The sequence below is a fragment of the Artemia franciscana genome, chromosome 10, assembly GCF_032884065.1.
Source record: "Artemia franciscana chromosome 10, ASM3288406v1, whole genome shotgun sequence".
In the NCBI taxonomy this organism is placed as follows: domain Eukaryota; kingdom Metazoa; phylum Arthropoda; class Branchiopoda; order Anostraca; family Artemiidae; genus Artemia; species Artemia franciscana.
The window spans coordinates 50,886,321-50,953,260 of record NC_088872.1 but is presented as its reverse complement, the minus strand read 5'-3'; the positions used below and the strand labels follow the sequence as shown (position 1 = coordinate 50,953,260).

The following is a 66,940-nucleotide window of genomic DNA, read 5'->3' as shown; positions in this document are numbered from 1 at the left end:
TCTAGAGTTGTTATTTTTCCACAAAATGTGTAATTCCACGTTTTTGCAGTAAAATTTTCTTACTCAGGACTGAGCATTGACTATCGCATTGGAGTGTGTGTAACATCACACTATGGCCTCAGTATGGTTTTTAACTAATATACTGTATCCAATCGTATAACTTTCATTAAGATTACTTGCAATTTTTAGACGTTAGACTCATATGATGAAGATCAGGTCAATATTCGCACGCTTCATTCGTTTGATCTATAACATTACTCTTTGATGTTTTGGAAAGCTAATCTATTTAACTTTTATTCTAAATTTATTTTCATCTCCTTCTCTCTTTACACGAGGGAATGTTTTGCTTTTAATAATTCAATTGTATGTCTTCCCCTATCTGTTTTCATCGTGTAAATGTGTTTCATCAAACAGCTCGTGGCAACGAACTGTAATGAGGAACGACCCAGCTTAACATTAAAACAACTCTAAAAAGCGGAATTTTCGTAACAATAATTACATCAAAAGAATTGGATTTCAATACTGATTTCAAATCGTAAAGTTTAGCCTTATCCTTCAAAAGTTATGAGCCTGAGAAAATTTGCTATATTTTAAAAAATAGGGAGAACCAAACCTTAAAAGTAATAAAATCTTAACAAAAATTACACCATCAGATTCAGCGTATCAGACAATACTAGAGTAGAAGTTGCAAACTTAATTGCTTAGTTGCTTAAAAACTTAATTGCTTAAAAACTTAGTTGCAAACTTAATTAAAAAATATTAAAAAAAATCTTATAAAAAAACTCCTATCTACAAAAATGTGGAATTATACTTTTTTTGCCACAAGGCAGATCACGGATGCGTGTTTATTCGTTTTTTTCCCCCAGGGGTGATCGTATCAACCCAGTGTTCCTAGAATGTCATGAGAGGGCGCATTATAGCAGAAATCGAAAGTTCAAGCTCCCTTTTTAAGTTACTAAAAAATTAGAGGTTACCAAGACTCCCTCCCACACTTATTTTTTCCCCAAGACACCGGACTAAAATTCTGATATAGCTATTTTATTCAACATGGTAAAAAAATGTAATACTTATGTCCTTGGGGACGACTTACTCTCCCAAAGTCTCCGTTGGAGGGACCACAAGTTACAAACGTTCACCAGTGATTACATAGTAATGGTTATGGGGAAGTGTACAGACACTCTCAGAAGGACTTTCTGGTTGGGGAAAAGGGGCTGAGAGGAGGATGTTATGAGGGGATCATTCCTTGGAGGAATTTCTATGTGAGAAGAAAATTTTTATGAAGGGGGCGCAGGATATTTTAGCATTTTCTTAAAAACAATGATAAATAAATATGAAAAAGTTTTTTTTTCAACTGAAAGTAAGGAGCAGCATTAAAGCTTAAAACGAACAGATATTATAACGCATGTGAGGGGTTCACCTCCTCCTAATTTCTCGCTCTTTACGCTTGAGTAATTTTACTCTAGAAAGAAATTTTACGCTAGAGTAAAGTTTCTTGGTGTTTTAAAAGTAGAGGTGATAGAAAGTCAAACTTTAGCGTTAAGAGTGGGACGTTGAGCAGGAAACAGCCCCTTACATATATGGAGTAATTTCTGTTCATTTTAAGCTTTAGTATCTGTCCTTACTTTCAGTTAAAAAACCCTGTTTTTCTTAATTTAATTTTACACTGAAGGCCTTTCAAATAATCAATGTATGTTATACATTGCCATTATGTAAAAAGATATATAATTTTTTTTCTAAGAAGGGTAGTCATTTCTTTTTTTGCTTATTTTTCTTCGATGATTGTCAGTTGGTTGAATACTCAAAGTGATTAAATTTTGATTCAACGTGATTGAACATGATTAAGTGATTGTCGGTTGTAACTATTCAACGCAATTGGCCCTTTTCAGACCAAATTGTTGTTTTGCACCAACAAGTACCAGAAATTGCCAGTTTTCTGTAGTTTAACCTGTATAGTGATTGAAAGTAGATCCCTGAAAGTCTCTAATTAACGTCTCAAATCAAATACCCTGAGCAAACATTCTAGGACATTAGTTAGATTCAATCACCCGACAATCACCGAACAAGAGCCATTACTATTGTTCTGTGAAAAAAACAAGAGAACACGAAGAAGAGAAAGAAGACGAACATAATGGCTTAACCTTGGCAAACGAAACCTGAAGGTCCATCACATGCATTGAGTAAGATTGTAGGATGTCGTCAAAGTAATTCATTCGTTTAAGTGCTTGGTCCCTTTCCCTGTAATTATGCAAATCCTTTATGCTACCATCCTTTGAAATCTAACTTTAAACGTAAATAATTCGTCTTTGAGAATCTCTTTAAAACTTTCTCTTTAAGAAATTTTTCTTCAAGACTTTTGGTTAATATTGACAATGATTGCTCTTTATTTACATTTTTTTTACCAGAAACTCTTCCATTGTTTTTACTATTTTTTAATTTTAAATCTTTTCGTTGCGGAAGGATAGAATATTCATAGGTTTGAAAAATTTTATCTTCAAGCATTGTATTTAGTCTCCAGTGGAACACAAGTGATAATTTTGCTGACCGTTCAAAGGAGCTGCACGACCATTAATATTTATGATTATGGGACACAAATTCTGTTTTTTAAGATGTCTGCAAGGCAAGATTGCACGCAGGAATTCTCCCTTTTTAAATAGCGAATAAACCGACGCATGAAATTATGAAATCTGGAACTGGAGGAAACAATCAATATTTTCCCATAGCTACTGTCTGACAGCACGACTTTGGCTCCATAGCACTTTCGCCGTTTGTTTTACCCGTTCAGTCCTTTTGAGCCGAAATGATTGTTGTGCACTAACAACTATCAGACATTGCCCGTTTTCTGTGGTGCCCCCTGTATAGCTGCTCAAATTATATCCCTGAAAGTTTAAAATTATTTTTAAAATGTCTACTACCCTAATATTCCATCAAATTAGTTATATTCAATCACCCGACGATCACTGAAGAAAAAATAGCAAAAAAGGCTAGTCTCATCAGTCTTCTATTCTTCATTTCTAGTCTTCTCAAAAAAAAAAAAATTCTATATTTTCCACATAATGCCTTGACCCTCGCAAAGAAATCCCGGCAATTTGTCACAAACATTGAGTCAGATTGTAGGATTTCGTCAAATTAATTCATTTGTTTAAGTGCTTGCTCCCTTTCCCTGCAATTATGAAAATCTTTTATGCTACCATACTTTGAGCTATAGCTTTAAACGTAAATAATTTATGTTTAAGACTTTGAGACTCTCTTTAATACTTTCTTTTTAAGACTTTTGGTTAACATTAACAAAGATTTCCCCATACTTTCATTAATTTTTTATCTGGACTTGTTCAATTGTTTTTACTATTATTTAAGGTTAGATCTATTCGTTACAAATGCCCAGATAATTCATAGATTAGACAAATCTTATAACTTAAGCATTGCATTGAGTGTCCAGTGGAAAACAAGTGGCAGCGGACCAAAACTATTGAAGTGCAGCTATTCGATCACTTAAGGGGGCCACAGACCATATTTATAGGAGTGAAGCTTACAGATCACTTAAGGGAACTGCAGACCATAATTATTGGAGTGAAGCTTCCTTATCGCTTAAGGGAGCTGCAGACCATAATTATTGAAGTGCAGCTTTCCGATCACTTAAGGGGGCCGCAGACCATATTATTGGAGTGAAGCTTTCCGATCGCTTATGGGAGCTGTACACCATAAGTATTGAAAAGCAGCTTTCCGATCACTTAAAGGGGCCGCAGACCATATTTATTGGAGTGAAGCATCCCGATCGCTTAAGGGAGCTGCGGACCATAATTATTGGAGTGAAGCTTTCCAATCGCTTAAAGGTGCTACAGACCATAATTATTGGAGTGAAGCTTCCTGATCGCTTAAGGGAGCTGCATACCATAATTATTGGAGTGAGGCTTGCCGATATCTTAAGGGTACTGCAGACCATAATTATTGGAGTGAAGCTTCCCGATCGCTTAAGGGAGCTGCTGACCATAATTATTGGATTGAAGCTTTCCGATCGCTTAAGGGTGCTGAAGACCATAATTATTGGAGTGAAGCTTCCCGATCACTTAAGGGGGCTACAGACCATAATTACTGGACTGGAGCTTTCTGATCGCTTAAGGGGCCTCCAGGACAATAATTATGGAAGTGCAGCTTTCCGATCGCTTAAGGGGGCCGCAGACAATATTTATTGGAGTGAAGCTTTCCGATCGCTTAAGGGTGCTTTAGACCATAATTATTAGTGTGGAGCTTTTGGATTGCTTAAGGAAATGCAGACCCCTAATTATTGGACTGCAGCTTTCTGATCGCTTAAGGGGCCTACAGGACCATAATTATTTGGAGTAATGGGAAACAAATAATGTTTTTTTTTAAGATGACCTTCTTATCAACAAGGCCAGATTGTGTACAAAAATTCTCTAAGGGTAAGGGGTAGAAAAATATCAGTTAAAAGTTTTCAGGCTACTTTTCTAGCCCTCAGTAGTGGATGGTAAATAATAAACTTAATGTTTTCATTTGGTTTTTGACTGAGCAACTTTCATTTTTCGGTAGTTTTAGCTGTTATGATGATTTTCTTTTTTTTCGTTATAACAAAGACTAACAAAAAATCAGGTCTCAAAATAAAAATAATAATTTAAAGCACAAACGACGTTCTTGCTATTAGAAAGCATAAAGGGTGTTAGGTGAACCATTGTTTGTTGTAGTTTCTATTCGTGCTAAGTTTGACTTGCTAATCTTTCGTATTTTTTGTTTGTGTTGTATCGTTAGCTTGTGATAGTGAGTTTTCTGGTTTCACTCTTGAATCATTATTTTACTTTATTGTAAATTTATAGTTTGTAGAAAACCTTTATTCAAATATGTCAGGGGTAGTGCTCTAACCTTGCCCAAATTAAAGAGCCATGAGCCATTAGTAAGTTACATAATTATCGTTCCCATAACTAGCGCATGTAAATAGTTGCTAGCGGGAACTTTGGAGGAGGATCATTATAATGAATATCGTGAGTTCTAGTGACTTAAAAAGGAGCTGCAGGTCAGCCAGCTCCATTTCAAACACCTTTTAAACCCTAAATCCAAAGATACCTAATACAAACCTTTGCATAGTTTTTTTTTTTTTTTTGTTCAAATTATCTGAAAGTTCAAAACACTATACCACTGGGGATGAAATGACCCCGACAGTCAACAGAGAAAGAGTTTTAAATTATGTAATGTGCCGATTATTGGCTTGTAGGATATATTAGGCTGAAGGTTTGATACTGAGCGTGTCCGAAAAATCTAAAGGTATTAAAGTGTGACTAAGAAAATCAAACAGTTCGTGGTAACGAACTGTAGTAAGGAGCGACCCAGCTCAATAGAATAAAGTCTTAAAAATAGAATTTTGATACCAATAGCTACATCAAAAAAATTGTATTTCAATGCTGTTTTAAACATATAAATTTCATCAAGTTTAGTTTTACCCATCAGAAGTTACGAGCCTGAGAAAATTTGCCTTATTTTAAAAAATAAAGGGGGCACCCCCTAAAAGTCATAGAATCTTAACGAACATCTCAGCATCAGATTCAGCGTATCAGAGAACCCTGCTATAGATTTTCAAGCTCCTACCCAGAAAAATGAGGAATTTCATATTTTTTTTTTGCCAGAAGGCAGATCACAGATGCGTGTTTATTTGTTTGCTTGTTTTGATCGTATCGACCCAGTAGTCCTAGAATACTATGAGAGGGCTCATTCTAAGGGATATGAAAAGTTTTAGGGCCCTTTTTTAAGTGATAAAAAAGTGATCAAAATGCTGAGATAGCAATTTTATTCAGCGTAGTAAAAATCTTATACCTATGTCTTTCAATACGAATTGAAACGGAATAATTAGGAAATAAAGAGGAATAATTGAAACAAAATTTGCATATATTTTTTTTTGGCTAAATTGCTTTCTCATAATTTTAAACGAATAATTCTGAGAAAAACAGTGGGAGAGGAAGCCTAGTTGCCCTCCGATTTTTTGGTTAATTAAAAAGGCAATTAGAACTTTTCATTTTTTACGAGTCCTTTTATTAGAAAAGGATATACGTAACTTATAAATTAGCTCACGTAAAGAACTTTTGTATGCTCATGTTTTTGTTACATTTATGAGGGGGTTTGCCCCCTCTTCAGTACCTCGCTCTTTACACTAAAGCTTAAATTTCGTCCCAATTCATTAAGAATGACCCCTGAATCACAAGAGCCGTAGAATAAATAGTTGGAATTACTAAAAATACTTTAGAGTAAAGAGCGAGGTATTAGGAGGAGGTGAACCCCTCATATGGGTAATAATTTCTGTTCATATTAAGTTTTAACGCTGTTCCTTTTTTTCGTTAAAAAAAAAATTTTCACATTAATTTTTTAATTTTTTTTTAAATAATGCTAGTAAATCCTGCTTTCCCTACATGGAAATTTTCTTCCAACATGACAAATTCCTCGATGGAAAGTTCCCCCGGCATATCCCCTTCTTCTCAACCCCTCCCCCAACAAAAAAATCCTCCTGAAACGCCTTTACACTTCCCAATAACTGTTACTATATGCAAGCAGTGGTCAAAGTTTGTAACTTGTAGCCCCTCCTACGAGGACTGTGGGGGAGTAAGTCGTCCCCAAAGACATAGTTATAAGGTTTTTTGACTACGTTGAATACTCAGAATTTTGATCCGTTGACTTTGGGAAAGTAATTAGCGGGGGAGGGGGCCTAGGTGCCCTCCATTTTTTTTGGTCACTTAAAAAGGGTACTAGAACTTTTTATTTCCGTTAGAATGAGCCCTCTTGCAACATTCTAGAACAACTGGGTCGATACGACCAACCCTGGGAAAAGAAACCACAAATAAACACGCATCTGTGATCTGCCTTGTGGCAAAAAATATAAAAGTCCACCTTTTTGTAGATAGGAGCTTGAAACTACTACATTAGGGTTCTATGACATAGGATTCTATGACTTTTAGGGGGTGTTTCCCCCTATTCTCTAAAATAACACAAATTTTGATGGATAAGACTAAGATTGATTAAACTTAATTATTTAAAAGTAGCATTAAAATGCGATTCTTTTTATGTAGTTATTGGCATCAAAATTCCAATTTTTAGAGTTTTGGTTACTATTGAGCCGGGTCGCTCCTTACTACAATTCGTTACCACAAACTATTTGAAAAACATCTAGGGTAATATAATTTTGTTAAGCAAATGGATAGTACCGAAAAGGAATATTAGCATCAAATTACCAATATAAGAGTTTATTATTATTAAGATGAGTATTATACTTGGTCTTTGTTGAAAATATTTTTGATGATGTCCGAAAATCAATGGTACCTTTAGAAGGTGGCAAACATCTTTGTTTTCCAATGGGACTTAAAATTGAAAGCGTTCTATTATTCTTAAGAACGTTAACGAAATTAGGAACTACTGAGAGACGAGGTGGAAGGTATATCCCCCCCAGGAAATTTGGACCTGGAAAATTCCCCCGGTATAAAACCCCCCCTTCAAGCAAAATTGAGCGCATTTAAATTATTTTACTTATATTCTATAATGTAGGCAGATCGTTTGATAAGGAATAGCCTACAGTATTTGTTTTGAATTCGCATATATATAATTTGTCCGTACTTTGAAAGAACAAATGACAATACCATAGTAAGATACAAGCTAAAGGAGTTAATATTAAAATATCAAATTAGTGATGCATGCAGAATAATTAACCTAGAATTGAAGTCTATAGATAAAACAGGACAAAACTAAGGAGTAAGAGTTATTACTACAATTGAGACTTGATTTGGGACTGACCAGAGGCCTCACTAGCCAAAATGTTGGGAAAGGTGAGGATTTTGCAAAAGGGCTGGATATATTATCAAATATTTTGGTGACATTGATATTAAAATAACTTTCTTTTTTTTTTCATTGCAAACTTGGATTGATCTTTTTCTTTGATCAAATAAAAAAACAAGTTTTTTTAACTGAAAGTTAGGACCAGCTTCAAAACTTTAAAAACGAACAGAAATTACTTCGTATATGGAAGAGGCTGCTTCCTCATCACCGCCCTGCTCTCTGATTTTTATTTTGACATGTTCTCTCACCTCGTCTTTTAAAACAGTCAAAAACCAAAGTCAAAAGTCAATAGTCAAAGAGTCAAAATCAAAAGCGTAAAGAGCGGGAAAGGGAGGAAACCTAGTAGCCGTCTTGTTTATGGTTACTCAAAAAGTAACGAGAACTTTCAATTTTTTACGAATGGTTTTATTTGTAAAAGATATACATAACTTACAAATTAGATTACGTAACAAACTTTTGTATTTTCATGTTTTTATTACATATATGAGGGGGTTCACCCCCTCGTCAGTACCTTTCTCTTTACACTAAAGCTTAAATTGTGTCCCAATGCATTAAGAATTACCGCTGAATCACAAAAGCCGTAGAACTAATAGTTGAAATTACTTAAAATTCTTTTGCGTAAAGAACGAGGTATGAGAAGGAGGTGAGCCCCTCATATGAGTAATAATTTTGATGCTGCTCCTTACTTCCAGTTGAAGAAATTTTTGATATTTGTTTTTCATTGTTTTTTTTATATAATGTTGAAAAGACGTGCGCTCCCTTCATGGAAATTTTCTTCCCCCATGACTGATACCTCGATGAAAAGTTCTGCCAACATAACCCCCTATTTTCAAACCTTCCACATACCAAAAGATCCCCCGGAAAACGTCTGTACACTTTCCAATAACCTTTACTATATGTAAGCACTGGTCAAAGCTTGTAACTTGTAGCTCCTCCCACAGTTACTGTGGGAGAGTAGGTTGTCCCCTAAGACGCAGCTAATTGGTTTTTCGACTACGCTGAGTAAAATGGCAATCTCAGAATTTTGATCTATGGAAGGGGGCCTAGGCGCCATCCAAATTTTTAGGTCATTTAAAAGGGCACTAGAACGTTTCATTTCTGTTAGAGAGCTCTCTCACAACATTCTGGGACCACTGGGTCATTCACCACTGGAAAAAAAAACAAACAAAAAACAAACACGCATCCGTTGCCTTCTCACAAAAAAAAAATACAAAATTCCACATTTTTGTAGATAGGGAATTGAAACTTTTGAAGTAGGGTTCTCTGATGCGCTGAATCTGATGGTGTCTTTTTCGTAAGATTCTATGAGTTTTTTTTTGGGGGGGGGGGCTTTCCCCCTATTTTCTAAAATAAGGCTAATTCTCTCAGGCTCGTAACATTTGATGGGTAACACTAAACTTGATTAAAATTATATCAGAATTCTATTAAAATTCTATTTTTAGAGTTTTGGTTACTATTTAGCCGGGTCGCTCCTCATTACGCTTCGTTACTACGAACTGTTTGATTTCACGGCATATATCCATCAATAAAATGCGCCTCCCCCCCCCAAAAAAAAAGTCTCTAAAGTATGAGGTTTTTAACTACTGTCTTATCATCAAAAATTGTATGCCTGATTAGCAGATGAAATCGGAGCAGGCATGAATTTGTTCTGAATGGGGCAAAATCTTAGCTTGGTGTCACAAAATGGTAGAATATGCTACCACCGAATGGAAAAATCTTTTTGGTTATTTTTAAAATGGCTCTAGAGTTTTTATTCATCCACAAAATGTGTAATTCCACGTTTTTGCAGTAAAATTTTCTTACTCAGGACTGAGCGTAGACTATCGCATTGGAGTGTGTAATACCACAATAAGTCCTCAGTATGGTTTTTAACTAATATACTGTATCCAATCGTATGACTTCTAAGATTAATTGCAATTTTTAGACGTTAAACTCATATGATGAAGATCAGGCAAATATTCACAGGCTTCATTCGTTTGATCTGTAACATTACTCTTTGATGTTTTGGAAAGCTAATCTATTTAATTTTTATTCTAAATTTATTTTCCTCCCCTTCTCTCTTTACACGAGGGAATGTTTTGCTTTTAATAATTCAATTGTGTGTCTTCCCCTATCTGTTTTCATCATGTAAAAAAAAATTCAAAAATTCATCATGTAAAAATTTTAAAAAAATGGGAGAACTAATCCTTAGAAGTAATAAAATCTTAACGAAAATCACACCATCAGATTCAGCATATCAGACAACCCTAGAGTAGAAGTTTCAAGCTCCCATCTGTGAAAAAATGGAATTTTACTTTTTTTTGCCACAAGGCAGAACACGGACGCGTGTTTATTCGTTTTTCTCCCCAGGGGTAATCCTATCAACCCAGTGGTTCTAGAACATCGTGAGAGGGCAAATTATAACAGGAATCGAAAGTTCAATTTCCCTTTTTAAGTAACTAGAAAATTGGAGGTCACTTAGACTCCCTCCCACACTTATTTTTTCCCAATAACACCAGACCTAAATTCTGATATAGCTATTTTTTTCAGAACAGTCAAAAAATTTAATTCACCAGTGACTACATATGGTTATAGGGAAGTGTAGAGACACTTTCAGAAGGACTTTTTGGTTGGGGTAGAGGAGGATGTTATGAGGGGAAATTTCTATGGAGGAAAGTTCTTATGGGAGAAGAAAATTTTTATGAAGGGGGCGCAAGATATCTTAGCATTTTCTTAAAAACAATGATAAAATAAATATGAAAAAGTTTTTTCAACTGAAAGTAAGGAGCCGTATTAAAACTTAAAATGAACAGATTTTATAGCGCATATGAGGTGTTCACCTCCTCCGAATGCCTCTCTCTATACGCTTGAGTAATTTTACTCTAGAAAGAAATTTTACGCTAGAGTAAAGTTTATTATTGTTTTAAAAAGTAGAAGTGATAGAAAGTCAAACTTTAGAGTTAAGAGTGGGACGTTGAACAGGAAAAAAGCCACTTTTCATATACGGAGTAAATTCTGTTCGTTTTTAGTCTGTTCGTTCTGTTAACAAGCATTGAATCATAATGAAGGATATTGTCAAAATAATTCATTTCTTTTTGTTCTTGGTCCCTTTCCCAGCAATTATGCAAATCTTTTATGCTACCATCCTTTGAAATCTAACTTTAACCGTAAATAATTCGTGTTTGAGAGTCTCTTTAAAACTTTCTCTTTAAGAAATTTCTCTTCAAGACTTTTGGTTAATATTGACAATGATTGCTCTTTATATACATTTTATTTTACCAGAAACTCTTCCTTTGTTTTTACTATTTTTTTTAATTTTAAATCTATTCGTTACGGAAGGTTAGAACATTCATAGGTTTGACAAATTTTATAATTCAAGCATTGTATTTAGTCTCTAGTGGAACGCAGGTGATAATTTTGCTGACCGTTCAAAGGAGCTGCACGACCATTAATATTTATGATTATGGGACAAATTCTGTTTTTTAAGATGTCTGCAAGGCAAGATTGCACGCAGGAATTCTCCCTTTTTAAATAGCGAATAAACCGACGCATGAAATTATGACATCTGGAACTGGAGGAAACAATCAATATTTCCCCATAGCTACTGTCTGACAGCACGACTTTGGCTCCATAGCACTTTCGCCGTTTGTTTTACCCGTTCAGTCCTTTTGAGCCGAAATGATTGTTGTGCACTAACAACTATCAGACATTGCCCGTTTTCTGTGGTGCCCCCTGTATAGCTGCTCAAATTATATCCCTGAAAGTTTAAAATTAATTTTGAAATATCTACTACCCTAATATTCCAGGAAATTAGTTATATTCAATCACCCGACAATCACTGAAGAAAAAATAGCAAAAAAGACTAGTCTCATCAGTTTTCCATTCTTCATTTCTAGTCGTCTCAGAAAATAAACATTTTTTATATTTTCCGAATAATACCTTGACCCTGGCAAAGAATTCCCGGCAATTTGTCACAAACATTGAGCCAAATTGTAGGATTTGGTCAAATTTATTCATTTGTTTAAGTGCTTGCTCTCTTTCCTGCAATTATGAAAATCTTTTATGCTACCATACTTTGAACTATAACTTTAAGCGTAAATAATTTATGTTTAGGACTTCATATTTATTGGAGTGAAGCCTTCTGATCGCATAAGGGGAGAGAAAACCATAATTATTGAAGTCCAGCTTTCCAATTGCTTGAGGGAGCTGCAGACCATAATTATTGGAGTGAAGCTTTCCGATCGCTTAAGGGGGCTGCAGACCAGTTATTGGACTGCAGCTTTCCGATTGCTTAAGGGGTACACAGACCATAATTATTGGAGTGAAGCTTTCCGATCGCTTAAAGGGGCTGCAGACCAGTTATTGGACTGCAGCTTTCCGATTGCTTAAGGGGTACACAGACCATAATTATTCGAGTGCAGCTTTCCGATCGCTTAATGGGGCCTGCAGGACCATAATTATTTGGGGTAATGGGAAACAAATTCTGTTTTTAAGATGAACTTCTTATCAGCGATGCGAGATTGTGTACAAGAATTCTTTAAGGGAAAGGGGTAGTAAAATATCAGTTAAAAGTTTTCAGGCTACTTTTCTGCCCCTCATTAGTGGATGGTAAATAATAAACTTAAAGTTTTCATTTAGTTTATGACGGAGGAACTTACATTTTTCAGTAGTTTTAGCTGTTATGACGATTTTTTTTTCTTTTTTCGTTACAACAAAGACTAGCAAAAAAAAATATCTCAAATTAAAACAATAATTTAAAGCACAAACGACGTTCTTGCTATTAGAAAGCATAAAGGGTGTTAGGATACCCTCTTGTTTGTGGTAGTTTCTACTCGTTATCGAGGTAGCTTATTGATAGTGAATTTTGTTAGTTTCACTCTTGAATCATTATTTTACTTTACTGTAAATTTACAATTTGTAGAAAACCTTTGTTTAAATTTATCAGGGGTAGTGCTCTAGCATTGTCTAAGTTAAAGAGCTATAAGCCATTAGTAAGTTTTATAATTATCTTTCCAATAACCACCGCGCATAGAGTAGTTGATTGCGGGAACTTTGGAGGAGGCTCATTATGTTGAAGATAGTAAGTTCTAGCGACTTAAAAAGGAGCTGCAGGTCAGCCAGCTCCATTTCAAACACCTTTTAAACCCTAAATCCAAAGATACCTGATACAAACCTTTAAGTTTGATATTCTGCGTGTCCAGAAATTTTGCTGAAGGTTTGATACTGTGCGTGTCCGAAAAAAACTAAAGGTATTAAAGTGTGACTTTAATGATATTAAAATTAATTTAATGGTATTTAATGGTATAATACCTTTAAATGGTATTTGAAGGTATTAAAGGCAGGTCACGGAATCATGCGTATTTATTTATTTGTTTGTTTGTTCTTTCCAGGGGTGATCATATCGACCCAGTGGTCCTAAAATACTATGAGAGGGCTCATTTTAAAGGAAATGAAAAGTTTTGGTGCCCTTTTTAAGTGACCAGAAAATTGGAGGTCACCTAGGATCCCTCCCACACTAATTTTTAACCAAAAGTAAAAGGATCCAAATTCTGACATAGCATTTTTATTAAGCGTAGTAAAAACCTTACAACTATGTCTTTGAATACGACTTACTCCCCCAAATTCTCCGTGGGAGGGGCTAAAAGGTACAAACTTTGACCAGTGCTTACATATAGTAATGGTAATTGCGAAGTATAAAGATGTTTTCATGGGAGCCTATTGGTTGGGGGAGGGGTTGAGAGGATGCGGATATGTTGAAGAAAACTTTCCATTGAGGAATTTGTCATTGGGGAAGAAAATTTCCATGTAGGGAGCGCAGGATTTTCTAGCATTATTTAAAAAAAAAAAAAAATGAAAAATAAATACAAAAAAGCTTTTTGCAACTGAAAGTAAGGAGCAGCATTAAAACTTAAAACGAACAGAAATTATTACGTATATGAGAGGCTCATATCCTCCTAATGACTAGCTCTTTACGCTAAAGTATTTTTAGTAATTTCAACTATTTATTCTACGGCTTTTGTGATTCAGGGGTCATTCTTAATGAATTGGAACAAAATTTAAGCTTTAGTGTAAAGAGCAAGGTACTGACGAGGGAGTGAACCCCTCATATATGTAATAAAAATATGAGAACACAAAAGTTCGTTACGTAAGCTAATTTATATGTTACGTATATCTTTTGCTAATAAAACATTCGTTAAACATTAAAAGTTCTAGTTGCCTTTTTAAGTAACGAAAACATTGGAGAGCAGCTAGGCTTCCCTTCCTGCTCACTTTTTTTTTGTCAAAATCATTCAATCTAAACTATGAGAAAGCCATTTAGCCAAAAAAAACTGCAAATTTTGTTTTAATTATTACTCTACGGAGAGCCAAAATCAAAACATTACTTCTTATAGGAAAGGGGCTGTTTCCTGACCAACGCCCCACTCTTTACGGTAAAGTTTTTAATGTTTTAAAAAGAAGAGCTGAGGAAAAGAGTCAAACTTTAGCGTAAAGAGCGGGGCATTGGTTAGGAATCAGCCCCTTTCATATGCGAAGTAATTTCTATTTGTTTTAAGTTTTAATGTCGCTTTTTACTTTCAGTTAAAAAACTTGATTTTTTTTATTTAATCTTAAGCAGGTTCAAAATAATTAAAATAAAAAATTAGCATCTAGCATATCCGAAGGGTGTATTTATAATACCTTAGAAATTGTTAATGGTATTAACATGGTGTTGTCACGACTTTTACTGTTGCGGCAGCTGGGATTACAACTTTCACTATTTAGGACTTCGACTGTAAATGCATTTGACTTGTTGTAAATAAGATAGTTGCTACGACCTTATGAGTTTCAGTAAAAAGAGATTAAATCCATCCACATTGTCATAAAAAGAGCATAAGTTGAATAAATTTGGAATGGATATTGTCATTAAATTGAAAACTTCAGGGGATAATTGGAACAAATAGCTGAATTAAAATACACTATATACGTGGGACCAAAAGGTTTTATCTGTAATATCTCGGGAACAGCTATTGGCATGAGGTTGAGACTTTCTTAAAACGGAAAGGACGATATTCAACTTAATCAAAAGCCACCATATTGCATATGGTAATATGGTATTACAATCATATTACCAAAAAAAAAAAACTATATCAAAAACATAAGGGAAGTGACTATGGCTATTCAATAGAAACTTTTAGGGAATGTTCTTGTAGATCTTGGAGTCATCCTAAAGGCACTATACATCTTGGATTTAAAAACGGACCGTCTGCAATACCTTTGAAAATTTTAAATATGCCAAGCTGGGACCTCAGAAGTTTTTAACTTATTCAAGAAACATTACATGTATCGTGGTCTATATAAATCATATCTACTATGGCTCAGAAAAAGCTAATCAAACAGTTTATGATAACAAACTGTAGTAAGGAGTGACCCAGCTCAATAGTAACCAAAACTCTAAAAGATGGAATTTGGGTACTGATAGCCACACGAAGAGAATTCCGATACCACCGAGGCAGACGCAGCAAATACTTGCAATACTTAAAATATCCTGAGCGTATTTTCTTTGTATCCTTCTTGCGAAGGAGGAAAGCAAAGCGATAATTAGAGCAAGCACTGGGGTCCTTACCCCTCTTGGAATCCTCCAGGTAGGGAATCGAGAAAGATTTCAGATCCGTCGGAATTAGATAATAAGTCAGTGTTCATGTCGCCGGCGAGAACCCATTTGGTATTTTGTTTGAAAGGTCGCTAAGTAGTGTTCGTAGGCGATTACATGCTTGTGAAAAACTAGACAATGACTGCATAGTCTTTTTATTACAGGGGAAATAAATGTTTATAAATGCGTTTATAAATTCCTTTGAATAAAAAAAGAATGACTATCAGCCCCCCTTCCCCGTCCAGGTTGATCTAGTGAGTATTTATTGAAATTTGGAAAAATAGTTCTCAAAACTGAACATATGTGGATGTTACGGCTTCACCAAGCAATGTGATAAAAATGTGTTATGTTTGTGCCGTTGTACACCACTACAATACAATGAGGACTTTTTTTTGTCCACGTATATTGTTGTGAGAAGTAAGCTGCTAGTAAAATTAAATTCTAAATCATTTTTCTAACACAAACTTAAACATGAGAATCTGACGCTAAAAAAAAGGACACTAAAATTGAAAGAAAATACAAATTCAAAGAAAAAATAACGATGAGGCTGTTAGGCTAAAACATAACAGAACACGTAAAAAAATTATACGCAGAATTTTGCCTTCCAACCAGGGACATAGCTCCAGAATTCTTATTTGGGATGCTGGGGTGAGGGCAAGAGGGGGTATGCATTCAGATATTTTCAATGCGCATGGGATATCTTTCAGGAAAAAGTATTGGCAATTCTGGTTACTTGTGTTTACTTATACTTATGTTGTGTATTAAGTGTCATTATATGTGTGTTGCAGTAAGTAAATAAATTACAGCCAACTAAAACCAATGATGGGAAAGGAATCTTGGAAAAGGTTTGAAAAACAAAAGCTCTTTTAAAGTTGTCTGAAAATCGTAATTTCTGATTTTTTTTTTTTCTATTAGTCCCATTAATCCAAAATCAAATCTTTTCAAACAGTTCGTGGTAAAGAACTGTAGTATGGAGCGACCTGGCTCAATAGTAACCAAAACTCTAAAAAATGGAATTTTGATACCAATAGCTATATCAAAAGAATCGCATTTTAATGGTGGTTTTAAATATATAAGTTTCATCCAGTTTAGTCTTACCCATCAAAAGTTAAGAACCTGAGAAAATTTGCGTTATTTTAGAAAATAGGGGGAAAAACTCTAAAAATCATTGAATCTTAAAGAAAATCACACCATCAGATTCAGCGTATCAGAGAACCCTATTGTAGAAGTTTCGAGCTCCTATCTACAAAAATGTGGAATTTTGCATTTTTTGCCAGAAGGCAGATCACGGATGCGTGTTTATTTGTTTGTTTTGTTTTCCCCCAGGGGTGATCGTATCGACCCAGTTGTCCTAGAATGTTGCAAGAGGGCTCATTCTAACGGAAATGAAAAGTTCTAGTGCCCTTTTTAAGTGACCAAAAAAAATTGGAGGGCACCTAGGCCCCCTCCCACGCTAATTATTTTCCCAAAGTCCACGGATTAAAATTCTGAGATAGCCATTTTATTCAACGTAGTCGAAAAACCTTATAACTATGTCTTTGAGGACGACTTCCTCCCCCACAGTCCCCGTGGGAGGGGCAACAAGTTGCAAACTTTGACCTGTGCTTACATAGAGTAATGGTTATTGGGAAGTATTTCAGGCGTTTTCTGGGGGAACTTTACATCGAGAATTTGTCATGGGAAAAGAAAACTTCCATGAAGGGAGAGCAAGATTTACTAGCATTATTTAAAAAAAAAATTAAAAATAAATGTGAAAAAGCTTTTTCAGCTGGAAGTAAGGAACAGCAATAAAACTTAAAACAAACAGAAATTATTACCCATATAAGGGGCTCACCTCCTTATGATACCTAGCTCTTTACGCTAAAGTATTTTTAGTAATTTCAACTATTTATTCTACGGCTTTTGTGATTCAGGGGTCATTCTTAATGAATTGGGATAAAATTTAAGCTTTAGTGTAAAGAGCGAGGTACTGACGATGGGGCGAATCCCCTCATATATGTAATAAAAACATGAGAATACAAAAGTTCTTTACGTAAGCTAATTTATAAGTTACGTAAATCTTTTACCAATAAAAAGATTCGTAAAAAATTAAAAGTTCTAGTTGCCTTTTTTATTAACCAAAACATCGGAGGGCAACTAGGCTTCGCCCCCGCTCTTTTTTTCTCAAAATCATTGGATCAAAATTATGAGAAAGCCATTTAGCCCCCCCCCTCAAAAAAAAAATATGCAAATTTCGTTTTGATTATTCCTCTGCGGAGAGCCAAAATCAAAACATGCATTGATTCAAAAACGTTCAGAAATTAAATAAAAAAAAACGAGTTTTTTTTAACTGAAAGTAAGGAGCGACATTAAAACTTAAAACGCACAGAAATTACTTCGTATATGAAAGAGGCTGCTTCCTCATCAACGCCCCGCTCTTTACGCTAAAGTTTTTTACTGTTTTAAAAAGAAGAATTGAGAGAAAGAGTCAAACTTTAGCGTAAAGAGCGGGGCATGTTCCCTTAATACCCTTAATGACCATGACTTGCCACTATTTTCACCAACTTTGAGTTTTTCTTTAACATCTAGTACAGTGTTGGAACTAAAAGTTAAATGTTTAAAAGTCAAACACAAATAATCAATATTCAATGACAGACGAACACTTTTTAAATATTTTGATAGGAATTATGCAGAATTCGAGAGGCTAGATCTAGAAAAGCTTAAAAAAATTATTGCATGGGCATTTGTAATTTAAGAGATATTTACCAAATCACAAAAAACAGAGGGAATAATTTTGGAGAGCATACTGTGGATATAAATGCTCAAAAGATCGGTAAAAGACCACCTCCTCGTTCCATTCCCAAGTGGAATTGAATATTTCTATAAAAATTAGAGCAAAAATTTAGCTGAACATTGGAATTACCATACCAAAACTGGTGAATCCAACCGACAGAAACGTCAACTCTAGAACTGATAATGGAAACATTACTAGAGCATGAAAAACACTGTTAGAAGTCTTTGACTGGTCCAGTACACAAAAATGGACCTCAGAGCCACTGGCTTAATCCTATAAAATGACAGAAATTATAACATGTTGGGCCTTCTGGCAACCAATACGCAACCTGAATTCCAAATTTGATTTTGATAGTTATCCATAATTTCTTACCTCAGCGATTGTTCTGCGTTTTGGTTTACATTGACAAGAGTCATTATTCCCGTTCTTTTTGAAGCAGTTATCTATTTGTTTGATGAGCAGTTTGGCATTTTCCAGCTTTGACGAGTTCTTTGAGCTCTTTTAGATGTTCTGGGCTTCCACTCATTTTTCCAGCCCATGAGTCTTCAGGAAAAAGAGTGATCTTAGGCAATGTTCTTTCGATTTCTTACGTACTTTTAAGGTTCTTCAAAATGCAGAGTCTTTGTCTGTTATACTGTTTTTACGTTTTCTGTACCTTAATATTAATACATTTCCAATTTCTTTTCTCAGGAATTAATAGTTTAAGGATACATGCTTTGAAGTTTAGTGAAAAATTAAATTTTTTTGAACATTACATAAAAACAATTTTTTAGGCCAATGGAATTTTTTGACCATCTGTTATATTATATTCCAAATGCTGTTAAGGTACGTAAAAACTACAGAGAAACTGATCTTATTGAGTCTAGCTTCAAGGCTCCATCCACTGCAGTGGGAAGATTTTTTCGGACTAAACCAAGGGTGATTGTAACAACTGACATGGCCACTGTGTGTTTTACCGTACTGTTAAGATATTGTTCCTTATTTTCTTAGCTATGAATTGATTGGGGATAAAATGAAGCAACTTTAGATATCAATGAATGTATGTTCTTGGAATTTGCTTTTAAACACAATTGTTTAGACAAATCATAAATTTTTGTAAACCAGACATTAAACTATTTTCACTCTCCTAAAAGAAGCTACAATTTATTTTTCTCAGGTACAAGCAGAAATTATGGAAAGAGTTAATACCGAAGATTCTAATACAATTTAAAGACATGTTTACATCAATTAGTTCAGTTGGACAAGGTTTCATTGTACAAGAGTTCAGTTACGCCATGATTCAGTCCACCTCCTATGCCATTGTTGGCTGAAATCTGATAAAAGATATCTCCAAATCATCTGATACAAAAAAATGCAATAACTATCTTGCTCAAAATAATAAAAAAATCAAATAAATTTGTCCTTAAGAAAGAAAAATCCAACAGTTTCTTGGTTGGATATTAAGAAAAGAAACATGCGTGGTCCTGAGTCCCCAAATAAGATAAGGGAATGCAATTGAAGTTTTAAGAAATGTTAAGGGGTATTTCAAACAAAATAAAAGATGTTGCATGTCAGAAAGCTGTAAGAAGGGCAAACAAACAATATCTAAGGAATGACTAAGAGAAATTTTAAAATAATATTCAGGGAGAAGTTGAAAAAGTGACGAAGAGCAACCACCAGCCCCCTATCATTTATGTATTTATTTGCCCCTTTACACTTATTAACGTCTTTTAAAAACAATATGAATTAAAAGAGAAACAAGGTGCATTAGCTGAGGTTACTTGTCCCCACAACCCCTGGAATAATGGTTGTGAATGAAAGATTTTTGACTCTAGGTTTGGATTAGACCCTTGGTCTTAGGTTTTGTTAGGTGGGCCTTTTTAGGCCTTGGTTAGGTTTCGACCCTAGGTTCGGGGAGTCCAGAGGTTTATGTTGAGATCAATCAAAAGACACTATCTCCATCAAATTCCTGAAAAAAGGGCACATCTATTACAACTTATGAACAAGCAAGGATGACACCTTGAAATTTATAGCACAACTAGTACTACCTCATCTACGGTTACAAATGTAATTGGTTGCGACTGCATATGCGACACTTCTGACTGCAACCGAATCCAGACAATCTACCCTAAAATAAATTAACTATTGTTTTTTTTCAGCCGTAGATCCTTCTGTCATCGTCAGAAATGCTATAGGACAACAAGTCATCAATTTTTTCTGCCATCGGAGAAACTGTCTCAGTTTTTCCTTTTTTGTCATTAGACAAACTTTGAATCTTTCTATTTGGCATCAGATATAATTTTGTTGTTTTTTTCCTGTCAATGGATACAGTCATTTATATTTATTATTTTATTACCAAGTTCAATGCTGATATTAAATTTGTTCATGAAGATCTGCGACCGTATCCAGACAATTAGCCTTTAAATAAATTGTCTTTTTTTTTTTAGTCATAGTACCTTCTTTCATCAACAAAAATATCATAGGATTGCAAATCAACAGTTTTTAAGCTGTCGAAGAAACTATCTTATTTTTCTTTTTTTGTCATTAGATAAATTTAAACATTTTTCTTGTAACTAGATATAATTCAATTGGTTTTCTTGTTTTTTGGAAAAACTGTTATTAAAAATAAATTTATTTTCTTGATGATTGAATGAATACTGTCACCCGTTAGTGGCAGTGCTCTTTTAGGGCGTGGTTAGTTTACAGCATGTGATTTGTTTTTTTGTTAATAAACGAATTGAATTGGTTATCAAACAGTTCGTGGTAACGAACTGTAGTAAGGAGCGACCCGGCTCAATAGTAACCAAAACTCTAAAAAATTGAATTTTGATATCAATAGCTACATCAAAAGAAATGCATTTTAATGTTGATTTTAAATATATAAGTTTCATCAAGTTTAGTCTTACCCATCAAAAGTTACGAGCCTGAGAAAAGTTGCCTTATTTAGGAAAATAGGAACAAACACCGCCTAAAAGTCGGATCTTAACGAAAATCACACCATCAGATTCAGCGTATCCGAGAACCCTACTGTAGAAGTTTCAAGCTCCTATCTACAAAAATGTGGAATTTTGTATTTTTTGCCAGAAGGCAGATCACTGATGCGTATTTATTTGTTTTTTTTTCTTTTTTTTTTCTTTTCCCCAGGGGTCATCGTATCGACCATATTGTCCTAGAATGTCGCAGGAGGGCTCATTCTAACGGAAATGAAAAGTTATAGTGCCCTTTTTAGGTGACCAAAAAAATTGGAGGGCATCTAGGCCCCCTCTCACGCTCATTTTTTCCCAAAGTTAACGGATCAAAATTTTGAAATAACCATTTTGTTCAGCATAGTCGAAAACCATAATAACTATGTCTTTGGGGATGACTTACTCCCCCACAATTCCTGGGGGAGGGGCTGCAAGTTACAAACTTTGACCAGTGTTTACATATAGTAATGGTTATTGGGAAGTGTACAGACGTTTTCATGGGGATTTTATTTTGTTTGGGGGTGGGGCTGAGGAGAGGGGGCTATGTTGGAGGATCTTTGGAGGAATCTCTCATGGGGGAAGAAAAATTCAATGAAAAGGGTGCAGGATTCTCTAGCATTACTATAAGAAAACAATGAAAAATAAACATGAAAACGTTTTTTTCAAATGAAAGAAAGAAGTAGCATTGAAACTTAAAACGAACAGAGATTATTACGCATATGAGGGGTTCTAACAATACTTTAGCATAAAGAGCGAGGTATATAGGAGGAGATAAATACCTTGCTCTTTATGCTAAAGTATTTTTAGTAATTTCAACTATTTATTCTACGGCCTTTCTGATTCAGGGGTCATTCTTAAAGAATTGGGACAAAACTTAAGATTTAGTGTAAAGAGCGAGGTATTAACGAGGGTACAAACCCCCTCGTATACATAATAAAAATATAAGGCTATTAAAGTTTGTTACGTAAGTTAATTCTTAAGTTACGTATATTTTTTACTAATAAAAACGTTCGTTAAAAATTAAAAGTTCTAGTTGCCTTTTTGAGTAACCGAAAAATTGGAGGGCAACTAGGCCTCCTTCTCCACCCCTTATTTCTCAAAATCGTCTGATCAAAACTAAGAGAAAGCCATTTAGCCAAAAAAAAGAAATAATATAAAAAATTCATTTTAATAATTTATGTGCGGAGAGCCAAAACCAAACATGCATTAATTCAAAAACGTTCAGAAATTAAATAAAAAAAAAACTAATTTTTTTAGCTGAGAGTAAGGAGCGACATTAAAACTTAAAACGAACAGAAATTACTCCGTATATGAAATGGGTTGTCCCCTCCGCAATCCCTCGCTCTTTACGCTAAAGTTTGACTCTTTACCACAATTCTACTTTTTAAAACAATTAAAAGCTTTAGTGTACAAAGCGAGGGATTGCGAAGGGGACAACCCATTTCATATACGGAGTAATTTCTGTTTGTTTTAAGTTTTAATGTCGCTCCTCACTGTCGGCTAAAAAATTAGTTTTTTTTATCTAATTTGTCATAGCTCAGGCTAGCTTGGTGTCAAGCTAGCCAAAAACATTCTTTACAATCATTAGTGTGAATGACTAATTTCAAAGCTCATAGTATTTTTTGTAAACACACCATTATTAAATGTAAACACTGGTCAAAGTTTGTAACTTGCAGCCCCTCCCCCAGTAATTGTGGGGGAGTAAGTCATCCCCAAAGACATAGTTATTATGGTTTTTGACTATGCTGAACAAAATGGCTATCTCAAAACTTTGATCCGTTGACTTTGGGAAAAATGAGCGTGGGAGGGGGCCTAGATGCCCTCCAATTTTTTTTGTCTCTTAAAAAGGGCACTAGAATTTTCCATTTCCGTTAGAATGAGCCCTCTTGCGACTTCTAGGACCACTTGGTCGATACGATGACCCCTGGGGAAAAGAAAAAAAAAACAAATAAACACGCACCAGTGATTTGTCTTCTGGCAAAAAATACAAAATTCCACGTTTTTGTAGATAGGAGCTTGAAACTTCTACAGTAGGATTCTCTGATACGCTAAAACTGATGGTGTCATTTTCGTTAAGATCCTGTGACTTTTAGGGGGTGTTTCCACCTACTTTCCTAAATAAGGCAAATTTTCTCAGGCTCGTAACTTTTGATGGGTAAGACTAAACTTGATGAAACTTATATATTGAAAATCAGCATTAAAATTTCATTCTTTTGGTGTAGCTATTGATATCGAAATTCATTTTTTTTTTAGAGTTTTGGTTACTATTGAGCCGGGTCGCTCCTTACTACAGTTCGTTACCACGAACTGTTTGATAATAAGGTATTTGATTTTTTTTATGAAACAATAAAGGAGAAATTTATCCACCATTGCCGAACACTTAAACCAAGTCTTTCTAAGAGATCAACACCCATAGCTCCATGGACTACAGCTGAAAGACTGAAGTCAATAAAGAGGAAACAGAACCCTTGGAAAGAGTATAGGAACAGACCAAGTGATGCTAAATTAGAGGCTTTTAAACTAAACTGGAAGATACTTAAAACTGTGATTCAAAAAGCTATAATTACATGTTTTTCCCGAAGGTTTGCGGATTGCGGCAAAAATATTGAGAAAACTTGGGATGTAATTAAGGAAGTTACGCAACCATCAGTATGACCTAGAAAGCTCCCCAAATCACTGAATGTTCAGAATCAGCTTTTCTTGGATGAAGATGACATCAGACATCAGATGACAAAATTTTTTGCTTAGGTTGGGAAAACAACGGCACTAGGTGTGGTTCCTTTTTCAAGTACTAGATCTTGAAAGCAGTTCCTCGGTCCTTCTTGTGCAAATTCAATGGTTCTTGAGTCAGTTACGGATCATGAACAGATAATAATAATTTCGTCAATGAAAAATCTTCATCTGGATTTGACCAAATTCCTGCCGAATTAATTAAATAGATTCTTCCCTCAATTATTACACCACTGGTTAATTCAAGCTCTGAATATTGCCTCAGCGTCTCAAGTTGGCACGAGTGATAGTACTAATTAAAGGAGGTTACCGGGAGGACCCGGGGAACTATATGCCTATATCTCTTCTGTCTGTTTTTTCTAAAATATTCGAAAAGGCTACGCTAAAGCGTTTGCTGAGTTTCCTAGACGCGAAGAAGTTTTTTCATCGGCACCAATTTGGTTTTCGGGAGAAGTGCTCAACAGAACATGTATGTAATATGCTTCTTCATTTTGTATGACAGTCTTTAGACTTCGGCCTTATTTCTGTGGCAATATTCCTTGATGTGAGGAAAGCTTTTGACAGCATCACACACGAGATACTTATTGGTAAGTTGTCGCATCAAGGCGTTCGTGGAGAAGCTCTGTCCTGGTTTTCTTCATTCCTAACTGGCCGATCCATTGCAGTTGAAGCTTCTGATGAGTATATTCAAGTTGAATATGGAGTGCCGCAAGGTTCATTTCTTGGGCCATCCCTTTTCCTCATATATGTCAACGACCTCTATCGACTGTTTAGCAGCCCACGATCTGATTTCTGTTGTCATTTGTGGCAGAAAGGAGATGCTGTGGTTGGAGCCTTGGATATGCCTGGTCAACATGAAGAACTCTTTGCATTCGCCGACGACACCACCCTGGGAGCTATAGCACCTGATGAATCGTCTCTTATCCTCAAGCTACAATTGATGACAGAAAACATATATCGTTGGTTTGATGCAAATTTGTTAGCTTTGAATGTAAAAAAAATCGTTTCTTCTTATATTCTCCCACATAGGCAAATGCTGCCCTACAGTGACAGAGCTTAAAACATCTAAGGGATCCATATCCCGCCCAGCTGACCGGTTTATTCGATTCCTTGGGATACTTCTGGATGAAAACCTATCTTTTAAACGGCATATTGAGTCAATGAGATTAAAGGTTTCTTGAGGCCTTGGAATTATTCGGAAGCTGAAGCGAGTCTTTCCTTTCTCTATCCTTCGTCTATTATACTTCTCTCTTATTTACCCTTATTTATACTACTGCTCGTCAGTGTGGATGTCAAAATTTCCATCTGTACTTACACCTTTACATAACTGATTCTCCAACTGAAAGCAGCAAAAGTTTTTCAGTCTCCCACACATATTTATGTTGAACTTCTGAAGATTAAAGATATTCATACATTCCACCTTTTTTCATTGCATTTCAGTATTGCCGTGGAGACCTTCCATCAAGTTTTTCCGGGCTTTTTGAAATTGTTCGAAATGTCAGTCCTTATGAAACTAGAAACATGGATAATGTGCTAGTGCCATCCACCCCTGCAGTGCTCTTGGACTTTGGTCTAATAGTTGCTGTCGGACGTGCCTGGAATTCCATTCCTGTTGGGATTCAACGGTCCCGTACCATAGGCTCCTTCAAAAAACAGTTGAAGAATTTTTTAATTAAAAAAAATAAATTAAATTATAATATTGATTAGTTGTTTATATGGTTTAGTTATCAAGATTTAATGTATTTAATCAATTATTTAGATTGAATTTAATTATCTGGATTTGGGTGTTATGAGTGTCAGATTTTCGATTATGAGTGTCAGATGGTGCGGAGACCGGTTGTACTCGGGTGAGGATTGGTGAGTAGACTCTAAACATATTTTAGCTGTGAATGTGTTTAATAGTTATATAAGTTTTGTTTCGTTTTTTTCACAAAATAACGGGCCTTTGAGCCCTTTGGGATATTTTTTGTTTATAAATGGATGGATATTGATAATAAAAGGAACTTGAACTGGAACCCATTTGATAACCGGTATCCCCATAGTATTTTTTGATTTAGTAGAGGCTTCTCCCCAGCGTTCGCTAAGATTTCCAATTTATGCCCTTAGTCTTCGGCATCTCCCTCAACATTCCCTGGAAAATACTTAATAGTAGCAGTAGTATATGATAATATGCACGTATTGCCTTTTAATTAGTTCAACATCCCCCTCAACTTGCCCTGAAAGTTTTACCTTAATACCTTTAGCCTCAGTAATGGTAGTAGTAGTAGCCGTAGCAGTAGTAAATCTGATAGTAACAGTGGTAGTAGCATACATATAATGTCTTTGGTTAGTTCGAGATCCCCTTCAACTTGCCATGAAAGTTTACTAGCATTAGCAGTAGTAACATGCACATAGTACATTTTAATCAGTTCAACATCCCCCTGAACATGTTCTGAAAGTTTCACCTTAATACCCTTATTTTCAGTAATAGTACTAGTAGTAATCGCAGTAGCAGTAACTGTAGTAGCAGTGTAACAGTAGTATTAGTTTACATATAATCTTATTTGTTAATTCAAAATCCCTCTCAATATGCCCTGGAAATTTTAACTTAATACTCTAAGCTGAAGAGATGTTGAAAATTTGACCTTTTGATTGCGTGCATGTATACAGTGTGTATTGATTTGGCTCTACATTCCCCTTAATATTAAAAATAAATGAAATTTTGACAATACTGCAACAGCAACTGAAAGAAAACATCTTTTGCAATGTCATACTGAAAAGACTCTGTTACCTGATTCCCATTCTTCATTATTTCACTCTTCATAATTCTTCATTATTCTTCATTATTTCGATCTCCCATTATTCCATTCTTCATAAGGTTTTAGCTAAGCTGAAAGTTTTTTCTGTGTGTAATATACTTTATAATCTAATAGCAAAATCATACTGCAAATCAAACATTGATTTCAATTTCAGTTCTCAGCCATGGACATTCCTAAAAATTCTATCTACATTTCATGCACATACTTCGCACATTTATTCTAAAAAAAAAGATATTGGATTCCTCAACGTAGTTTTATCAATAATTAGTGATTAGTTAGTTCTTAGGTTTAACTGGGCTGGGAAAACGGTCTCCGAAGCTGCAAATACAGTTGTTTGGCATGGACAGATTCTTCTTCTTTAAATTTCTGCCTTTTGTTAAACAGGAAAGGAGCTATCACGTTTTATAGATTGATGATATAACTGCTATTTCCTTTAATGCACAAATAACGTACAAAAATCAATAAAGCTTTCAATATTCCACGGGCATTTTGGGCCGTCCGAGATAATCAAAATTTACTTTTTGCAGAGTCAAACACAGTTGCTTCTTACTGTGTCAACTTTTTATTCTAAATATCCGACCTATGTAGTGTAAACAATACAGCGTTGCGCAGTACCAACTATTGAATACATATCATTCTGCTCTCTTTGCTTGGTGTGGTGTGGAAAAAACGTTATTTTGACAAAATGGATGCACATTTTACTTTTGATTGAGTTCAGCATACCTCTCAATATTTCTTCAAAGATTCATCCCAATATCCTAGCCGTTCTTTACATGCTCTAGAATAAGCCCTTATCTTTTATTTCCTTTTTATGTATAAGAAATTAAATAGACTCCTTTGGACATCAAACGAAAATATGTGGAAAACTAAAAGTAGGAGATACGATACGTCGTTTTTCGGATGGCGACATTTTAGCCATAGGCTTGAACAAACGTAGTTTTTTTAAGCTCCGAAATCCCACACATTCAAACAATAAGTTGACTTTTTTTTCTTTTGGCAAATATTTAAAATTTGAAAAATACGGGTACTCAACAAAGAAAATTTGTTTAGTCAAGTCAACAAGTAGTCTTGCTCAAACTAACTAAGATAGCTTGAGATAAAATCTATATGCTAACTTACTGGACAATCCACGTATTGGAAATATTTAAACTAATTGAGACAATTTCTCAACCTCTATGGCTCAGCGTAAAACAGGGTCTGTTAATATAGAATGAAAGCTTTTCTCTTAACTCTACTTCTTAAAACGGTAAAAAACATTAGCGTAAAGAACGGGCCGTTGAGGAGGAAAGCCCCTTTCATATACGGATTAATTTCTGTCCGTTTTAAGTTTTGATGTCGCTTCTTACTTTCATTTAAAAAAACTTTTTTTTATTTAATTTCTAGATGTTTTTTTATTAATGCATGTTTTGATCTTGGCTCTCTACACATAAATAATTAAAACGAAATTTGCATATCATTTTTTTGGCTAAATGGCTTTCTCATAGTTTTAATCGGAAGATTTTGAGAAAAAAGGAGAGAGGGAGGAAGCCTAGTTACCCTCCAATTTTTGGTTACTTAGAAAGGCAACTAGAACTTTTAATTTTTTTTACGAGCATTTTCATTAGTAAAATATATACGTAATTTACGAATTAACTTACGTAACAAACTTCTATATTCGTATGTTTTATTGCGTATATGAGGGACTTCACCCCTCGTCGATACCTCACTCTTTACACTAAAGCTTAAATTCTGTCCCAATTCCTTAAGAATGACCCTTGAATAACAAAGGCCGTAGAATAAATATTTGATAATTACTAATTAATTCATTATTACTAAAAATACTTTAGCGTGAAGAGCGAGGTATTACGAGGAGGTAAGCCCCTCATATGCGCAATAATTTCTGCTCGTTTTAAATTTTAATGCTCCTTCTCACTTTCAGTAGAAAAAAACTTTTCATATTTATTTTTTCTTTTTCTTTTTTAAATAGTGCTAGAAAATCCTGCGCTTCCTTCATGGAAATTTTCTTCTCCCATGATAAATTCCTCCAAGGAAAGTTCCCCTAACATATCCCCTTCTTTCGACTCCACCCCCAGACCAAAAAATCCCCCTGAAAACGTCTGTACACTTACAAATAACCATTACTATATGTAAGCACTGGTCAAAGTTTGTAACTTGTAGCCCCTGTGGGGGCTACAAGTTACAAGTTACCTAGACTGTGGGGGAGTAAGTCGTCCCCAAAGACATAGTTATAAGGTTTTTCGACTACGCTTAATAGCATGGCTATCTCAGAATTTTGGTTTGGTGACTTTGGGAAAATAATTAGCGTGGGAGGGGGCCTAGGTCCCCTCCAAATTTTTTGGTCACTTAAAAAGGGCACTGGAACTCTTCATTTCCATTAGAATGAGCCCTCTCGCAAGATTCTAGGACCTCTGGGTCGATACGATCACCCCTGGGGAAAAAAAAAAAACAAAACAAATAAACGCGCATCAGTGATCTATCTTCTGGCAAAAAATACAAAATTCCGCATTTTTGTAGATAGGAGCTTGGAACTTAAACATATTTTAAATCTGATGTTGTGATTTTCGTAAAGATTCTATGACTTTTAGGGGTGTTTTCCTCTACTTTCTAAAATAAGGCAAATTTTCGCATCCTAACTTTTGTTGGGTAAGTCTGAACTTAATGAAACTTATATATATTCAAAATCAGCATGAAAATGCGATTCTTTTGATGTAACTATTGTAATAAAATTCCGTTTTTTAGAGTTTTGGCTACTATTGAGCCAGGTCGCTCCTTACTACAGTTCGTTACCACGAACTGTTTGATGAGAGTTTAGTTTCTTGAAAGCGTCTGTCCATTTCGTAACACAGAAGGTAACTACCTCCTACCCATTCATTGGGAATAATAAAGCTTTTGGTTCATTCAAAACCGTAGTCTGAAACAAAAATAGATGGCACTGATTTCATTTGAATCAAAACCACCGAAAATTCATTTACAGTAAATTAAAAGTCAATTTATATTTATACTGCTGTATCTTTTTCTAATGTTTCTGTTGAAAAATTCCCAAGAGCTTCAGGAATTTTATTTTAAAAAATAAATATAATTCTTTTAATTTATCAGTTTCAGCTAAGGAGTCACATAACAGATGCAGTAAAAGCAACTATAATAATAGAAATGAAAAGACATTTAATAGTAGTAACACTGTTACTACTACTTCAAACAAAACCTCATTGCAGGATAAATCTACAGCTGAACACTACCCTCATTCACCCTTAAGCTTTTGAGGGTGGGTATTTGGAAAACCCACAAGATCTAAAACAAAGCCAGTCATGACTGAAAAAGTTTTACCATTTACTGTTGTATAAAAATGTAATGAATGTCTCAGGGTTTTCCAGTCCATGAATATAAATAACTTCTAAATGTAACTACGTATGTCAAAATCATAACCAAACAGTTCGAAATCAAATTTATATGCTTCATATAGTTTATATATTTGGTTAATTGTCAGCTGCTGCATATACTCTTTTAATTTTTCGTTAGAAGTCTTTGGCTCTTTATAGGTAAACTTAACTAATTTAGTTAAATTTCTTAACTCTAATATATGCTGTGTGTCTTCCTTCATATGCTCAAATCTAACAATATAATCAAACCTCACAAAACAAGGATGACTTAGTTTATAGTACTGCGCCCAATGGCTGTCAATGTTGTATGTTCTCACCATTTCTGGATCTGTAAGATAATTAATAAATTCAGAAAAAGTTGGTTTCCCGCTCTTAATCTCTTCAGGGGTTGCACCAAATCTGTATTTTTCTATAATAGGAGCACCATACGTATTTTGAAAATACGGTTCACCTGGTTCACCTAACTTATTCATATAACCTGAAACAAGACGCTCAAAAGGATGACGGACCACCACAAATACAAAGTAGGAGCTCAGTTTTCTATTTCTTTCTTCTGGTGTCAGCCCGTAGAGGTTGGTGTATCTCATTCTAAAATGAATGTCGTAAGGGGTAATGTTTGCTGCGTCTGTTTCATTTGATTGATTGGTTAAAATACCAAATATTGCCTTCCAAAGTGTGCAACCAGTCTAAAAAAAATTGTAAGTAACTAACTACACTGTTAATTTATTTGCTATTGTTATAAATAATTTATATTAGCATAACTATTCAACTTAATTTCCAATTTTGTATAATTTAAAACGTGCAAATTTCGGAAATGCTAATCAAAAATGTAGAAAGAACAAATTAATTTTACAATATCCCCGCTCCTTTATAATATTTTCACTTATAATTAGACTTTGGCGCTTAGGTGGTCTCCCTTGAATTTTACAGTCAGCATGCATCTTCAAATTGGGAAGCCAAGAAATCATTTTTAATATATAATAGCCAAATTGTAGTTACCCATAAATTCCTTTTGCTCTAATTAGCCGGATATATTAATATGTAATTATATAATACTCAATAACCGCTTGTTTTATGGGGCAAATCGTGTAAGTTAATGGTGGACAAGCTAGCACTTTTCTGAAAACACAAATCGACGCAACAAAACACGATTAAGATGAGAAAATAAGTTTCCGGCAGAAAATAATTTTTTAACACATCTAGTAAGATCAGTTTTCAGTAAAACATTAGTTTTCAGACTTCTATAAATTTAGGGGAATATCATAAGTCAGTTTATTTGAACAACATTTGATCTATCTATCACTTTGCGACAATTCAATGATAAATATGCTACAAAATAATAAACCTGTATTTATTTTAATTCTTCATCTGAATTACATAAATATATCACCTGAATAAATCGTTTTTTCTATTTCTCCTAGAATCAAAGCTTTACCTGGTTAAAGGTCCAAAATTGACTTTAAGGACCAACTTTTACAAATATTTTCAATGTTGAAGAAATAACTAATAAATAAAGTAAAAAGAATATGTTCAATTAAAAAAAAATTCTTTCATTAGATGACAAATTCCTGGGCAAAGAAAGAATGGAGTTTTAAATTAGGTATCACTAGGGTTTCATTCCATTATTGTGGTAATTTTGGTTCGTTTAGGTTTGAAGGTCTTGAAGTAATAAGTCTGTATCGAAGCGTTTTGATTTAGTTCAACATCCCCCTTAACTTGCTTTCATATCTTTTAATGATACTAAATTATATTTCTAATATTAATACTCATTCCAATCGGAAATCTCCGTAAAAAAATAATATTTTAAACGTTTTAATGTAATGATATAAATATTTTAATGTCCTGATATCTTATGTTTATATTTTTTTTTTTTTGGGGGGGGGTATGGGTGACCCTAGCCTGGGTTAGAAATGTTTATTGTAAAGGATGTTTTTGTCTTTCGTTAACATTTCTACTTGTTTTCTCTAATTCAGGGCATTTTTCTCTTTTTTTTTTGTTAAACCTCTGAATGGTTTTACGCTCAAAATACTCTTCTTTTTTTTGTTTATTTTTGTTTCATTTTTGTTTCTCCCCTGTGTTTTTTCCTGGCCATAGAGCCTTACCGGGGAGTCTATGTTGAAGTGTTTTTGTTGTAAATTTATTTGTTGAATAAATAGATTGATTGATTGATTGAAAAAACCTAACCTAAGCAAAAAAAGTAATTATTTCGAATAAGTTAGCAAAAAGTAAAATAAAACTTAAAGTAAACTGATAGTACCTATGAAAGCAAAATCAAGTTAAATAAAACATTACTGAAAACAATACAGTGTTGGTTTAAAGCAGTTACTTCACAAAAAGATTTGAGATACAATGGTGCCTTAAATTACCTTTGGAATATAATAATAAATAAGTTTGTGCTCATCATCCACGCTTGAATGCCAGTGTCCCACATTAGCAGGAGCTTCATCATATTCAGTGCCTTTATACTTCTCACAAACGTCTTTGACTCTTTTGAGATCGGCTGTAGCTCTCTCAGCACGTGGACTTGCTTTGCTTAAGGTGGCGGTATGTATAGGGGTAGATTCGGCAAAAAACTCTAATGTTTTGCTTGTTTTTTCCTCACTATTCTTGTGTTCGCTCTTTCGATATTTAATAATCTTTGCTTCCATATTATAACGATGCAAGGACACATCTGTAACTGAAAATTTATTTTTAAAAGGTTTTTAGATAAAAAAAAGTTTTTCGAAGAGACGTAAAAGAGCTGCATTAAAAACAAAAGATGAGCAGAAATAAAGTAAAATAAAACTTTGAAGCTAAAATGAACAGAGGTCTTCATTAATTAATAATTCCAACTCAAAGTGAACTGAAATTACAATGAAAGATAAAGTTAAACATGAACGAATAAAATCACCACGTAGAGGAGTGGAGCTAACACATCTAAACCTTCCAAAAGTATCATCATCAAATTAGTGCAAAAAGTTTTTATGTCGAGCAATACATGTTTCTTTGACTATAAGAAAAAACAGACGAAATCAGCATATCAACCAGGATTACTGAAAAAAAAACTAATAAAAGTGGATGGATTGTTTGATATAAATGATATTTATTCCAGGAAGTTTCTGGAATTTATTAATAATACAAAAGAAAAAAATTAGACGTAGTTAGTTTTCACGACAGAAACGACGCTCTCACCTTCAGAAGGTCTAGGGGACGTTAGCCTTTCTTCTGTTTGTAGTGATTTTCTGTTCATTTTGAATTTGAAGGTCTTGAAGTTTTAAGTCCGCATCCAGGTGTTTCGACTTAATTCAACACCCCCTCAGCATTCGCATTAGCACTTTAGCATCCTGGACGCACAGAGTCTTTTGGCTTTGTTCTACATCCTCCTCGGACATTCCCGGAAAGTTCCAACTAAATACCCTTGGCCACTCCTGATTCACCATGCCCCTCAAAACTTCCTGTAAGTTTCAAATCGATGCCCTTATCTGTTCTCGACATTTTGAAGATGCGCCCTATTGACCTCTGGGTTTATATTGCGTCTTATGGTTTAGTTCATGAATCCATCAACATTCACTGGAATTTTCAACTGAGTAGCCTTCCATTCCTGAGATATTGCATATGCCCACTTTTTTTTATCCTGGATGTACATAGTGTCCCTTGATTTAGCTCAACATTCCCTCAAAGTTTTACTTTCACATTTTTATTCTTTTTCGAAATTAAATAAAAAAAAACAAGTTTTTTGAAATGAAAGTAAGGAGCGACATTAAAACTTAAAACGAAGAGAAATTACTCCTTATATGAACGGGGCTTTTCCTCCTCGAAAACCCGCTCTTTACGCTAAAGTTTTTTATTGTTTTAAAAAGTAGAGTTGCGAGAAAGAATCAAACTTTAGCGCAAGGAGCGGGGTGTCGAGAAGGAAAAGTCCCTTTCATATAAGGAGTAATTTCCGTTCGTTTTAAGTTTTAATGTCGCTCCTTACTTTTATTTCAAAAAACTTGTTTTTTTTATTTAATTTCTGAGAGTTTTTGAATTAATGCATGTCTGATTTTGGCTCTCCGTGCATAAATTATTAAAATGGAATTTTTTATTAATTCTTTTTTTGGCTAAATGGCTTTCTCTTAGTTTTGATCAGACGATTTTGAGAAATAAGGGGTGGGGAAGGAGGCCTAGTTGCCCCCAAATTTTTCGTTTACTTATAAAGACAACTAGAACTTTTAATTTTTAACGAACGTTTTTATTAGTAAAAAATATAGGTAACTTAAGAATTAACTTACGTAACAAGCTTTTATATTTTTATATTTTTGATTATATATATGAGGGGGTTTGTCCCCTTGTTAATACCTCGCTCTTCACACTAAATCTTAAGTTTTGTCCCAATTCTTTAAGAATGACCCCTGAATCAGAAAGGCCGTAGAATAAATAGTTGAAATTACTAAAAATAATTAAGCATAAAGAGCGAAGTATTTATCTCCTTCTAAATACCTCGCTCTTTATGCTAAAGTATTTTAGAACCCCTCATATTCGTAATAATCTCTGTTCGTTTTACGTTTTAATGCTTCTCCTTACTTTCAATTGAAAAAACTTTTTCATGTTTATATTTTCATTGTTTTTTTTTAATAGTAATGCTAGAAAATCCTGCACCCTTTTCATTGAATTTCTCTTCCCCCATGAAATATTCCTCCAAGGAAAGATCCTCCCATATAGCTCCCTCCCCTGAACCCCACACCCAAACAAAAAAAAAACCTGAAAACGTTAGTACACTTTCCAATAACCATTACTGTATGTAAACATTGGTCAAAGTTAGTAAATTGCAGCCCGTCCCCCAGGTACTGTGGGTGATAAGACGTCCCCAAAGACATAGTTATCATGGTTTTGGACTATGCAGAACAAAATGGCTATCTGAAAATTTTGATCCGTTGACTTTGGGGGAAAATGAGCGTGGGAGGGGGCCTAGGTGCCCTCCAATTTTTTCGGTCACTTAAAAAGGGCACTAGGACTTTTCATTTCCGTTAGAATGAGCCCTCTTGCCAAACTCTAGGATCACTTGGTTGATACGATGACCCCTGGGAAAAAGAAAAAAACAAATAAACAAATAAACACGCACCCGTGATTTTGTTTTCTGGCAAAAAATACGAAATCCCACATTTTTGTAGATTGGACCTTGAATTTTTTTCTTTAGGGTTCTCTGATACGCTGAATGCGATGGTGTGATTTTCGTTACGATTCAACGAACTTTAGGGGATGTTTTCCCCTATTTTCTAAAATAAGGCAAATTTTCTAAGGCTCGTAACTTTTGATGACAAAGACTAAAAAAAACTTATATATTTGATATCAGTATAAAAATCCGATTCTTTTTATATATCTTTTAGCATCGATATTCCCTTTTTTAGAGTTTCGTTTACTATTGAGCCGGGTCGCTCCTTACTACAGTTCGTTACCACGAACTGTTTGACGCAGGATTAAACATGCCCCCTTTTCTTTTAGCAAAACCTAGACGTAAACAGCCGAAAACTGGCATAACTTACAGGACTTGTCACAGGGTATATGGTGGTCATCTCGTCCTTGGAGGCACCAATTGAACCAAATGGCTCTCTCAAAATTTTGATCAGTGTTGAGGGGGAGAGCAACTAAAAAGGGCCTGGAAAGGTACAATAGACTTAATCCCAGATTGAATGAAAGTTGTCCTTTACCTACATTTATATAAATTACCTAATTAATCCATTTTTATTGCAAATGCAAAGTCAGAAAAAAAACATGGAAATCACATTCACTTTAATACAAAAAATTCCCTCGGTCGGAATCCATTCCCCCTGCAGAAAATTTTTTTTTGGCTCTCCGTACATAAATTATTAAAATGTTATATATATATATATATATATATATATATATATATATATATATATATATATATATATATATATATATATATATATATATATATATATATATATATATATATATATATATATATATATATATATATATATATATATATATATATATATATATATATATATATATATATATATATATATATATATATATATATATATATATATATATATATATATATATATATATATATATAATAAATTACTCCTTATATGAAAGGGGCTTTTCCTCCTCGACACCCCGCTCTTTACGCTAAAGTTTTTTATTCTTTTAAAAGGTAGAGTTGCGAGAAAGAATCAAACTTTAGCGCAAGGAGCGGGGTGTCGAGGAGGAAAAGCCCCTTTCATATAAGGAGGAATTTCTGTTCGTTTTAAGTTTTAATGCCACTCCTTACTTTCATTTCAAAAAACCTTTTTTTTATATTTAATTTATGAAAGTTTTTGAATTAATGCATGTCTGATTTTGGCTCTTCGTACATAAATTATTAAAATGAAATTTGCATGTTAATTCTTTTTTTGGCTAAATGGCTTTCTCTTAGTTTTGATCAGACGATTTTGGGAAATAAGGGGTGGGGAAGGAGGCCTAGTTGCCCTCCAATTTTTCGGTTACTTATAAAGGCAACTAGAACTTTTAATTTTTAATGAACGTATTTATTAGTGGAAATTTACGTAACTTCAGAATTAACTTACATAACAAACTTTATATTCTTATATTTTTGATTATATATATATGAGGGGGTTTGTCCCCTCGTTAATACCTCGCTCTTCACACTAAATCTTAAGTTTTGTCCCAACTCTTTAAGAATGACCCCTGAATCAGAAAGGCCGTAGAATAAATAGTTGAAATTACTAAAAATAATTTAGCATAAAGAGCGAAGTATTTATCTCCTTCTAAATACCTCGCTCTTTATGCTAAAGTATTTTTAGAACCCCTCATATGCATAATAATCTCTATTCGTTTTAAGTTTTAATGCTTCTCCTTACTTTCAACTAAAAATTTTTTTTTCATGTTTATATTTTCATTTTTTTTAATAGTAATGCTAGAAAATCCTGCGCCCTTCTCATTGAATTTCTCTTCCCCCATGAAATATTCCTCCAAGGAAAGATACTCCCATATAGCCCCCTCCCCTGAGCCCCACACCCAAACAAAAAAATCCCCCCGAAAACGTCGGTACACTTCCCAATAACCATTACTGTATGTAAACATTGGTCAAAGCTAGTAAATTGCAGGGTAAATGGGGGGGTAAATCATCCCCAAAGACATAGTTATTATGGTTTTCGACTATGCGGAACAAAATGGCTATCTCAAAATTTTGATCCGTTGACTTTGGGAAAAAATGAGCGTGGGAGGGGGCCTAGGTGCCCTCCAATTTTTTGGTCACTTAAAAAGGGCACTAGAACTTTTCATTTTCGTTAGAATGAGCCCTCTTGCATCACTCTAGGACCACCTGGTCAATACGATGACCCCTGGGAAAAAGAAAAAAAAAAAACCCAAATAAACACGCACCCGTGATTAGTCTTCTGGCAAAAAATACGAAATCCCACATTTTATATATTGGACCTCTAAATTTTTTCTATAGGGTTCTCTGATACGCTGAATGCGATGGTGTGATTTTTGTTACGATCCTATGACTTTTAGAGGGTGTTTCCCCCTATTTTCCAAAATAAGGCAAAATTTCTCAGGCTCGTAACTTTTGATGACAAAGACTAAATTTGATAAAATTTATATATTTGATATCAGTATAAAAATCCAATTCTTTTGATATATCTTTTAGCATCGAAATTCCGTTTTTTAGAGTTTGTTTTACTATTCAGCCAGGTCGCTCCTTACTACAGTTCGTTACCACGAACTGTTTGATAAAAGTACATATACTAAAAATTTATTTTTTTCAGTAAAGTGCAAACTATTATTCTTAGGTAAAGTACAAACTATTATTTAGGTAGCAAATTACTTAGTAATATGATACTTTCTAGACTGAGAGATGTTGTAAACAAAGATTTAAGAAAAGGACGGTGCGGGTTGAGAAAAGGTAGAGGATGTGCCAACCAAATTTTACTCTTTGGCTAATAATAGAGAAGTTCCTGAGTTGTCAAACACTTTTAGTCCTCAGTTATATATATTATGAGCAAGTGTTCGATTTTATTAATAGAAGAGGTTTAGCAAAGGTCTTATCCTTGTATTGTATACCAGACAAATATATTAAAGTGATTAGATTTATGTGCGAGAATAGCACTGCTGTGGTTAAGGTAGGAAGTGAGGTTAGCAGCTAGCTTTGTATTAAATCAGTAGAAGCAGGGTTGAGTTCAATCCCCCTTTATATGGATCATTTTGATGGACTTTGTCTTAAGGACCACAGGACAAACAATGGGAGACCACGGAATCAAACGGGAAGGAAAAACTCTCCTGGACTTAGATTATGCTGATGATTTAAGCATCATAGATGAAAGTGTGAGCAAAATGAATAAACTTTTAGAGGTTTTGTGAGTTCAAGGTACTAGAATAAGTTTGAAAATGAATTTTAAGGAGACTAAGTTATTAAGGCTAGGAATAAGTAAAAATGAATAGGTGACGTTAGGTAACGAAAAGATTGATCAGGTGGGCAGCTTCACTTACCTTGGGAGTATTATTAATAAAAACGGTAGGAGCAATGAAGATGTTAAAAGTAGAATAGCCAAAGCTCAGAGTGTTTTTTCACAGTTAAAAAAAAGTTTGGAAGAATAAGAAGATAAGTCTGCAGACAAAGATTAGAATACTAGAAGCTACAGTGATGACAGTGGTCAAATATGGCTCTGAAGAATGGGAGCTCCGAAAAGCGGATGAAGATTTGCTAGGTGTTTTCAAGGGAAATTGTCTACGGATTAATTTGGGTAGTCAGCTGACTGATCGTATTTCAAACAGTAAGCTGTACGAAAAATGTGGTTCAGTCCCATTGTCTAGGGCTATAATGAAAGAAATGTTGATATGGCTATGGCACGTCGTGCAGATGATGCATGACAGATTGTCGAGATTATCATTTTCGGCCAGTCGTCTAGAGGTAAACAGAAAGCATGTCGTCCTCTTCTGGGGCGAGAGGACGTCATAAAAAATATTTAAAGAAAATGGGAACTTCCTGGGAGGTGTAAAAAGAGATGATTTGAATAAATTGGGAATAAGGAGAAGCTTCCTAAGTTGTGTTGGCCTCAGGCGGCTTTGTGTTGCGGCGAGTTATTAGTATTAGTGGTATTATAGGGGGGGGGGCTGAATATGGAATTTTGGCCAATGGCAGTTTCAATGGTGCACATTTATTTTTTGTCCAACGCTATTTTCGAGTGGGTTCAAGCTATTTGTTAAAAACCCCGAAAACGTGTTTTCAAAATAACACTTTACTATAAAGATCAATTAAAATACTTGTTACCTACCCTGAATCAGCTACAAGTGACGATTTTCTCTCAATAGAAAGTGTTATCTAACAGGTTGTTAAGTTGGTGGTTACTTTGTGTCTTGGTTCGTTCTATACTAGATTGCGGCTATTGCTACAACCAAGGCAAAAGGTAAAAAATAAAGGAAGTTGGATCACAAGTAGATTAGGCACATCTAGAGGAAAAAAATCGAGCTTGTTTGTGGCAATATCTCGCAGATAATTGTTAAAACAGAAATAATTTGATACTTTTTAATAGCTTGTCTGGTGTTGTGTTACATTTTTAATTGTTGTGTTCTATCTCCCAAGCTCAAAGCCGATCGCACAAATCTGGAAAGACAAGTCAAACAAAGGTCCAAAGCGGAAGTTTCTTTTGTGTAGCAATTATCTTTTTTATATTAAATATTCATGAAGTAAGGGGAAGGATGTATTCTTAAAATTATAACAAAAATTTCATCCTGAAATGTAGATAAATCCTAAAAGAAGGCTTCCCAAGGCAAGTAATAATAACCATCTAGGAGCTAAATTAATAGAGTGGTGAAAGAAGTGACCCCAAAACGACCTTCGAAAACGGATGGAACTTCTGTTAATCTGAACAGTCGCTTGAGCTAGAAAATCTCAACTTTTCTGAGATAAAGAAAGATTTTTGATATTTAAGTTTTTTCTTATACAGTATTTTTTTATGTTCGGCTAGGTAAAAGTATTTTAGTTCTTTTAGTTATTCAGTATTAAAAAAGCTTATTTTGATTTTAGAAAATTTTCCTATTGACTATCATAATTCAATTCCACGTCTTAATGGTAAAACATTAGTGGAAAATCCCACAACAATAAGGAATGAAGAGAACATGAAATTTATTTCACCCAAAAAAGCGTTCTTTACCTTTGTCTATGTGATAGTATATTACAGTGGCAGAGGCAATGGCGATGATCAAAATTAACGTCAAGGCCTTGCGGGAAACATGTTCCTGGTTCTTAATTTGAAAAAAACCTGCAAAAAAAACATGTTACTTCCTTTTATTCTGTACAACAATGCACAAAGCAAATTATCTGTTATAAACCTTTACAATTGAAGAATCTTTGATCCAAAAACATACCATAAAACCTAATATACCTTTGACTTACACAGACCATATACCAAACATATACACGATACCATATACCATACCATACCAAACATACCATAAAACTTAATCTACCTATTTAATCTTCTTAATCTACACTTGAACAGTTGGGTCACTAATTACGAACGAAAACAAGAGTACATTGAAGTTATTTCAGGGTCAGGGGTGGACAGACTAGGCCAGCAGGCAATGACGTTTTGACTCTGAGCCAAACCCTGTGGACAGATTTGAGCCATTCGTTCTGCAATCTTCCCAGTTTGGCATTGATTGGACTTGCCATATTCTCTCAATCTGTTGAACTTATGTTTTATATCTGTTTTTTTTAGAGATGTCACAAAGTTAATCAGGAAAAAGCGTCGATTTTGCTACCCCCACCCATCCGCTAGGGTGATCTAAGAAAGCATGTTGCATTTTTTTATATGTATAAATCAAAATATGGTAAACCACTCCAACAAGTTGGCAGCTGCTCACTTAGTTTTGACCAATCACCAGAACAACTTGTAAAAAAAGTGTGTTTTTATATTGCATAGATTAAAGCATGGTACGTAATCCTGTAGGAAGATGCCAACACCTCAATCCGTTTTGAATCAAAAGTTAATTAATAAAAATAGATATAGCTTTTAACAGCGTAGTTCTTTAAGTCATTAAAACTAACAGTCTTTCATTGCTTTTACACAAACAAATCAACTTACAGACAATCGATTAAAAACGTCTAAATGTTATTTTGCTCTTTATATATATCGGATTTCATTGAGACCATGTTCACCGCTTAAAGTACGAATCCTTAAAGCCGTTAATGGTTAGACCGTTGCTCAAGCGGTAATAACCATCCGCTACACGCATACCAACAATAAAGTCATTTTTATGTGGGGTTCCCATCTAGCCCATGTCCTCCTTAATCCAGTACTTTCTCTGAAGAAGATAAATGGTCAATATTAGAGGAAGAAAAGTGTGATTCTTCTTTTTAATGACTTTAATGGGTATAAAAGCGTTGAACAGGAAATAATAATAGTAATAACAATAATTTATTTGAGCCCTCTGTGCATACAAATTGCACTTAGAGGAGTATGGACAAAGAAACATACATAATAAAAGTACCTATGTTCGCAAACACTAAAAAATACACTAACAATGACTCAAAAACGATTAATATTACCCAACGGAAAATCTACAACTGATTGTAGAAAAAACACAGGGGGAGCAAAAAACAAGTTAAAAAGCCGAGAGAGCGTTTTTTGTTAAATTGGCCTTTAATTCTAGAAAGAAGTCCATAGGATTTTCTCAACTTTTCTCTCGACACATTTACTGTTAGTGACCGTGTTGCTTGAATCGAGGTCCATAAAGCAAGTCCAAGGTACTTGAGAGACGCAGTGGCTAAAATTGAGTAAGAGCCAACTTGAATTTTTGTATCAGGAGGATGATGACAGCCAAAAATAGAGAAACTTAATTTTAGCAGAAGCGACTACCAGCCCGATGTCAGAAAACCCGGCATAAAGGCTATCCACGGCAACCTGCAGTGATTGCAAGATGTCAAACAGCAGAAGAATCAGTGTTTCCACTTTTTCATTTTTGAAATCCCTAATAAAGAACTGAAAAATCCCTAGAAATCCCCATCTTCAGTATCAAAATCCCTAAGAATCTCCCATTTTCTAATTACTGCCTAAACTACTTCTCCCTATCTCATTTTACCAGTACCAGTGAAATGTAGCATATTTTGGCTTCCTAGATTGAATACTAGCTTTCAGTACCATGATAGAATCTCTGGTCATGTCGTTTAAAATGCTTTTTAATCATCAGCTAAATACAAATAGCTTCAAATATACTTCAAATAATATCAAGCAAATAGAAAAGAAAATGCAATGCTGTATTGTAGATTACAGTACAAGATGTTTAATACTGTTCAATCGTAACTTGTAAAACGTAATCAGACATTATATTCCTCTGATGTGCCTTCACCATTTTTTTGTATGGTGGCTGAAGCTTTCACCCTTCTCATGTGGTGAAGTAAATGATCGTCTTCGCATTCTACACTATCTTGAGCCCTTTTCATTCCATATTTTGTTTTAGAATCCCCACAAAGTTTCTGTTTTCAGTTTTTTCTGACGGTCAGTTTTTATTGCTTTTACAGCGCTGAAATACCTCTCGACATTGGCATTTGAAATGGGAGAGTGAACATAAATAATACTGCCGTTTTCAGGTTAGGATGCGAATACATTCCGGTAGCAATTGTTTGCCAATACCAAACACCAGTAGGTCGTGACATCCATTTTTTTGACGTTTTCAATTTCGATGAGGCTCTGCCTCCTCCATTCCTGCTTGGTTTTGGCTCCATCCCATGGGACCTGTCCATACTTCCTAACAAAATGTAGCAGAGAGGCAAGCTGAAGTTATTGGGCTGACACTGGGTCAACTATTTCAGCATATTTGTAAATGTCGTCTTCGAAACGGAACCTTTTCTGTATCTGATCTACTGCATTGATATAGAACGCCTGTGCAGCTTCGAGAACTTTTTCGATTGAATCACGAGGGACGGCGGTATCTGACCTTAACGTCGAGAAAGAGTCATGTCCGTTTGGACCCAAGTAAACGCTTTCAAGAGGAAGTTGAAACTTCCGATTGTTCACATCGATTTCAAAAGCACTAGTTGATTCCACATAGTCCTTCTGCAGGAAGTTTAGAGACAACTCTTTGATCAGAGACTCAGTCTCTTGTTTAAGGTGATAAAACAGTGGCCAGTCGGCCTGAAAAGCTACATTGAAGTCCATGAACAGGCCCAATGCAAATGCAAAAACTCAAAATGACATTCCATAAACGGGTTCAGATTTGTGTAGACAACCTCGTATAGCCTTGTTGGATCCTCAACTAGTAGAACTCTGTAGTAGGTGCTTAGACTATCACACTGCTCCAGTATCTTGTCCAACAACAGCTTTGACTGAAAGCCACCTGATCTGTCCAGCCTGGAGAATCCTGTGCTTGTCAACTTGATATAATTTTTGGAACTCAATAAAAGGATGATGCCTCTCAGCACTATGTGTAAAGCGGCTATAGAAGGACCGACAGATATCTTCAATGGATTTTGGTAATTTCTTACATGCGTAAGAAACAACTAGTTGGACCATACGGCAAGAGCCCTTCACAATCATTACCAATGGGAATTCTTGCCTGATCATTGATGAAACACTTTCATGAGTTCCCATCATGGAGTTAGTGGTATCAGAACAGAACCCTTTGAAATTAGCAGAAGTTTGTGTGTTTCAACTATGCACTTCTTTAGCTCCTCAAATATAGACTTGGCTGAAGAATCAATGCACTCAATTAAGTCAAATTTGTCAATTTCAAATGAAAGTTCATCATTGCAAAATATAACTTCTACTGCTAGAAGTTTTTTGGTTGATACATCAGTTGATTCGCCAATAATGACAGAGAAGCAGCGATTCTGCAGAGTTTCAGTCAAACGTTCTCCATAGAAGCCGCTTAGTCCTGTTCGTATAATTGGTAGCTTTTTGGTTCTTGAGGCGGACGTTGTCAACTACCTGCTTTGAAGGTAATGATTTTAAACAAATCTACCAGAGCTCAACCTTTGAAATAACTAGATCATGCTGCACCAAAAACTGCAGATCCGGGTCTCTAGACGCTTCGTTTGATCAGTGAATTCAGCTTGCAAAAACTGATCAAGAGTATTTTCTGATGCTGATGCATCAGCATCAGACTTTGATAGGTGCTTCTTTGTCTTTGCATGTTTTATTAGTTCTGACTTGCCACTCTTTCCCAACTTGAGGTCAGTATTACAAACTGCACAGTATCCAAGCTATGAGCTTTTTTTTAGCGACGCCTTACGTTGTGGGTCAGTCAGCCAGGAATCGACAAATTTTTGACAGTACTGTGTACTAGCACCATGTATAGGTTCGCCCTTTTTCTGTTTCTCTTTTGGTGAGATTTTATAAATCGAGGTCGGTGGCAACAATCACTACTGTAGGCTACATTGCTAAAACTACAAACTTCATACAACTAATTCTCAAGAACTTTTCATCAAGATGAAGCTGAAGCAGTCGCAAATATTACTTTTGCAATTTAATTTACAAAAAAAAGGTTAGCATGTTTACTGTCATTTAACCACTCATGAAACAAAAGTATTCTAGCATAATAGAGGAGGGCAAAATCATCAGACTAGCCAGGGCATGCCTGAGTGTCAATTGTTACATGATTAGTGCAGCAGATTGTGTCAGGCGAGTAGAGGTACATTGCTTACGCTAATGTCACCTAACATTGAATGGTAGCCAATGAAATAACTAGAATCTATACAACTTTTACACGGCAAATTCTGCTACAAAATACTTTATTTGTTGCATAATCCATTAAAAAAAAAACGGATTTATAATGTAACAGTAAGTTTAAGACCAATGTTTTAAAGGCTGGGACCAATGTTTAAAAAACTGAAACAAATGTTTTAAGCCTTGTTTATACCCCAAAACTAGAAATATTTTGGTCATTTTCAAGAGCTCAAATTATGCTTAAATTTGAATTTGCGACATTAGTGATTAGTATATTCGTAAAGAACATAAAAAAAGGCATCGAGTGGTATGACCACTTCATTTGTAAGTCAAAAATATGAACAACAAAAATATACCAATTCAAAATCTTTCAATCATCTCAAAATCTTCGTGCTGTTAAAAATGTTTAAGTAACTGAAGAAGTAATTCTCTGTGATTCTATGTTCATTCGCAAGGAAACAGATCCTGAATCGAATTATCCTGCTTCTCTGATCAAGAAGATGATGATGATGAATAAATTAAAAGAAAACCCGTAAAATTCCCTAAAAGTCTACGTGAGAGGAAAAATCCCTAGAAAATCCCAAAATCACTAAAAAAAATCTTGCCCCAAAAAGATTTTTAAAATCCCCATTTTAGGGGGGAAATCCCCATAGTGGAAACACTGAGAAGAATGTTATCCGTGCACGAAAGGCGACTTGTGTCGATGGATGGCTCGACAAGAAAATGTGGTATTCTGCTGGTTGCAGAGCAGATGGCATTGTTAAATATTTCAGGTCTCAAAACTGAGCCCTGTTTTTCTCCATGACAAACAGAAAGTCGGCTGCTATAAAGGTTTTCGACGCAGACACGTATAGAAGTTTTGATACCATTGCCATAGAGAGGTACAAATAAATGGGTATAACCCACTCCTCAAAAGTGCTAAAATAGCTTGTGAGTGCAGGATCGAATCAAATACTAAAGGAATAGATAAAAGTAGTTATAAATAGACTATTTCGGATATCACGAGACAGAATAGATACTTGCCGTCTCTTGAAGGCCAGTATAGCTTTCCGGCACTCTTTTTAGTCGATTTAAATAATTTCTTAGACCACACTGCTTTTCCATTTACGAAAAATTGATTAAAGAAAAAGGCCAGGAATACAAGGGGATAAAAAAAAATTATTATACAAGCAATAAATTCAATATAGGCAATCACATATAACAGTTCACAGGGGATACAATATAAGCAACAACTAAAAGGAGAATAAAAATAAACAAAAAAAACATAGAAAACATACCTGGGGCCTGGGAGTAAGGTGCAGAGAGTAAAACCACACACCACTAACAAAACACAGGGGCCATCAACTCCTCAGAGAAAAAAATTAATCTATTTGATTCTTTATTAAATGATCCTTAAGAATCCTTTTAAAAGTCCCAAACGAGTGACATTTCTGCACTGAAGAAGGTAGTGAATTTCAGACCTGTTGACAAACAATGTGGGGATTGAAATCTGATTATTATACATGACGAAAAGTGACCGCAGCGTAGACAGAAAAGTAGACATCCATACAATGGGGCAATAAGAAACATATGACTGGACAAGACAGAAAAAAAGAAGTTTCAGAATAGATCCAGGAAATGTTTATCTAAGTTTTCGAATAATACCCGAACTCCGTGAGACCTTAACCCTTATCATGGTTGCATGGTCTCTGAATGAAAGGTTCTCATCAAGCACAACGGATTTCAGTTTCCATACTTTCTAGTATCAATAGCCTAGTTTTCTTCAGATTTTTTTCCAATCGGAAGGCCAAGATAATTCAACTTGACACAAGGCTTTACTTCTGTACCATTCGGATCTATAGATGTATCATATGTTCTTGTCGCATCTGATTCATTAAGAAATCAAAACATCACATTTTCCAGTATTTAGGGAAAGCCCAATATCACTGTAGTTTTTACAAATCTTTAAAAAACATTTTTCTAGCCCACTGGTAGTCCTACTAATATTAACAATGTCGTCTGCATAATATAATATCGACATTGAACTGAGCTGGAAGCGTTGCATTATTATAAATCGTGGGAGAAGTAACCGCACCCTCCCATACCAAGAACCCCACGCACCAGTCTTAGAGTAACCTGGGCAGGCAACATTGGAGTGGTGGGTGATCCACCACTTTTGAGCCACCAGTGGCAAGTGGCAGAGGTTTTCAGAAGTCAGAAGAAGTTCAGGAGGATCCTCTGGCTGAATTTAATACTAAATTACTTTTCATATTTAGGATGGAAGAATTCATCATATGGTTGATAATCAATGACCATCAATGGTTGATTATCAATGGGTAGCTCTGTCGATCTTCAGTAAGCATTCAGCTAAGCAAAAATTCAGTTACTTTTTTTAGGAAATGTTAGGTATAATTGATAAGTTTAATTGGGTAATTTTAAAGGAGAATTTTGGGTTGATTAGTGTAAAAGTAAATAGAATCGTTAGTATAGTGAGGTAATGGAAGAAATTATTATACCTGGAAGAGGATAGGCTATTAAAGGCAGCATACCAAGCCTGTGAAATCAGAGACAACGCGTCACCTGTAGTTGCCTGCAGTAAAGAGCCTTCAGACTTCGATGCATTTTTAAGTATTTTTCCTAGAGCCACTTCGTAAGGAGGGGGTAGTCGTATAAACTTCGAAAGGGGCTCACTTGATTAAAATCGAAAGTTCCAGATTCTAGTGTTCATTTTAAGAGTCAAAAGCGATCGAAAGGTAATTAAACCCACATCTACAGCCTTTTATCTCAAATCCATGAGATCAAAATTTAAAGATAGCCATTTTGTTCAAAAATAGTCCAAAGGTCAAAAACTTTATCTCTGGTATTTTAAGTGCATAAGTTTAGAAAGAAGAAAGTATGGTAACATTTTTGTGCATCTTAGACTAATGAAACTAGATTATTTATTTTAAAAATATAATAATATTTGTTCCTGAAAGTATTTGTAATTTTGGATTTTTTTTTAAGATTTATATAGATAAGATAGAAAAAGTTTAAAATATGTTTCGTCGTCAAAATATACCCTGTCTACTTGTCCTGTCAGTTTAATGGCTATCAGTGCCAAAATAAATTCTGGGTTTCAGGGATTGCGACTTGATATAGCCGAAATTAGTTTTGGATTTGTTTTCTGGATTGGGTTCCACCTGATCCAGCAACGTCTGAACGTGCTTTTTGAACCGATTGGAGACAGAAAATGTATCACTCCGTTGTCATGATTTATTTAGTCTTTGGGTCTAGCTACTATCACAGCCAAGGTATACACACAGTCAAGTATGTTTGTATCAGAAATGTTTCAGAGCTTCAAAGACTAATTGACATCTTAAGCGTTGACCGTGGCAAAAGAAATGATCTTTTAAGGAGCAATCCAAGGTGGGAGAAAAAAAGATTTCTTTTTAGTACCGATTCAGAGGATCCTCCTGAACTTCTTCTGACTTCTGAAAACCTCTGCCACTTGCCACTAGTGACTGAAAAGTGGTGGATCACCCACCAATCTAATGTTGCCTGCCCAAGTTACTCTAAGACTGACGCGTGGGGTTCTTGGTATGGGAAAAAGACAATGGTGGAAACCTTGAGACTAATAAGGAAGGCTCTTTTACAAAGGAAACAACTATAGGCAAGCCAAATCTCAAACTACCACGCTTAAGAGGGCACCAAAAGCCCTGTGCATAAACGGTTTTTGGGGCAATCGCCCTTCGTAACGTGAGCCTCGACTCACGATGTTTTGTGAGTTTTTTGAGTCCTCCCATAACAAATATAATAGTAATACAATAACAAGTACCGAGAGCACGGCGAATTTGCCGCCGAGCGCAAGCATTGCTGCACGGCAGGCTTGTATATATTGATTCTCATTTTCGCTTGTCATCTAACTGCTGACAATGAGAACTTCTTATTGAAGTCATAGCTTCACCATAGGTTCGATAAATCCACCCTGGAAAAATACAAATTTTGCGTAAAGTTGTGACATATTTAGATCGTTTTTGTGGCCAGAAATGTCAATATGCCGCTTTTAAGAAATAAAAAAAAAATATTTAGCCGATTTTGAGGCCAGGTCGCAGTACTTGGTACGCAGCAGGCTTGTATATATTGATTCTCGTTGCCACTTGTCTCCTAACTGCAGATAATGTGCACAACTTTTTCTTGACGTCATCGCGTCAGGTTAGACTCGAAACAACCACCCTGGGATAAATAGTAAAATGGAATTTAGTTCTAACAAAAACATGTTCTAAATATATACCCAGTTGCTTTTTTAAAGGGAGTAAACACATTCGTTATTCTTTTGTTTTAAGTCATGAGGTGTCAAAAAAGCAAAAACAATTGAGCTAAGAAAGACTGGCGTGAATTCAGTTTATCCTTCCTGTTAATGCATCAAAGATTCATCCATTTTAGAGGACTTGTTTTCTTCTGGAACTCATTGAAATTCTCACTATTGCTTCTCTTCTAACCGTAGATTTAATTTCCTATTCAATGCTGTTACTGGTTGTCAAATGTCTTCTAGCCGCAGATCTCGCTTGTGCTTTACTTTCGTGCATTATTACTTCCGACATTTCTCTACACCTTTTAATTTGGTTGTTCGAATCCACTCTAAATCCTGTGTTCTAATGCCTGTTCCCTCTGAAATATCTTAAATATGCATTGGCATAGTTATTGTTTTATTCTTTGGTTTCAAGTAATGGGGTGACAAATCAGCAGCTTCAGTTGGATTTAGAAAGTATGTTGTGAATTCAATTCCCCCTTTCTGCTTAGTACGTTCCTTATTCAATCGTAATTTTTTTGATTCATCAAAATTCCATAATTGCATAATTCTCATGTTATACTTTAGTTTTAAGTAACATTTAGTTCGCAGTTCAATGTGATTTATTGTTGTTTCTTGTTCCAAGTCTTTTTCTTTAGCTGTTCAGTAATTTATCATTTTTGATAATTTTGGAAGTGTCATAAATTTTCCACAAAGCAGTTTGTCATCTTGGGTAACTTCACATGTGTCATTAATGATAAAAATGATACAACCACACCTGGGATGGAAATTATGTAATTTATGCTCTTGAAATCTATATCTATCTATCTATATATATATAAAAATAAGTTGTCTGTCTGTCTGTCTGTGGATCAGGTGACGTCATGTTTCTGTGTTGACTGACGTCATGTTTTCAACTGACGAAATTACAGACCGGAACATCGGGACACAAATGACGACCGGGACACCGGCACAAAGGGAATATAAATGACGACACTCAAAGAGAAAGCGACCGGGACAAAGGGAATGTTAGATTAGCAATCACCATCAACAAAGCACCGGGACACAAATCACGACCGGGACACAGGGAGCATAAATGACGACCAGGACATAAGTAAAAAAACTAAAAAAACTAAAAAAAAGGTAAAAACTACAAAAAAAACTGAAAAGAAAAAAAAACTAAAAACTAATAAAAAAGAAAAAAAATAAAAAAGGAAAAAAATGAAAAATAAAGGAGAAAAACAAAACTAAAAAAACGAATGTATATACAGACCGGAACACCGGGATACAAATGACGACCGAGACACAGGGAATATAAATGACGACCGGGACACAGGGACACAACTACAACGGGGACGCCGGGGGGCACAGGGGGATATAAATGACGACCGGGACACCGGGACACAAGGAATATAAATGACGCCCGGGACACTCAAAGAGAAATCACAGACTGGGACACTGGGACACAAATGACGACCGGGACACAGGGAATATAAATGACGACCGGGACACAGGGACACAACTACAAAGGGGACGCCGGGGGCACAAGGGGATATATAAATGACGACAGTGACACAGGGAATGGTCGATTAGCAATCACCATCAACAAAGCTCAAGGGCAATCATTAGAATCATGAGGTATAGATCTGAATACGGAAACCTAACAATCTATTTATATGTCACATTTACCGACTCTTGAACATGCAATATATAATTGTCCATGGGAAAAACAATCTGTATTCAGATCTATACCTCATTATTCTAATGATTGCCCTTGAGCTTTGGTGATGGTGATTGCTAATCGAACATTCCCTGTGTCCCTGTCGTCATTTATATATCCCCCTGTGGCCCCCGGCGTCCCCATTGCTGTTGTTTCCCTGTGTCCCAGTCGTCATTTGTGTCCCGGTGTCCCAGTCTGTAATTTCTCTTTGAGTGTCGTGGTCGTCATTTATATTCCCTGTGTCGCGGTGTCCCGGTCGTCATTTATATTCCGGTGTCCTGGTCTATAATTTCTCTTCGAGTGTCCTGGTCGTCATTTATATTCCCTGTGTCCCGGTCGTCATCTGTGTCCCGGTGCTTTGTTGATGGTGATTGCTAATCGAACATTCCTTGTGTCCCGGTCGCTTTCTCTTTGAGTGTCCCGGTCGTCATTTATATTCCCTATGTCCCGGTGTCCCGGTCGGCATTTGTGTCCTGATTTCCCAGTGTGTAATTTCGTCAATGAACAAACATGACATCAGTCGTCACAGACAACTTATTTTTATACATATATAGATGTCCCGGTCGTCATTTGTGTCCCGATGTCCCGGTGTGTAATTTTGTCAATCAACAAACATGACGTCAGTCGACACACAAACATGACGTCACTCGACGCACACAAACACACACACAGACAACTTATTTTTATATATATAGAACCTACAATGGCAACAGCCGACGAAGCTGCTCAAAGAGTCTATGCCAAAAAACTTGCTGCTAATAGAGAAAGTAGGAAAAGAAAGCGTAACGAGGAATCACAAGAACAGCAAGAAAACAGGCTTGCGGCTGATAGAGAAAGTAAGAACAGAAAGCGTGCCGAGGAACTACCAGAGCAACGCGAAACCAGACTTGCTGCTAAAAGAGAAAGTGAAAAAAGAAGGCGTGCCGAGGAATCACAAGAACAGCAAGAAAACAGGCTTGCGGCTGATAGAGAAAGTAAGAAAAGAAAGTATGCTGAGGAATCACAAGAGAAACCTGAAAATTGTCGCCTGGCATTCAGGTACAGCCCAGTCGATGATTACAGCTTGAGTAGATGTGTTCAAATCGGGACTATGTCTAAAATTTGTCCCTATTGCAAGGCCTTGAAATTCAATGGTGAAACAATGGGAATATGGAAAAACGAGGATTGTCACACGCATATATACTAATCTGGCTACATTATAAAATTACTTTTAACGAGATTGATGATGTGATTTCCTCTGAAATACCTGATGAAAATGTCCATAAGGGGTTGTATGATATTGTTGTGAAAAATATGATACATGGACCTTGCGGTGCACTGAACGAAAATTCACCATGCATGGCCAAAGGAAGGTGCACAAAGCAATATCCTCGACTTTTAGTACCCAACACAATTACTGGCAATGATGGTTACCCACAATATAGAAGAAGATCTACTGAAGATGGCGGTAAAACAGCAATAATTTTCAGATCAATTGCTGGCAATTGGAAACGGAAAGCTCGTAGTAGACTCAATTTCAGGACGTATACAACTACCTGCTGAATTCTTTAATTTAGTGACATCCAAAAATAAATTGATTGAAAAAGTATTTCCGAATATTCTAAACAATTATAAAAATAATAAAAGGCTAAGTGAAAGAGCGATTATTGCACCCAAAAATATAGATGTCCACGAAATCAACAATATTGTTTTGACCAAGATTCGAGACCAGGCAGTGCTTTACAAGTCAGTCGACACAGTTTTGGAACCAAATGAGGTGGTTAATTATCTATCTGAATTTTTAAATTCCGTGGATCTTTCAGGGTTTCCACCAAACGTGCTACAACTAAAAATAGGCGTACCAATAATACTGTTAAGAAATATTAACCCACCAAAGCTTTGCAATAGCACGCGACTCGCCATAAAAAAAAAACAATGGAAAACGTAATAGAGGCCACAATCTTAATAGAGGCCACAATCTTGACAGGGCCTTTTGAGGGCGAGGCTGTTCTTATTCCTCGCATTCCCATGATTCCAATGGATTTAAATTTAAAAGATTGCAATTCTCAATTCGATTATCATTTGCAATCACCATCAAGAAAGCTCAAGGTCAATCATTAGAAAAATGTGGTTTAGATCTTAATACTGATTGTTTTTCCCATGGACAATTGTACGTTGCATGTTCGAGGGTCAGTTAACCTGAAAATCTATTTATATGCAGCGACAATTGGACAGCGAAGAATGTTGTATATTCGCAAGTTTTACGCAGTTAATTTGTATTGTATCTATCTATCTATCAAACAGTTCGCGGTAACGAACTGTAGTAAGGAGCGACCCGGCTCAATAGTAACCAAAACTCTAAAAAATTCAACTTTGATATCAATAGCTACATCAAAAGAATCGCATTTTAATGCTGATCCTAAATATATAAGTTTCATCAAGTTTAGTCTTACCGATCAAAAGTTACGAGCCTGAGAAAATTTGCCTTATTTAGGAAAATAGGGGAAAACACCCCCTAAAAGTCGTAGGATCTTAACAAAAATGACACAATCAGATTCAGCGTATCAGACAACCATACTGTAGAAGTTTCAAGCTCCTATCTACAAAAATGTGGAATCTTGTATTTTTTACCAGAAGACAAATCACGGGTGCGTGTTTATTTGTTTGTTTTTTTTTGTTTTTTTCCCAGGGGTCATCGTATCGACCAAGTGGTCCTATAATGTCGCAAGAGGGCTCATTCTAACAGAAATGAAAAGTTCTAGTCCCCTTTCTAAGTGACCAAAAAAATTGGAGGGCATCTAGGCCCCCTCCCACGCTCATTTCTTTCCCGAAGTCAACGGATCAAAATTTTGAGATAGCCATTTTGTTCAACATAGTCTAAAACCATCATAACTATGTCTTCGGGGATGACTCACTCCCCCACAATCCCTGGGGGAGGGGCTGCAAGTTAAAAACTTTGACCATTGTTTACATATAGTAATGGTTATTGGGAGGTGTACAGACGTTTTCAGGGGGATTTTATTTTGTTTGGGGGTGGGGCTGAGGAGAGGGGGCTATGCTGGAGGATCTTTCTTTGGAGGAATATGTCATGGGGGAAGAAAAATTCAATGACAAGGGCGCAGGATTCTCTAGCATTACTATAAGAAAACAATGAAAAATAAACATGAAAACGTTTTTTCAAATGAAAGAAAGAAGTAGCATTGAAACTTAAGACAAACAGAGATTATTACGCATATGAGGGGTTCTAAAAATACTTTAGCATAAAGAGCGAGGTATTTAGGAGGAGATAAATACCTTGCTCTTTATGCTAAAGTATTTTTAGTAATTTCAACTATTTATTCTACGGCCTTTCTGATTCAGGGGTCATTCTTAAAGAATTGGGACAAAACTTACGATTTAGTGTAAAGAGCGAGGTATTAACGAGGGTACAAACCCCCTCGTATACATACTAAAAATATAAGGTTATGAAAGTTTGTTACGTAAGTTAATTCTTAAGTGACGTATATTTTTTAATAATAAAAACGTTCGTTAAAAATTAAAAGTTCAAGTCGCCTTTTTAAGTAACCGAAAAATTGGAAGGCAACTAGGCCTCCTTCTCCACCCCTTATTTCTCAAAATCGTCTGATCCAAACTAAGAGAAAGCCATTTAGCCAAAAAAAGAATTAATATACAAATTTCATTTTAATAATTTATGTGCGGAGAGCCAAAACTAAACATGCATTAATTCAAAAACGTTCAGAAATTAAATAATAAAAAAAAATTTTTTTAGCTGAAAGTAAGAAGCGACATTAAAACTTAAAACGAACAGAAATTACTCCGTATATGAAATGAGTTGTCCCCTCCGCAATCCCTCGCTCTTTACGCTAAAGTTTGACTCTGCCACAATTCCACTTTTTAAAACAATTTAAAGCTTTAGCGTAAAGAGCGAGGGATTGTGGAGGGGACAACTCATTTACTGGAGGGGACGCTCCTTACTTTCAGCTAAAAAAATTGTTTTTTTATTTAATCTATATAAAAACGAGTTGTGCGTATGCATGTTTGTTTGTTTTTAAAAAGAGCGTTTGCATATGACGTCATTATAAGTACATAAGGCTTTGTATATGCACAGACAATGGGAAAGCCAAGAATGTTGTATATTCGCAAGTTTTACGTAGTTCAAAACACATATATAAATCTATCTATATTCATAGGTGGTACACAGAAACAGAACTACAATGGCGCGTAAGTAATATGGTGCGTAACGACTTACGCGCGCGGGAGGGGGGCTTGTGTGCTTATAAATATGACTTCACTCGTATGAGTTTTTTCCAAAATTAAGGCTCTCATCGGTTTTTTTCAAGCTCGTAACCTATCTAGGTCAAATTTTTAGGCCAGAAAATGCCAGGAAGCTAATTAAAAAAAATATTGAGCAATTTTAGAAAAAAAATACACATACACGAAAAAAACATTGCTCATTTAAAGAGAGTAGATATTATAGCAATAAAAAGCAGCTTAAACTTCAAAAATGGGAAAAAGAAGAAGGCAAAATCAACTAAATAACCAATAATAATATATATTATAAACTATTGCTGTAATTATACTCTATAAATTGGTCCTAAAAATACTGGTATTCTTTTTCCCTTTTTTTCAGCAACTCAGTCTAGCTGCTTTTAACGTTTCTTATTCGAATATTAGAAGAGACCCATACCCAAATTTGTTATTTTTTAAGTTGAAACTCATGCCCAGGCCCAAAATTTATTAACAAGCCAAGATAATAAAAAAAAAATAGATTAAAATGCCTGCTATATTTTACTTGGTTAATTTACATAAACAGGTTTCACGATTTTGAAGCTAGATAGAATGACTAAGTTTTCGCTTGTCATTGACCATCGGCACAGAAACTGGTTTAAATATAATTATCTCTATAAAACGATTACTGAATCTTTGTTCTGGTGCAACTGGTCAACATACCATTGAACCGTTGAATCTACATGTCAGTTAATGGTGAAAGGAGGTGGAAATATTCGAAGAGTATCATCCCTCCCGAACTTCACAGCATTGTTTTATCAAAGAGGTGCCAACTTTCCGCCAAGTGGTGTAAATCCCAGAACGTCAAATATGCTGTACGGCTCTGCCACACTTGACGCATTTTTTGGATGTGCTTAGAATGTGCCACCTGCCTGAATTTTGAAAGGCGCCTCCCCCCCCCTTCGAGTTTTATTGGGCTCGTTTTTATTTGTTTTAACAAATCTATCCTTCTCCCAGAGCCAGCAACGGATTATTCTGCACATAGTTTGAATAAAGTGAGTCTGCAATTTTTTTTGCATCTAGTTAAGTTTCTTTTTGCAAAAAGTGGCAACAGCTCAAAGCAGGCACGTACGGAGGAATTTTTTCGGGGGGGCCAAAACCTTCGAAACAGTAGATATAAAGTAGTACTTTTTTTTATTTGGTAATGGAAAAAGCACATTTATTGGAAAAGAAGATTAACTTTAATCTACAATATTGTAGCGGATAGGGGGGAAGAAGACTAAAGCCTCAAAAGTACGTTTTAGGCTCAGGTTATGTTCATAGCGATTTAGAACCAGTGATTAATCTATTATATCCCACTGAAAGGGAAATTTTAGGGTTAACAGTGCAATAAGGGTGCTGTGGGGTGCAGTTCTTCTATGCAAAAACGTATATTTTAATGAAAAATGATAGATTCTAAAATTGATCCATTAAAAGCTGCACTTTATCCTGAAATGGGGAGATAAACGCCCTAATATCAAGGATAATTCTATTTTGCTGTAGAAAGCAAACTCTCTTTACAAAAAAATTAACAGTACAATTGTTAATTGCTTCAAAGAGGATAAAAAGTTAGACAGAAAATGGGTTAATAATTGGGCAGTGACTTGACCGGATAATTGCATGCTGTAAAATCCCCCAAAAAGGCTTCACACATGTATCTAGATTCTTAATAAACGTCCTACTTTTGCCAGAAATCCGAAGAAACCATGGGGAAATTAAACATTTCACAAAATCTCGGGGGGGGGCGGAGGCCCCCCAGCGCACGTGCCAGGCTCAAAGTGAATTCGTTTTTAATGCTATTGGAACTGCAGAAGTTACTTTTCGTGATTAGTTTACATTGTGGGTTACTAACAGGTGAATTCGCAAATCTCTAGACCTATGCCTCCTCAAAAATGTAAAAAACATTTTTTTCTTATTATGCTCTGTATAAAACTTTTATTTTTATCATTTTTGAAGTTGCAATCACCCCTTACCTGAATCATGCTTGTCTTTAAGGACTTAATTATCAAAATAAAAATGAAGATCTCCATAATTCACATTTCCGTTTAAAACTTGGCTTTCTGAAATTGACTGTCAATCACAAGGATTTTTGGAAGTGATAATTCATAATATTACACAGTGGTGGTGGGGTTTTATTTTCGTTATAGTACACATCAAACCTAAGGCCACAGGCCTAAGGCCACAGTTTCATTGGGTGTCTTGTGGATGAAATGCCAAATAATCGGCCAACTGGAATCCCCGTGCTCGTATACTGACACACCGTGTCAAAAAACAGTTTTTTTTTGCAAGTTGAATGGCTAAGTTGATTTCGGTTTGCTCGTATACGTAAAAAGAAACGCAAATGAGATCACAATCAGAGTTTTTCTTGACGTGGAACGGCTCACGCACTGCAGATGCAGAAACCAAAATGCAAAACTGGACACTTCTTGTCAGTTCATCCCGTCCATTGAAACATCAAAAACTGGTGTGCATAACTCAACCCCCGTTTAACCGAGCCCTGCGGTACATGATCTCATATAAATCAGCCCTCATTCAATTCAACCCTATGCAGCTAAACTTCCATCCCAATCAACTCTACTTTATATAAATTAACCTGTTGCTGGGGTTATATTGAACTAAGGCTGATTCAAAGGGGGGTTAAATTGAATAGGGGCTGGGTTGCGTCGGGGTTGAGCTAGATAGGGCTGAGCTAAATTGGGGCTAAGCTAAATAAAGTTGAGTTAAAATGGCATTTTAACTGTAGGAGGACTGAGTTTAGTGAGGGCTGAAATAACAAGAGTTGAATTGAACGAGGGTTGAGTTAAACGGGGACTGTGAAAAAGAGGGGTAGAAATGAATGACAACTGAGTTAAATAGATAAAGTTACATGAGAACCGGCATGACTAGAAGCATGGGATTCGGTAGTAACCTGTTTACTTTTTAAGCGTAGATACATCAATAGCTCAGCTAAAATATCTAAACGCAGCTACTGTACCATCATGAAGTACAGCACGAAAAATAAAATAGCTCAATAGCTCAATATCTCAGCTGAAATATCTAAACGCAGCTACTGTGCCATATTGAAGTACAGCAAGAAAAATGAAATAGATCAATAGCTCAGCTGAAATATCTAAACACAGCTACTGTACCATCTGAAGTACAGCAAGAAAAATAAAAATAGCTCAATAGCTCAGCTGAAATATCTAAACGCAGCTACTATACCATAATGAAATACAGCAAGAAAAATGAAATAGCTCAATAGCTCAGCTGAAATATCTAAATGCATCTACGGTACAATCATGAAGTACATAAAGAAAAATAAAATAGCTCAATAGCTCAATAACTCAGCTAAAATATCTGAACGCAGCTACTGTGTCATATTGAAGTACAGCAAGAAAAATGAAATAGCTCAATAGCTCAGCTGAAATATCTATACGCAGCTAATGTACAATCATGAAGTACATAAAGAAAAATAAAATAGCTCAATAGCACAATAGCTAAGCTGAATTATCTAAACGCAGCTACTGTACCATACTGAAATACAGCAAGAAAAATGAAATAGCTCAATAGCTCAGCTGAAATATCTAAACGCAGCTACTGTGCCATATTGAAGTACAGCAAGAAAAATGAAATAGATCAATAGCTCAGCTGAAATATCTGAACACAGCTACTGTACCATCTGAAGTACAGCAAGAAAAATAAAAATAGCTCAATAGCTCAGCTGAAATATCTAAACGCAGCTACTATACCATAATGAAATACAGCAAGAAAAATGAAATAGCTCAATAGCTCAGCTGAAATACCTAAACGCATCTACGGTACAATCATGAAGTACATAAAGAAAAATAAAATAGCTCAATAGCTCAATAACTCAGCTGAAATATCTGAACGCAGCTACTGTGTCATATTGAAGTACAGCAAGAAAAATGAAATAGCTCAATAGCTCAGCTGAAATATCTATACGCAGCTAATGTACAATCATGAAGTACATAAAGAAAAATAAAATAGCTCAATAGCACAATAGCTCAGCTGAAATATCTAAACGCAGCTACTGTACCATACTGAAATACAGCAAGAAAAATGAAATAGCTCAATAGCTCAGCTGAAATATCTAAACGCAGCTACTGTACAATCATGAAGTACATAAAGAAAAACAAAATAGCTCAATAGCTCAATAACTCAGCTGAAATTTCTAAACGCAGCTACTGTGCCATATTGAAGTACAGCAAGATAAATGAAATAGCGCAATAGCTCAGCTGAAATATCTAAACGCAGCTACAGTACAATCATGAAGTACATAAAAAAAAAATAGCTCAATAGCTCAGCTGAAATATCTAAACGCAGCTACTATACCATAATGAAATACAGCAAGAAAAATGAAATATCTCAATAGCTCAGCTGAAATATCTAAACGCATCTAAGGTACAATCATGAAGTACATAAAGAAAAATAAAATAGCTCAATAGCTCAATAACTCAGCTGAAATATCTAAACGCAGCTACTGTGCCATATTGAAGTACAGCAAGAAAAATGAAATAGCTCAATAGCTCAGCTGAAATTTCTATACGCAGCTACTGTACAATCATGAAGTACATAAAGAAAAATAAAATGGCTCAATAGCACAATAGCTCAGCTGAAATATCTAAACGCAGCTACTGTGCCATATTGAAGTACAGCAAGATAAATGAAATAGCTCAATAGCTCAGCTGAAATATCTAAACGCAGCTACAGTACAATCATGAAGTACATAAAAAAAATAAAATAGCTCAATAGCTCAGCTGAAATATCTAAACGCAGCTACTATACCATAATGAAATACAGCAAGAAAAATGAAATAGCTCAATAGCTCAGCTGAAATATCTAAACGCATCTACGGTACAATCATGAAGTACATAAAGAAAAACAAAATAGCTCAATAGCTCAATAACTCAGCTGAAATATCTAAACGCAGCTACTGTGCCATATTGAAGTACAGCAAGATAAATGAAATAGCTCAATAGCTCAGCTGAAATATCTAAACGCAGCTACAGTACAATCATGAAGTACATAAAAAAAATAAAATAGCTCAGCTGAAATATCTAAACGCAGCTACTGTACCATACTGAAATACAGCAAGAAAATGAAATAGCTCAATAACTCAGCTGAAACATCTAAACGCAGCTACTGTGCCATATTGAAGTACAGCAAGAAAAATGAAATAGCTCAATAGTTCAGCTGAAATATCTATACGCAGCTACTGTACAATCATGAAGTACAGCAAGAAAAATAAAATAGCTCAATAGCTCAGCTGAAATATCTAAACGCACTCTACAATCATGAAATACAGCAGGAAAAGTAAAATCGCGATAAAGATGGTTTTGCCTAAAAAAATTTTCTTTTTTTTTGTCCTAAAAAAAAACCAGCAAAGGCTATAGGGGAATCATGGTTGCAGCGGTAGCTGGAACCTAGTAAAATGCAAACAATAGCCCATAGTAACCAAAAAGTTAAAAAACGTGCTTCTAAAAGAAATTACATAATGAAAAAAATTCATCTGACACTTATTCAGAATGGAAATTATTACTTCGGTTTGTCTTAAAAATAAAAGTTTATTGCGAAAACAAACTTATGGTGATTTTGAAAAAAGCCTGAAACCCCTCAAAAATGGTGTCAGATTAAAATGAAAAGTGAACCAATGGAGTCAGCATGGTTGAAAACCTAAAAAAGACAAATTAGAGTCCCCCTCCTTGAATAACAAGAAAATCCCTTTTTTCTATCGGTAGCACTGATCTGTCTCCCGTTTTTGTTTTTGTTTTTTTTTACTCTTTCTCGCAACCCTGCTTTTTCAATAATAAAAAAACTTTAGCGTAAGGAGTGACGCACTGAGGAGGGGAAAGCCCCTTTCATATACGAAAACTTCTGTTCATTTTAAATTTCAATGTTGCTCCTTACTTTCAGTTAAAAAACTTTTTTTTATTTTATAAATTTCATAAATCGTCAGCTAATCAGTAAGCTATTGAAACATAAGCAGGCTACCACATCATCGTAGATAGATTTTTAGTGGCTCAATTAAAAGCTATTGCTTATATTCACAAGATTTTTACAAATTCTGCTATCTATTAGATTTCACAGGTTTCTATGTTAACCTGTTTCTGGGGAGAATTTGCAATGAACTCTTTGTCATGGTTGAAGCATTAGCTGCAACCTAGTAAGACTGAACCACAGCCCATAGTAACTAAAAATTAAATATCTATAAAACGGTTTTCTTTTATTCTTCCTTTTTGCCAGGCCTAGCAGGTTACTAGAACATCATAGAGAGAGAAAGTTTTTCCGAGGGAAGTAAAGAGTGAAGTTGAAATTTAAAACGAACAAAAATCATCACTTCACTGCCTATCTAATATACATCAGTAGAACTAGAACAAATATACCAACGAATTAGCCTTCTCCATACTTTTAGGATTTTAGAAAACTAGTGCTTTACTGAAAACACAATATAATATAGGAATTTTGTTACAGTAAATGGAAGCCAATTAAGGACAATATTTACAGAATAATACTATCATAAACCAAACAATTCGTGGTAACGAACTGTAGTAAGGAGCGACCCGGCTCAATAGTAACCAAAACTCTAAAAACTGGAATTTTGATACCAATAGTTACATTTAAAAATCACATTTTAATGCTGATTTTAAATATATAAGTTTCATCAAGATTAGTCTTACCCATCAAAAGTTACGAGCCGAAGAAAATTTGCCTCAGTTTAGTGAATAGGAGGAAACAACCCCTCAAAGTCATACAATCTTAACGAAAATCACACCATCAAATTCAGCGTATCAGAGAACCTAATTGTAGAAGTTTCAAGCTCCTATCTACAAAAATGTGGAATTTTGCATTTTTTGCCAGAAGACAAATCACGGATGCGTGTTTGTTTTTTGTTTTTTTGTTGTTTTTTTTTCCCAGGGGTGATCGTATCGACCCAGTGGTCCTAGAATGTCTCACGAGACGGCTCATTTTAACGGAAATTAAAAGTTCTAGTGCCCTTTTAACTGACCAAAAAGATTGGAGAGCACCTAGGCCCCGTCACACACTCACATTTTCCCCAAAGTCACCGGATCAAAATTCTGAGACAGCCATTTTATTCACCATAGTCGAAAAACCTAATAACTATGTTTTTCGGGACGAGTTACTCCCCCGCAGTCCCCGTGGGAGGGGCTGCAAGTTACAAACTTTGACATATTACATATACATATAGTATATTACTATATTATATTTATATTATATTATTATATTATATTTGACATTACTATATTACATATAGTAATGGCTTCTGGGAAGTGTACAGACGTTTTCAGGGGGGATATTTTTGGTTTGGGAGGGAGAGTTGAGGGGAGGGTTACGTGGGAGGATCTTTCCATAGAGGAACTTCTCATGGGGGAAGAGACTTTCAATGAAGGGGGCGCAGGATTTTCTAGCATTATCTAAAAGACCAATGAAAAAATAAATATGAAAAGATTTTTTTCTACCGAAAGTGAAGAGCATCATTAAAACTTAAAACGAGCAGAAATTATTACACATATGAGGGGTTTACCTCCTCGTAATACCTTGCTCTTTACGCTAAAGTATTTTTAGCAATTTCAACTATTTATTCTATGGCCTTTATGATCCAGGGGTCATTCGTAAGGAATTGGGACAAAATTTAAGTTTTAGTTTAAAGGTGAGGTATCGACGAGGGGTAAACCCCTCAAATACGCAATAAAAACATACAAATATAGAAGCTCGTCACGTAAGTTAATTCGTAAGATACGTATATTCTTTGCTAATGAAAATGTTCGTAAAAAGTTAAATGTTCTAGTTGCCTTTTTAAGTAATCGAAAGATTGGAGGGCAACTAGGCTTCCTCCCTCGCTCCTTTTTTCTCTAAATCTTCCGGTTAAAACTATGAGAAAGCCATTTACCCCAAAAAAATTAATATGCAAATTTCTTTTTAATTATTTATGTCCGGAGAGCCAAGATCAAAATGTGCATAATTCAAAAACGTCCAAAAACTAAATAAAAAAACAAGTTTTTTAAAATGAAAGTAAGGAGCAACATTAAAATTTAAAACGAACAGAAATTTCTCCGTATATGAAAACGGCTATTCCTTCTCAACGCCTCGCTCTTTACACTAAAGTTTTTTACTGTTTAAAAAAGTAGAGTTAAGAGAAAGTCAAAATTAGCGTAAAGAGTTGGGCGTGGAGTAGAAAAAGCCCCTTTCATATACTGAGTAATTTCTGTTCGTTTTAAATTTTAATGTTGCTCCTCACTTTCATTTAAAAAAACTTGTTTTTTTTATTTAATCCCTTTTAGGATCAATCCCTTTTAAGACAGACCAACAATTTATTTTAGGATTGTTGCTTTTTTTACGTTTAATTTGGTATCACTTATGTACAATGACTCAGTTCTCAGTTCTCATTTTTGTTCTGAAAAGAATACGTCATGGTAAGTTTGTACACAAATTTGACGAAAACCATCTTGATAGTATTAGGACTATTGACTGCAATGTAATTCACATATGTAATCATAGCTTGCAATTCACCGTTGTGTAGAGAGAAACAATCGGATTTCCAGAGTTCATATTATGTCTTATTTGATCTTCATTTCGTGTAATATTAAAGCATATTTCTAACAATTTAATATTATTTATTACTCACTATTGGTATTACAGCTGGGAAGACTAATATGCTACCTGATAAATCAATCCAATATTTCTGTATGCTGTTCAGGGTTATTAATAAAAAATATTTAATTTTACCCTCATGTTTTAAAGATAATTTTAATTGTAAACTGGAATTTACAGCTTAGACTAGAAAGAAATAATTATAGCGAGATGAAAGGTTAGGTAGCGTTAAAATGTGCCAAATAGATTTGGCTTGCTCATGTAGGCAGCAACATCAGTTAGTACAGGGAATCCGGTGAAGATGTAAGAAGTCGAGCAGCCAAAATACAGGATATTTTATTAGTAGCTGGAAAGGGTTTTGAAAAATAAAATATAAGCTTTCAAATTAAAAATAGGATGCCAAAATCATGTTAATAAATAGCTCTTAAAAATAGCTCACAAATGGGGTTGCTTCAGAAGATTCATAAACATATCCCCTATGGCCTTATTTCAAAATAATTATTCCAAGAATATATAGGTCAGTCCCCGCTTTTTAGGGCTAGAAAGTAATTTAAGTTAAAACAAAAATGCAGGATAAGAAAAAAAATTAAGTCTTAGGGAGCCATAAGAAAGCGGAGCCAATGTCATAAGAAAGAATTTCATGTATGAATGAACTTCGGTCAATGTTGGTATTATCGGAACAATTGTTTGGGGTCATGAAACTATTGTTAATAGATGCATTTTGACTTTTGAACATCTTTTCTCTCTTGCAAAACGACCACAAACTCACCGTTATGGAGTTATTATATATTTGCACATTAGGGGGGGGGGGTAAAGCATAGCATATATTAAATACAGCAATGGTTAGTTTACGTATTTAATATATGCTATGCTTTACCCCCACACCCCTAATGTGCAAATATATAGCCCAAATTTGTGGATTACTGTAATACTCTTGCAGAAAGTTTTCGATCGTAGTGATTCCAATTTCGCACTTTCCAACTCGATCCAAAAACGTTTTCAAGGAATTCCAGGCTCATGTTCGAAATTTCTTCTCTTTTTCACAGCAAACTTCTACTATAAATATTAGTCGATATAACAGTTACCATTCCTGAATCACCTACAAATGTAGATTCTATATCACTAGATTTTATTTTTCAAAACGTGTTTCAAAAATCTTCCGTTAGTGTGGGTTTCTCTTTACTAGATTACACCTTGAACTAAATAAGTAGTGATGTAAAACATACAAGTAATTATACAATAACAGGCATAACCGGGAATTACACACCTTTACAAATAGTTCGAAATTTATCCATTTAGTTGAAAACAATGATATTCACGCTCAATTTTCAGAACAGATTCTATGAATCCTACCATAACTCACTGCGTGTAAACGAAAACTCGCTGACCAAGTAAACCCGGCTCAAGAGAGGAATAATGAAGCTGCCCAGATTTTAAAAACTATGAACATATAATTAAGACTTTAACGCTCAGATTCATTCTTGAAAAATCCTTCTGAAATTAGTATAAAAATAAACACATTTTTTAGAACACATATATAAACACACACACACATATATATATATATATATATATATATATATATATATATATATATATATATATATATATATATATATATATATATATATATATATATATATATATATATACTAGCTGTTGGGGTTACCCCCTCCAACTAGGTGTTGGGTTGGCGCGAAGCGCCATCTCAACAGCTAGTATATATATATATATATATATCAAAATAAGTTGTTTGTTTGTGTCTCTGTCACCTGTAAACCTAAAAATATGTACAGACAATGGGACAGCGAAGAATGTTGTATGTTCGCATGTTTTACGCAGTTAAAAACATATATATATATATATATATATATATATATATATATATATATATATATATATATATATATATATATATATATATATATATATATATATATATATATATCATGAAAAGAGAAATCACCAATGCAACAGCACAAACACACAAAAAAAAAGAGAGAGAGGGACAGAAGGAGAAAAGGAAGACTGTTTTCCTAAATTAGTGATTAATATAGACAAGCACTTGAATGAGGCCTTAACCCTACTCATCCATACAATCACATAGGTCAAACAGCATAGCCACACACAATCAACCATAAAGAATAATCCATGGACAGGCAGTCATGTCGTCAATAAGTATAAGTCGTCATTTACCAAACAATAGAAAAAATAATACAGACAAATAATTCAGAGGCAACACCCAACATAAGGGCTCATCAGGAGAATACACTGGCCTATATAGGGTTTCGCCACTCTAAATTCTCTACTCAGCACAGTGTTGTGGCTACCACAGAATATCCATGGCATTCTTGCGTCAGGTATATATATATATATATATATATATATATATATATATATATATATATATATATATATATATATATATATATTTATATATATAAAAATAAGTTGTCTGTCTGTGTGTCTGTCTGTCTGTCAGGTGACGTCATGTTTCTGTGTTGACTGACGTCATGAAGTTAGTTGTCGTCATTTTTGCTTTGACGGTGACGTCATCTATATATATAAAAATATCATTTTTGCTTTGACGGTGACGTCATTCAAGATATTTAAGACATATGTTCACGTAGAAATCTATTAATGTTTAAGTTTAAAATGACTGATGAACTTACAATGGCAAAAGCCGATAAAGATGCTCAAAGAGTCTATGCCAAAAAACTTGCTGCTGATAGAGAAAGTCAGAAAAGAAAGCGTGCCGAGGAATCAAAAGAACAGTAAGGAAACAGGCTTGAGGCTGATAGAGAAAGAAAGAACAGAAAGCGTGCCGAGGAATCAAAAGAATAGCAAGGAAACAGGCTTGAGGCTGATAGAGAAAGAAAGAACAGAAAGCGTGCCGAGGAACTACCAGAGCAACGCGGAAGCAGACTTGCTGCTAAAAGAGAAAGTGAAAAAAGAAGGCGTGCCGAGGAATTACAAGAACAGCAAGAAATCAGGCTTGTTGCTGATAGAGAAAGTAAGAAAAGAAAGCGTGCCGAGGAATCACAAGAACAGCAAGAAATCAGGCTTGCTGCTGATAGAGAAAGTAAGAAAAGAAAGTGTGCCGAGGAATCAGAGCAACCTGAAAGTTATCGCCTGGCATTCAGGTACAACCCAGTCGATGATTATAGCTTGAGTAGATGTGTTCAAATCGGGACAATGTCTAAAATTTGTCCCTATTGCAAGGCCTTGAAATTCAATAGTGAAACAATGGGAATGTGTTGCGCCTCAGGAAAAGTTAAACTTCCTCTATTAGCTGCACCACCAGAGCCATTGAAGACTTTCCTTACTGGAACTACGTCAGAATCTAAGCGTTTTTTGTCACAAATCAGAAAATAAAACTCATGTTTCCCATTGACGTCGTTTGGAGCCC

The 66,940-nt window shown here is 35.1% G+C and overlaps 1 protein-coding gene across 4 annotated transcripts; it reads right to left on the bottom strand.

The window, feature by feature from the left end:
* Positions 1-26,485: 26,485 nt before the first annotated feature.
* Positions 26,486-64,915, bottom strand: LOC136032331 (carbohydrate sulfotransferase 11-like). Of its 4 annotated transcripts, none has more exons than XM_065712647.1 (5): positions 64,799-64,850; positions 40,199-40,306; positions 35,555-35,667; positions 32,420-32,724; positions 26,486-30,739 (listed from the first exon to the last, which is right to left on the bottom strand). In XM_065712647.1, exons 4-5 carry the CDS (start codon positions 32,699-32,701, stop codon positions 30,068-30,070), a joined length of 954 nt encoding a protein of 317 aa, XP_065568719.1. In that variant the 5' UTR covers positions 32,702-32,724; positions 35,555-35,667; positions 40,199-40,306; positions 64,799-64,850; the 3' UTR covers positions 26,486-30,067. The 4 variants fall into 4 exon arrangements, with proteins under 4 accessions (XP_065568719.1, XP_065568718.1, XP_065568717.1 ...); XM_065712646.1 differs by having other exon boundaries at positions 26,487-30,739; positions 32,420-32,730; XM_065712645.1 differs by lacking the exon at positions 35,555-35,667 and having other exon boundaries at positions 26,487-30,739; positions 64,799-64,915.
* Between the last annotated feature and the right edge of the window lie 2,025 nt (positions 64,916-66,940).

Coding starts and splice junctions, on each gene's coding strand:
- LOC136032331 (XM_065712644.1), bottom strand. CDS start 64,826: ATGGATAAATTTCGAACTATTTGTAAAG. Junction 32,731..40,198: donor ATACTATCACATAGACAAAG/GTAAAGAACGCT, acceptor ATAAATTTTCAG/TTACAGATGTGTCCTTGCAT. Junction 30,740..32,419: donor TTTATTATTATATTCCAAAG/GTAATTTAAGGC, acceptor AATTTTTTTTAG/ACTGGTTGCACACTTTGGAA.